Raw genomic sequence first — 60,948 nt, forward strand, 5'->3', positions numbered from 1 at the left:
CTCAGGAGGAGATGAGCAGAGCATCCTTCCTCCGGCAGGATGCTGAGCTGCTCCCCCTACCCTGCCCTTTCTCTGCTGAAATCCGTGTGCTGATCCCCCCAAACCCACCAGCATCACCCAGCCACGATTCTTCAGAGGGAACTGTGCAAAGCGACCCTGCACAGCCATCAGACAGCACCTCCAGCCAGAGAAACCACCAGGTGAGACAATCTCCCTCTCTGACCTTGTCCAATCCACGCTTCCAGCCAAGGGCAAAACTCCACAGCTTCAGACACGAGAATCCACCACGTGTTCAGATTTGTTAAATGACATAAAAAGTGGTGAGGCAGGAACAGTTATTTCCTACATAAATCAGCCGAAAAATAATCATCATGCACAGGGAACACTCTGTGGATTACGCAACAGCGATCCCATCTAGCGCAAACACAGGGGCAAACACGTGGCTGAACAGCACTTTAAAAATACTTAATGGATCATTCCTAGGAGTAATAGCCAGCAAATTTTATTCGTGAGAAAGGCAGTAGAGCTGAGCTGTATTTAATAGAGGAAAGAAGATAAAAGTAATCTCCAAAGGTCTGATAATGCAGACTCTGTGCTTAGATATACTTCAGCACATCTTCACACAGTAAATGCCGGCGTAGCTACACGAATGTTTTTCTCGGTTTGGATAGCAATTCAGGGACTCATTGGTTTTAAAATCAGAAGCAGCCATTAAAACATCTCGTATGAGCTTCTCTCCACCACAAGCCGAAATGTTTCATCCAATAACTGACCAGGGTTGGAGGTTTGAGAATTTAGGGCTATTTGCAATGGGCGACACACCAGCCTTTGCCCACGGGCCAAGCCCAGCCGAGCTCCGGCCGTGCTCACTGCCAGGGCCCTCCTCCCACAAAGGCTGCTCTCTAATTCACTCCCTGCCCTCACAAACAAATTTTACTCCCGTTTGCCTTCCCAGAGCTTCCTCAGACAACATGCAGAAAACGAGCTGAGGAAGAGAATAGCGTGAAGAACAGTCAGTGAGCAAATTTTGGTGATCATCAGTGCCAGCAAATGCCACCGGTCGGGGACCACGTGCTCACCTCAGAAGGCCCCAGCAGTCACGATGAGCATCCTCCCAGGCTCCCAACCCTCTGGAATGCACCTTGCCAGGAAGGCTTCCAGACTCAGCAGTCCTTGGAGAATCTCCTCCTTCTTTCTATTCCGTTTTCTTCTGGGATTTTCCTAAAGCAGGGCTCTTTCTCCACGTAATTTCCTACAAGCATCTGAAAAGAAACATGACCAGCACCTGGCTGTAACAGCAGCATCCATTTAAAAAGCATTAGGCATACCCAAAGTCACATAATATACTTACTGTGTCACAATGTTAACATTGAAACAGTATTAAAAGTCAATTTTTATGTAAATCTATGCTCACTGTTTACTTTTGGTAAGATTAAAATGCTTGGCATTGGTTCCAGATTTTCAGGACCGTGGATTCAATTTGCAGAGGGTGCCTGGGAAAGAGGGGGATGTTTTTTCCTAGAGAATAATACTGGTTGGTTAAAACATCTTAAAGGCTATGAAACCATCATTCTGGATCCTGGCTCGTGTGAAAGCCAAAGCTAAAAAAATTAAATTACATTTGGAGTCAAACTCACCTTATACCTTTCAAGAAGCTGCTGCTTTTCTTCTTACACCTTTGTTTAACTTTGATCCTTTCTGTGTTTGAGATCTTCCTGTCTCTGTGTACGCAGCATCTGGGCTAACGAGTTCCCCTTCTGTCACTTGGGATCTTTGACAGCTCAGCATTACAATTATATTAACTACATGCATGTTTAATTTCCCCATTAGAGGACATTTAAAAATAGCTTTATAGTATGAATATAATGACTTAGGATAAAATTTAGAGCATACAGGATATTTGACTTTAAAAGTGTTGTGTAAATATCTAACCAATTAATGCACCGAGTCCCATTGCAGGGAAGCTGTTTCGGCTCCCGTTTTTCAGCAAGTATAGCAGTGACAGAGCTTTCCCAAGCGTTGGATGCAAAATGCTGTCAGCAGCACCAGCTGCAAGGCTGCGCAGAGAAAGGTGCTGTGCTTTTGGGGACCTAGAAGGTCTGACCACAGAAGCCCAGGACTCAATGTGGCGGAGTCATCCCCCCCCTCCCAGGAGCCCTCAGCTTAACTAAACCTGACCGTTTCACCCGGTCTAGGAACCTCTGTGCTATTAATACAGTGTTAACATTGCCCAAGAGCACGGGGGGAGGCTGCGGTGGGGTGTTTTGCTCCGCCGAGGTCCGTGCACAGGAAGGAAAGGGGAGAGAGTGTGTGTTTGCCCAGCTGGATGCCTTCAGAAAACACGTCCACCTCGGTGCCTCTGGGTACGTGTCAGTAAAGCGCTGAACAACAGGAAATCATTTGACTTGTATCAGACCAAATCCAGCGAGTATCAACCCTGCAATTAGCTATAATTAGAAATCCACTCCGGCAGTGCTCCCCCAGGCAGAATCCATACGCGCCCACACGCGCTCGCACGCCTGAACGATGCTGGCGGAGGAAGGCGTGATGACCGCCTCTCGAGGGGTGGCCCACGGGCTCCCTGTCCCCCAGGAGCTGCAGGAGCCAACCTTAGACTGGGGCTCACCCGTGACCTCCCAGATGCTGAGCAAGGAAATGGTCCGTACCATGGCGCCAGACCTCAGGTCTTCAAAACGAACCCTCCGTGCCTCCCTTCCCTGCTGCCCCCGTAGCCCTGGCCAGCCATGACAAGTCACCGGTCTCAGGCCCTTGGATAAGCACATAGAGTTATTTTTTAATGTGCCTTTCTACACTGTAGCCTCTCTGTCTTTAATAAGACAAGGTAACCTGCTGACGTGAGATCCCCCGGTAAGCAAAAATTAATTAATTCCCCAACCTCCCACTCCAGCCATCTTCAGCCCTTCTCCACCATCATTCAAAGGCCAATGGGCTCCTAACCAACAACTCAGCCATGGCCAAACCGAACGCTATTTTCACATTGCTAATGCCCCTCAGAGCCTGTGCCAGCTCTCAGAATAACATCCAGAACATAACAGGAGAAGCTCAGTCCAGACAAAGAAAGATTCAGTTGTCACCTTATTTTCAATGAGATTTTGCACTTGTGATTCCCTGACATTTAAGATGCATTTTGAAAGCTCCCTACTTAGCTGTGTCTCCAGCTAAAGCTAAACATTGCCATATGAGCAAAAAACCCCAGTGCTTATGAGATCTTGGTACTTAGGGATCCAGTAAAATGACAGCAACCTCAGCTATAATTATTGCCCTGTAATCTGCCTGTCATGAATAACTACGTAATTCAGCAACAGCTGCAATCACTGCACACAGTTATTTGCTCTTTGCATTGAAATAAAACGGTGGGGAAGATGGACAGCAATTGAGTGCTGTGAAAATATTCAGTAATTTTCAACCTTTTTCTATCAACAGACCCGTAACGTTTTTCCTGCGTAGCCCGGTGCGACAAACAGTGCACAGGCTTGCTTCTCTGAGCTATCTGCTGCACACCCCCAAAACCACCCGTCAGCCTCAGAGCAAGCTGAGGGCTGGGAAGAAAGGTGGGTAATTTGGAAAAGGAAAAAAAGACTTTAACCACAACTAAAATTGAGGCTTTTCTCTTGCTGTTCTTTGAGCCATTTGGTTCACAGATGTTTTTAACAGCTTTCAGAGTGTGAGAGTCGGAGCCAACAGGGCACCCACATCACGGCCAAGGGGAACACTTGCTATTTTGATCTTGCTTTGGGCACTCAGACTAAATGTTCATGCTTTGTGCAGTGAAAGAGTACTGAAAATTTTGATTTGTAGACCGTGAGAGGCCCCATCCAACCAATGCAACGTGGTGCCAGTGTGGAGGAGAACAGATACCTCTTGTACCTCACAGATCTGCTAGATAAGGTTATTACTTCCAGCTATTCAGCACATCTCTGCACATCAGCTGATTTCCTCTAGAACTTTTTTTTTGATGAAACAAGCCGGGTTAGCTCTTTAAAATGCTTACAGCCAGCTGGTACCTCCACTGGACTGAGACGGGAGCGCTCGCAGGAGCGGGTCCGTGGGGAGAGCAGATGGACACCAACCCTGGGTGTGGGTGATGCCATCCCAGGAGCCACAGGTCGCTCATGTCAACAACAACGACTCACACCGGTATGGCAGGAGGCCCCGAGCTGCAATTCCCACGAGGCAGGTACAGACCAACCCCTGAACCGACCCAAAAAGAAACGTTTCCTTGTCATCCGAGATCAAGTTCAGCAAAGCCAAAGATGTTGCACAACTGCAATTCCCACAAAAAAAAAAAAAAAAAAAAAAAATCACACCAACAGGAACCTCCTGACTGTGCTAATACATCCCACACAGGATGGCACCCCCAGCGTAAGACTTAAACACACTGACTGAGCGCTCCACTGCAAAGCAGAAAGGACAAGGCCAAATTCAAGGTTTTCCAATGCTAAATCCACATGATTCTGTTGGTTATAATGGATGTTTATTAAATTACACACAGTTCAAATCTTTCTCTAAAACTCTTAGTGCTTACAAATGCCTCCGCGTGCACATTAGCAGCAGAGCTGGACAAAATGGTTATTAAGCGATCTCATAGTTCCTTCTTTCCCAGTATCTCATTTGTTCATAGATACTGGCATTAATAATTACTTATTTTAAATTAAATGTAAGACTGAGGAGAGGAGAAAAATCTTCCTGACTGTGGCAGGCTTCTTTATATTTTGCTAAATCTCCCTCCAGAGCTGTAGCTGTTGGTACTGAAAGACAGAAAATCAACTGAGCTGAGGGCTTCAGCCCTGAACCCTGGAGAAGTACAATAAGAAACGCAATAAGAAATACTTTCACACTCAGGCCAGGAGGATCATACATTGAGCTGCTGAGGTTTCACTGACTTCTGCACTGCCATGTGCTAAAGAAACTGTGCTAAAGTCCAGCCGGCTCCACCGAGCAAATATCAAAATTTGAAGGATATTTTCATGTGACCTAAAACACCTCTCAGGGGAGCAGAGGGATGGTGTAAGGGAAAGAGAAGCCAAAGGATCCCACTTTCTGGAGCAGATTTGGAGCACAGGAGAGAGCACAGGGAGGTAGCCTTATTGTGAGACCAGCACCCATATAGAGGGGAGGCCCCTCATCCAGCAGTGATGTTCTGCCCATCGCTCTCTGGCTGTCATAGATCGCTCTAGGGTGACAGACAGAGCCAGAGGAACATCTGGAGCAGCAGCAAGCAAAGAGACAATTTCAGCAGTTTGCAGGAACAGCTGGGGCTTTTCTCACTGACAATTAAACAGTTTCCCTGATCATTTTTTATATAAAGATTAAGCATCCCTACACTTCAACATAGCTCTGCAGTTGCACCAGGCAGGACACAGAACACAAGTAACAAGGGCTCCATAGCTTTTTTGCTTCCCACCATCACAGAAGACTAACTACCAAGGGCAGAAACAAATCCTCCCTTCTCTGTGGTTATTGCACACAGCAGATGAACAAGTTCATTTCATTGACATTTGCCTCTGGACGAGCAACAAAAGCAGAAATTAAAAACCCAAGAACAAGTAAAAAAACCCATGTAAGAGCTCTTGTGTTATACCCAGTAGCTCATTGGGGAAATGTGATGATACAGAAATGCTTTGGCTCCAGCTGAATCCATGTGTACATGAATTATTAAGTGAAATACTTCATTGTGCATTGACTTTCACCACGGGCCCTAAGATTCAAATCCATGTTCTTTCCAAATTACTGTAATTGTCAGCCTATCTCCTGTGATGATGTACATAGCTAGCCTAAAATTACCCTGTGGCACTTTAATAAATAGTTTAATCTGAGGTATAATTTACTAAGATTTAAGTGTGTGCTCAGGAAGATCTATTTCTGTTGCAGGAACTTGTACTAAAATTGGCATCACCTCTCTCCAAGGCTTTCTCCATTGAGCACGCTGTGCTTGGGTGGAGAAGTCTACCTATGCCCTTTCCCATGGACCACAGAGACTTGAAAATATAGAGAGAAGCAAGGCCAAAGATGTTTTCCACTCTTGAAGGTCCTAGTAGAGTAGAAGAGTGATCTTCTCAGGGCCTGTCCAGAGACCCTGGCTGCACCCCAGTTATCCAGGCTTTCATTGCAGCACCCAAAACTTCACACCGCTGGGGCACAGCGCAGAAACAGAAGCAGAAACAGGCAGAGCTGAAAGTGAGTAATATTGACCCTAAAATAGCAGCAAAATTTGCCATGTAAGAATCAAGGATTAGCCATCAGAACCTCCAGACCAGGTGCAGAGATGGCAGCTCACCCCTGCTCACCTGGCTGAGGTTACCAGCTTGTCCTCTTGTCCCCTCTTCACAAACTGCTCCCGACACCCGGCCTGGCCCAATTCTGCACACTTCAACCCACTTTAGTCAGCAGCTTTGTTCAAGTGTTTTTCTCAGGGGCTATCAGGAAAACCTGCTAATTTGACAATGTACCTGAAAAAAGACGGTGCAGTTGTAAGCAGCCCAGGTAGTTCTGCATTCACCCCATTCTTCAGATCAACCTTTCCCCTTCAGACAGCAACTCACTTTCTGCTCTATAGAGTATTCCCTGCCCGGGTGCTCAGCTGTTGGTGGTGACTAAGGGTTAATCAGGAAGTCAAGGAAGGACTGAGTTGAGTAACAGCTGAATTTTCTGCTGATAAGAGACTCCTCCTTCTGAGCCTCATTAAAACTACCCTGATTATTTTCTTGCTTCAAAAAAATATCACACTGCTGGTTGTCCAGCACGACAGTGAATTTTCCACATCTACGTTGGGATGAACCAACCTCTCCATGGTAACTGCTCCCTAAAGCTGAACTAGAGGGCAGATTAAGCCAAAGATCATTGCTCTGGCTCAAGAACACATGTCTAAAATGTTAGAGTCTTTTTATACGGAGACATTTGAACCTACACAAACTCCCAGTGCTATAATTGCATCTTAATTTGATCTGAAGACACAATTGTGCTGAAGACAGACACAGGCTCCTCCTGGGCAAATGCACACAGGCTCAGTGGCATTTCAGCAGGGCGCTAATTTTCTGTTAGTGCAAAAGGCTCACGGATTCTCCTTATTTTATATCCTACTGATGAAAAAAAAAAAAAAAAAAAAAAAGAGAGAGAGAGAGAAAAAATAACTAACAAGCAAAAAGCAACTCAACATTAGTGTTGATTTCCAACAAAGCGAGAAAACAGGAAGCAAAGCTGACAAGCAGTTAAAGCCCAAATAGTTCAAGCTGTTTTGATGGCAAGAGAGCTGGAGGAGCAGTCAGACAATCAATTTGGATGTCGATCGCCCAGATCCAGCAAGCACATCCATTCTGGCATCATTAGGAACGGAGCTGTTTTCCTCTTGAGATCCTTCCCAGCTCCTCCATTTGTTCTGATTTTTTTTTTTTTTTCATTTATACTGCATTTATTACAGAATAAGCTATTTAATAAATTCTTGTAGTATAGGTGCCTACACCACCCTGTTCCAAAATCATTACTTTTTTCTCTGAATACTATGGCCACAAAGAAAGCTCCCCCAGAAGAGTTATTGCCAAACAGCCCATTCCCATCAGGCAGCCACCGAGCCAGGGCTGAGATGACCCCAGTGAGCAGCAGAGAGTAATACAGTCAGGAGAAGGAAAAACAAATAGAAATAAAACCAAGGGGAAAAAAAGCTCAGGAAAAGTTGAACAGGGATGTGGTGCCACAAAGGCTGCCTGGGAAAAGGGAGGATCTTCCCCAGCAGCTGCCCTTGTGCTTACACACACCTACAGCATCCTTCCCTACGGGGAAGCAACAGATTGCTGCTCTGCAGTTTGCTTTTGACCGTCCCAATTTACTGGTGCTTTTTAATTAACAATTTTAAGTGTGGATTGAAGTCGAAAGGGCTTTCTCCCCTCAGTATAACAAAGAGTACTGAAAACCAGTTTGTGACTGAGAAGTTTGCTCCCTTTCCTTTCGCTTGCAAGTTTTGAAACATGAGGGCATTTCCAGAAAATCAAAGTATACAGAGAGGTGTTGGAATGAAACACCGATTTATTTTTAATATTGTTATTACTACTATTATTACTGTTATTAGACATAAGCTTTCCTTTTGAAACTTGTTACTAAGCCCCAACCCAAACGAGTGCATGACTTCAGACTGAAGTTGGGAGGACTCGGCTCTGCTCCCCAGCCAGCCTCTGTGTGCAACCACAGACAAGGTCTGAAGCATTTTGGGGGCTCAGGGGCCCGGGATCTCTTGCCCTTAGTCTCACCCTGCTGTGCCACAACCCTTGCCTTGGCAGAGATGCCCCCACCAATGAACCAGCCGCAAGCAAATTACCTGCGCAACCCTGACGTCATGGCTGATTTTCATCCTTTTTCTTAAGCTTTTTGGGAAGGGCTGGGGAGCTGCCATCTCCCCCATCATTTTCTTCTTTCTCCTGCAGTGCCCTTTTCACCTGAAAACACATAAAGCCAAGACCAAGCTTCATCCCATGACTGATCCCTTGGCACTTCCAATGCCATCCAAGGTTCTTCTCAAATCCATGATCTCACTTATAGCAATATGTCCCCAGGATGAACTAAAACCATCCGCCCTTACCTGGTTTAACAGTTTCACTTTATCTTCCTACTAAAAATCAGCCATAATTTTACAGCCTGTCTGCCTGCGGTTTTCACTGGGACAAGATGCGCAATTGTAATAGCAAACAGCAGCCAAGATTGTATAGTTTCCTCTAAATAATTTAAAGCACTGTTCCTGCAGACAAAGGGGAGTCAGCCAGCCTCCTCCATGGAGGGGAATAATGTACAAATGGTGTTTAACTCATGACATAACTTGTTATCTACAGGTTTTTTTTTTTTTTTTTGAGAATATATACTCTTGAGGATAAAGGTGTCCCGGTTGCTATCACAGCCTATCATGCCCAAAACCTGGAGACTGACTATTTTTTATTGTGGTCTGGATGAACTGGTACTGGACTGGGAGTTGGAGGTTTGGGATCCATCTGTGATCTTCCCATCAATGGAAGAAAGCACAAGCCCTTCATTTTCTCTGTTTTGTAAACAATCCTTGTCCCATCCACTGACACGCTTTTAAATTATTACATAGGGAGTCCCACACCAGCCCTCAGTGGTTTTACTAAGAAACTGGTAGGCAGATGAGCTATTGCAGGGTTTGGAAAATGTTACAGCAGCTTCGGAGGGAGGTTCAAACCCTCTGCCCAAGGTTTGGGTGCCTGGCCCAGCCAACAGCAAAGGGAACATCTGTGCCTCTTCCCAGCCTTTCTGCTTGGTTTCCACCGCACTGTCTGCTAACAATAGAAAAAAATAATAAAAGTTCCTCTCTTTGAAAGCCGTTAAAATAATAAAAAAAAAAACACCCTCTGAAACAATCTGCATTTTATCTTCTTAATGGCTCCAAAGCCTCCACTTGTATCCAAAAATAATTGCACTCAGCAAGGGTTGAAGAATATTCTTTTCAAATCATGGACCAGATGTTCCACGGAGACCATTACACAGTTAACTACCAATAAAAGTAATTCAACAAGCTAAATACTGATTAAAGAATGTGTGCACACAGCCCAGCATCACCTGAAGACAAAAAATGTGATTTGTTGTTAATTAACCTTTAACGACACAGACACACCATTCCCTTCCTCCTTGGCAAAGGTGACGCCAGCCAGCGAGTCCAGCTCTTGGAGAGGATCGTTTTGTTTTTACTGTCTTGGAAATCAGATCTCATAAACTCAACGCAAGCTGAGCCACCGGCCGGCCGGCCAAAAACCCCCAGTGTTGCTTAAGAGGTCAACTCTGTTTTCCAGTCAAGCCCAGCCCATCCAAGACAAACAGCCCCGTGTCACCCGCTCCGCAGGGGACGTGCAGGCAACGGCGAGAACAGGCAGCCCTGCCGGCGTGCTGAGCTGTGCGCAGGTCACCACCAGCTTTCTCCACGAGCTCCGCTTGTTACAGACCTTCTTCAGGCTCCAAGGGTTGGTGTCCATCAGCTGGAGTTTGGGCACGAGCAGGTACCTGTGCAGCGCAGGGAGCAAAGCTGGAGCCTTCTATGACTCCACGCACCGGGCAAAGGTTTCGTGACTTGGTCACCATCCATATTCTCCCTCCTGAGACAGGGTGGCCTGGTGTCAGCACTGAGAAATGGGACCCTGCCACAGCCACCCAAGCCTTTGGTCTAAACATTAAAACAACAGCTTCATAGGTGCTTAAAGGGAGAGAAATGCGGGAGGAAAAGCAAAGCTGCGCCGGAGGACACAACCCAGAAACAACCCCAGCCCACACGAGCCACTCTCTTGGACTCTGAAGGTGGTTTCATCTTGTTTGTGCTTAGCAGTGCAAAAGCTAATTGCCAAGTAGGATGGGAACCGCCCGGCCTCCCGAGAGCTTGCTGAGGCCGAGATGAGCCTTGAGGAACAGCCGACCAGGAGAGGTACACGGGAGGAGAAAACTGAAACCACGAGATGATGGGAGCTGCTGCCAGGGCCTGGCAGGTTGGATGGGGAAGTGTTAGGGGTGTTGTGCCCAGGGCACCTCTCACCTGCCTTTCCTCTCCTGCAGCAAAGGAGGCTTCAGACTTCATTCCAGCTTTGCATGTTTCCAAACACTTCCTTTTATACCCTATAATTGCACTTCTGTACCAAAAAATCCTCTGGAGTGGTTAGGCTTCCTCTCTCAAAAGATCCATCTCCACTGCAAGTGGAGAGGCACTAATTGCCCTACCAGGGTCTCCAGGGCTTTTCTCTGTATTGTTAGCTAACAAAAATGTGTTCTTAATTTAAGCACTTAGCCCAAATATTTCATTTTTAATTACAAGCTGAGGCAGAGCACGAGACAGCCCAGAGCAACAGCGAGCTCTCCCCCCCACCGAACCAGCACAGCAGAGACTGGGGAGGGATTTCACACAACCCTGGGTGGGGAAAAAAACCCCACCCAGCCCCGAGGTGGGGTTCAGGCAGAGGGGACCCCACCAAACACCCTGGGAGAGGTATCACCTTCCCCGGGAAATAAACACCAGCAAGGGTGTGAAGCTGAGGGATGCATATATATATACATATATATATGCATATATATATACACACATATATTTGTATATATATTTATATTTACAAATATAAATATATGCATATATATACATATATTTGTACATATATAAATATGTGTATATATATATGTATATATATATGCATATATATACACATATATATATGAGGGATGCATATATTTTTTTTTTTTTTTTTGGGGGGGGGTTTGGTTTTTTTTTTTTTGGAAGCCACCATGACCAACTGCCCAAGCCCACCCCAGCCACTCGCAGGCAGCACTTTTATAGGCAGCGTGGCCCCCTGATTGGCCCATGCTGGCCACGCCTTCTGGGCGGGGCTTCCAGCCCATGGCTCCTCCCCCATGTCGTGGCTCCCCCCGACCCTGGGGGCTGCCAGTGACCCCCCCACCCCCACCCCTGCGCTGCTGCCAAAGAGGGGGGGGACCCACTGCTCCAAAGGCTTTGGGTCTGGCAGCCGGGCTGGGAGCGGGTGCTCAGCCCCGGGAGCAAAGGGGGAAGGGGGGGGATGAAACCCCTCGAGGGTCTCGGGCACCTCCCGGAGCCCTGAGCGCAGCGGGCGGCACATCTGGGGCCCCCCCTTGCCAAAAATCCCAGTCGGATGCAACCGCGGGTGCATCCAGTCCCAGTCGGATGCAACTGAGGTGGGGCAGGAGCCCGAGCGAGCGGTTGCGTCTCCCAGATCACGTCGCGGGTGGAAAGGGCGTGCGAGGGGAGGGCTGGCTCCGGAGGGGCTCCCGCCGGGCTCTGGCCAGGACTAGCAGCCGAAGCCCCACGGGGGACAGGAGGGAGCAGCCGGACATGCGGGGACATCCCAGTGGGTCCCGGCTTCGGAGCCACGGGGCAGCCAAAACCATCTGTGCCACGGGGTCAAGGAAACAGCAAAGGCCTCAGACACGAGCTCGCGTTCCAGAAGAGCTGCGAATCAGCCCGGTTTTTCCCTGGGAGGGTCCAAGCTGCGGTTTTGCCTCTATTTCCAGCCCTGTGCTAACGCGTCCCCGGCCTCCCTTGCTTCCTTGTGGGTTTTTCTCCCTCCTCGCCAGGGATCCAAACTGGAATCGCCTTTTTCTGCAGCTCCACGCGCGGAACAAACCCCCTTTCCCCGCTGCACCGTGGTCTCCCCGTCCCCCATCACACCCCTGGCCCCCCAAACCACGGCTGCCCGGCACAGAGGAGCTCCGCTGCGTAAAGAGGGAGAAGCTGGAGCTGGTGCTCCGAGCCCCGACCAGATCAGCTGGACCGGGAACGGGACCGGAGCCGTGGGACGTGCTTCTGGCGTGCCCACGCTGCCGGGTGCTCGGACACATCGTGAGAGTGAAGCAGCAAATGCAGAACTCGCCTCCTCCGATTCATATTTGTATTTTCTTTATGATGTCGTGTAGCAGCCTTGGCAGTCAATCCTTGTAATTAATGAGAGAGCAAGAAAGGGATAGTTCTCATCTCTTTCTCCCTCTTACAAACATTATAATAAGCAGGGTGGGACTGGGTTAGTTCTGTAGCATTTCAAGTGGAGTAAAAAAGACAAAAAAAGACAGAGGCATTTACCTTTTGGCAAGTAAGAAGCATCTCTAAGGAGGATGATTTTGAAACCAATAATGTGTGAAAGAATTCAAATGACATACTTACATCTCCAAATGTTTTAAGTTGCGTGTCTGGAAAAGCAAGAGGAATATCTTTTGTTTATTAAAAAATGACTTTGAAAATGACCTGGCTGGTTCCTATCTGAAATACAAAGGAAGTCTTTCTTAACATGAGATGTCATCATACATTTATTTAAAGCTTTAATGATATGTTTTAGGACATCATCTACGCCTGAATATTTCTCCATTGCTGTTGTCTGGAAGAGGGAGCCTTTTTTTTTTTTTTTTTTTCAGTCTTAAAATAGTAAATGAGGCCAATTATCTCATGGTAATTCCAAACGATCATTTGATTCCGCTTTAGCTGTCAGTGTCCTATCAAAGCAATTTTTGCAGGTTAATTTTAGGAACGTGTCCACCCGTTTCGGTCTGCTCGGAGGAGCCCTGCTGAGGCTCGGGGTGGGAAGCGATGCTTTCCTTCCAGCCCCGGGACCGCAGCGGCTGCTCGCAGCCCGGGCACAGCCCGGCAGCAAAAGCACCGAACGCAGAAACCAGAATACGGCGAGATGCCGAGGGATGTGCCGGGGATGGAGACGAGCTCCGGTGGGATTCCCCCCCCTCTCCCACGGGACTCCAAACCGCGGCTGAGTTGGGGAAGCGGCGCTGGGTTGACGCTGTGCCGGCAAAGCCCAAGCAGTGCTGGAATTACGGGAGCATCGCTGAGATGTTCTAATGAATAATGACAAGAGTGATTTTACATTCCAGCGTGTTAGGAGCTGGCAGTCACTAAGACTTTGGAAAGGACCATAGTGCTTCAATTTCTTACAGAGTAATGGGACTGATTTATTATTTTTTTGTTTCTTTTTATTTAGTCTCATTAAAAACTAAATGATCTTCCTGTGGAGCATGCGAATAACACAAAGACACGGGCCCAGCTGATGTTTTGTTCCTGATGCATTTGTTCAGAATTAGTGTTGCAAACCAGGAAAGATTTAATAATGGTTTCAGGGAGAGATTAGCAACGGGGAAACAGCTCAGGGAGGATTAAGAGTGAGGCAAGTATTAGCCAGTTTTTTGAAGGAGTGTTTGTCAAAAGTTGCTCTGTAAGTTTAAAGCGAGTCAGTGAGGGCCCTTCAGAGGGTTGACAGCCACGGAGCAGTATTTGTTCCTGGTGATTCATTCAGGTTTGTTGAATTCCAGAGTTTGTTAACTTCAGCTGGTTAATATCATCTTTCTTTTAGTTAAAAAAAAAAAATATATATATATATATATAATCCTATTGTTAGTCCCAGGCCATTACTTATTATTGGGTTTATGACAACGCTGGCTCGGGGAAGCTGCCGAGCTGCCTGGCCCGTGGAAGGGCTGAAGACCACGGTGTCCGCACGCAGAGCGTGCTGCTGCAGCACAACACCCCTTTGCTGTCTCCTAAGCAACATGGCCGGAGAGCTGGTTTCCCCTCTTTACATCCCATTTTATGTCCAGAAAGCGTCTTCTCTCCTTCGGTATCAAGAGGATTAGCTCTAAGGGTGGTGGGAGCCCTTCCTGGCACTTCTGAACAGAGCCCCTGCCCACCCAGCACCGCTCAAGCCTTTCCAATACAGGCAGGACTCTAAATTTTTCCTTCTCGATACCTCACATCTGGTTTAGAGCATAAAGGAGCCCAAGTGTAATCATTATACCAATTTTGTCCCCCCAAGGCACGCAAGCGCGGGCACCGCCGGTGTCCCTGAGCAGAAGCAGAGCTGTGTGGGGAGCACATCGTTTGCTCCCGCTGTCCTCACCAGCCCATAGAAGCACCAGCTGCAGTTCGTGCTTATGATTTTTCTGACATACTGTGGAAAATACATAAAACTTGATATTACAGTAAAAAAAAAAAAAAAAAAAAAGCTTTAGAGCAAGCCCCCTGAACATGACACCTAAACTCTTCAAATACCAAAAGATGGAGCAATTTGGAAATCGCGTTTCTAGATGAGAGCATGACTTAGCCCCTGTCTTCCAAAGATCAAGAGACTGAGGGGACAGATGAGGTCCCTCCAGCCACAACCCTGCCCAGCCCAGGGGACCATCTCCTTGCCTGCCCTCGGCCAAAGGAGCATCCCGGGCTCCGGGACAGATGCTCAGCCCACAGCTCCACTGATGCCTGTTTGCACAGCCCCAACCCCCCGACCCCAGCACGCTTCCCCCAGCCTCCCTTCACAGTGCTGCCTGCAAAACTGAGCTCTCCTCCAGCCAGCTGAAAACAGAATCGACTTTTCCCTCTTTCTGCAGTTTATTTTTTGTTCTCCCTTCAGCAGAGTGCCGGAGCCAGGCCGGTCTAGTCACGCTCCTTTTTGTTTACAGCCAGTTTCTCCTCCATTTCCCTCCCTTGGCCTGGTGCTCCTCAACCTGCTCCTTGCTGGGCTCTCCACGCCGCTCTCCGTCCGCGATGAGCTCGATGGGTCCCAGCCCAAGCACATCCTCACCGCCGAGCCTCTCGGAGCAAGCTGCAGGGAGGAGTTTTCTCGACTTTTTTTTTTTTTTTTTTTTTGTAATAATTAAGAAAATAAAAGCCGAATCTGAACCATGTGCCAAAGAGCACTGCAGAAGGGCTCCAAGCCCAGCTCCGGGGCTGGACCCACCGCCTCATCCCCGCCCCGAGCCCCTGCAGCATCCCACTCGCCAGCCCCCAGCTCCTGCCAAAGCTTTCTCCCCGGCTGGATTCTTCCCCCCACCCCGAGGGAGAGAGGGCAAAGCCCCCCCGAGACAGCCGCGGGTTGAGGGCGGGCGGGGGGAGCCCGCAGCCCACCCGGGGCGACCTCCAGGTTTCAGCCCGTGGGCGGCGGAGCCCGGGCCCGGCACCGTCTCCGGGGCAGCCCCCCCCCCCCCCACTCCCCCGCCCCGCCTCGATCCTCCCCCCCCTCCATCCCCATCCCCAGCGCTCCCTTCACCCTCGGCCCCGCCCGAGCCCCGATCCCCCCGCCCCGGGCCCCCCCAGCGCCCTGCCCGCTCCCCGCCCCGAGGTGCCCGCATCCCCCCCCCCCCCCCCCCCCCCCCGGCTCCGCCACTCGAGCTCCCCCGTGCGCCCTGTCCCGGGAGGCGGCGGCGGCAGCGGCGGCTCCCCCGCTCCCGGAGCTGTCCCTGCCCTCCCGGTTCACGCCGCTCCCGGTTCACGCCGCTCCCGGCCATGCCGGGGCCGCGCCGGGACCGCCCGGCCGTCCTGCTGCTGCTCGGAGCTTTGCTGGCGGCCGATCTTTACTTCCACCTCTGGCCGCGGGCGCGGCGGGAGCTGGCGGCGGGACTCCCCGGCTGTCCCTGCCGCCGCCGCCCCGCTCCCGCCGCCCCGCCGCTCCGCTCCCGCGCCGCCTCCGCGCTCCGCCGCCTCTTCGCCCACCCGCTGTACCGCGCCGCCGGCCCGCGGGGCCCCGCCGAGCCGCTGCTGGGCGCCCGCGAAGCCCTGCGGTACTACCGGCGGAAGGCGGCTCGCTGGAACAGGTGCGTCCCGCCGCCGCGGAACACCCCCCCCCCCCCCGCCTTGCGCGGACACCCCACCCCGCTCCTGGGCACCCCCTGCATGGGCATCGCCTGGGCACCCCCTGCATGGGCACCCCAAGAGCAGGTACCCACCGGGCACCCCCTGCATGGGCATCGCCTGGGCACCCCCTGCATGGGCACCCCAAGAGCAGGTACCCACTGGGCACCCCCTGCATGGGCATCGCCTGGGCACCCCCTGCATGAGCACCCCAAGAGCAGGTACCCACCGGGCACCCCCTGCATGGCCATCGCCTGGGCACCCCCTGCATGGGCACCCCAAGAGCAGGTACCCACTGGGCACCCCCTGCATGGCCATCGCCTGGGCACCCCCTGCATGGGCACCCCAAGAGCTGGTACCCACCGGGCACCCCCCTCTCCGGGCACCCCCCTCTCCAAGCACCCCAGGTATGAGCATCTCCTGGGCACCCCCTGCATGAGCACCCCAAGTGCAGGTACCCACCGGGCACCCCCCTCTCCAGGCACCCCCGGTATGAGCATCTCCTGGGCACCCCCTGCATGAGCACCCCAAGTGCAAGCACCCGCCGGGCTCCCCTTCTCCAGACTGGGAACCCCCCTCCTGGGCACCCCCTGCATGGGCACCCCAAGAGCAGATACCCACCGGGCACCCCCTGCATGGGCATCGCCTGGGCACCCCCTGCATGGGCACCCCAAGAGCAGGTACCCACTGGGCACCCCCTGCATGGCCATCGCCTGGGCACCCCCTGCATGGGCACCCCAAGAGCAGGTACCCACCGGGCACCCCCCTCTCCGGGCACCCCCCTCTCCAAGCACCCCCGGTATGAGCATCTCCTGGGCACCCCCTGCATGAGCACCCCAAGAGCAGGTACCCACCGGGCACCCCCTGCATGGGCATCGCCTGGGCACCCCCTGCATGAGCACCCCAAGAGCAGGTACCCACTGGGCACCCCCTCTTCGGGAACCCCCTGCACAGGCATCTCCTGGGCACCCCCTGCACAAGCACCCCAAGCACAGGGACCCACTGGGGACCCGTTCCCAGGCACCCCCCTCCTGGGCACCCCCTGCATGAGCACCCCAAGAGCAGGTACCCACTGGGCACCCCCTGCATGGGCATCGCCTGGGCACCCCCTGCATGGGCACCCCAAGAGCAGGTACCCACCGGGCACCCCCTGCATGGGCATCGCCTGGGCACCCCCTGCATGGGCACCCCAAGAGCAGGTACCCACCGGGCACCCCCTGCATGGGCATCGCCTGGGCACCCCCTGCATGGGCACCCCAAGAGCAGGTACCCACCGGGCACCCCCCTCTCCAGGCACCCCCGGTATGAGCATCTCCTGGGCACCCCCTGCATGAGCACCCCAAGAGCAGGTACCCACCGGGCACCCCCTGCATGGGCATCACCTGGGCACCCCCTGCATGAGCACCCCAAGCGCAAGTACCCACTGGGCACCCCCTCTTCGGGAACCCCCTGCACAGGCATCTCCTGGGCACCCCCTGCACAAGCACCCCAAGCACAGGGACCCACTGGGGACCCGTTCCCAGGCACCCCCCTCCTGGGCACCCCCTGCATGAGCACCCTAAGTGCAGGTACCCACAAGGCACTCCCTCTCCAGACTGGGAACCCCCCTCCTGGGCACCCCCTGCATGAGCACCCCAAGCGCAGGTACCCACCGGGCACCCCCTCTCCAGGCACCCCCTTCATGAGCATCTTCTGGGCACCCCTCTCCCGGGCACAGCTTGCATGTGCACCCCAAGTGCAAGCACCCACTGGGCACCCCCTCTTCGGGCACCCTCTTCATGAGCATCTTCTGGGCACCCCTCTCCTGGGCACCCCCTGCACAAGCACCCCAAGCGCAGGGACCCACTGGGGACCCGTTCCCAGGCACCCCCCTCCTGGGCACCCCCTGCATGTGCACCCCAAGTGCAAGCACCCACTGAGCACCCCCATCTGCAGGCACCCCCTGCATGAGCATCTCCTGGGCACCCCCTGCACAAGCGCCCCAAGTACAAGCACCCACTCAGCACCCCCTCTCCAGGCACCCCCTGCATGAGCATCTCCTGGGCACCCCTTTCCTTGGCACCCCTTGCATGGGCACCCCCCAGGCACCCCTTCCATGTCCCTATTGCACAGGTCCCCCCAGACCCGCCCCCCCCCCCCCTTTCAGGGCAGCTCTCCCAGGCTCCCCCTGCCTGGGCACACACCCCCTGGGTACCCCCCGGTAACTCCAGCCCGGCTCGTGCCCCTCTTCCTGGCCCTCTACCCCACCGGCCTCCCCAACAACCAGCACCCCACGGACCAGCAGGGCTGAGCAGAGGGGGCTCTGCTTCCTGGGGTGCCTCCCACTCCACGGTTAGAGCCCTGAGGTGGGGGAAGGTTGGATGTTGGGGCACAGGGTCAGACAGCACCCCCCCCACACCCCCCGAAGCCACATTCTCACAGGGGTAAGCACCTCCTTCGTTCTGTGTCACCTTTTCGGCTCGGGGCAGAAGGGGAGCCAGCCCCCAGGTGCTGAACCCCAAAGCTTGTTCCCTGTGGCCACCAGCCCTTAGGCTGGGTGCCCACCAGAGCCCCCAGGCTCCAGCACCCACACTCCCCCAGGCCAGAGCCCTGCACGTCTCGGTGTCCCACCTCCATGGGGCTCCTCTGATCCACCATAGCAGTGTCGGGGTGCTGGCTCCCCATTTATCCCCTCTCCTGTTCCCACTGCTGACTTCTTTGCAAGAAAAGGTGTGGAGGGTTTTACTTTTGGAGAGAAAAAGACTCCCAGCTCAGACCCCTCTTCTTGCTGCCTCTCCCAGTTGCAGCAACAATTGCAGGAAAATTCCCCCATCTCCTGCTCCTGGGGTGGGAGTGTCACTAACCCCTGTGGCCCCTGCCCTGGAGGGGACAGTGAGACCTTCAGCTCTGAGCATCAGCAGCCTGTGCATCATCCAGCCACTGAGGCTTCACACCCTGGGGCCCTGAACCCCCTCATCTAACCCCCACACACACTTTTCAGGAGGGCTGTGGCCAAGCTGGAGACAGCCAGCATCCTCCCCGCGTCACCATGGTGCCTATGTGGGGAGGCTGCGAGCTCACAGCATCACCTGGCTGCCCCCTTCACGGGACGGGGACGGTGCCCACCTGCAAGGGGACAGCAGCATCTCCTGGGGACCGACCTCAGGGCTCCCTGCCCTGGCACTTCCCCGCTGCCCAGGTTTGGTTTCCAGCGTCAGAACCAGCCCCTGCTCCTCCCGCCACCCACACGCTGTTTGCTGAGCAGGATTTTCAAGCTCCCACTTTCTCCACTTCGATGATATTCCTCATATTTCTGTGGGACTCGCCCAATCCCAGCTTCAGGCACGATTCACAGGAGGAGACAACGGGAAGCGATAGTGGAAGGAACCAAAGAAGGACCTCCATGGCCCGGGCAGCATCTGGGGCCTGGAGCCGCCCCGTGCGCCCGGCCGGGGGTCACCCCTGCGAGGCTCACCCCTTGCCCGAGTCAGTCCGGAGCAGGTCAAATCCTTCTTCGCATCGCTTGAAGTCCGTGGGCGGTGGGTGTGGGTATCCTCAGGACACAGGCCATGGTCAGGCTGGGACACGGACCCTCCTCGGGTGCATCTTCTCAGAGCTGAGCAACACCTCCTGAAGTCATCGGGATCCGGGCAGCAAGATGGATGTTTCCCAAGCAAAAGCCCGGCGGGGATGGGGGATCTGAACCGAAGCAGCTCACAGCACGTACTTGCTGGCTTCTCGAGCACCACCAGAAGCCCTGAGCACCCAGGGCCGAGCATTTGCAGCAGTGCTGGCGTTACGGCCGCACCAGCCTCGCCTACGGAACAGCCCTGGCTATTTGGTAAGGAGTCTGCATTCCCTGACTTCATTTACCGCTTTGGTTAAACGTGCTATTTGTGACAAAGCCGCGGCTGCACGCCGCCTTTGTTCTGAGGTTTGGTTATGATGTGGCCAGGAGGGAAGATGTGCTGCTGTTTGCCCTTGATTGACTTCACTTTGCACCTCCGGGAAGGAGAAGGGCGGCAGTGTATTGATTATTCCTCAGTCACTTTGAAATAAAATATATGATGCTCATAAGCTGGTAAAGCCTTCAGAGAGTGTGCACAGGACGAGGTGACACACAACCTCCCCTGCTGTTGGCGCTGCAAATTGAATATATAATAAGACAGCACTTGCCAGGGCTGATGCGTTTTGCAAGACTGTTAATTTGCCGTGGGCACGGAGGGATTTCTGCCTCACCAGAAGCACTGCAGGGCCCGTGTCCTCTCCGACGTGGTCAGTGGAAGAGCTGTCCCTGCAACTGCTGAGAGCGAAGGGCAGTGTCCTCCGGGGGACCCAGGAACCCATGGCTTTCTCTCCTAATCCATAGGTTGAGCGAAGCTGCTGCTGTTGTTGAGGCCTGAAGGCAGTTCTGCGGGAGCAAGGTCCACACCAGCTCTCACCGAGGTGTGACCACACCAGTACCAGGCAGAACTGAGCTGAGTGTCCATGGACCATCCTCGCCTCGGCTTGAGTGGGTGACGGCACGTTTCTGCACCACGCGTGGGGCTGGCTGTCAGCAAAGCAGCTTTCGGAGCGGCGGGATGCTCCTCTTGAGTGGAGCAAGCTGTAATTTAACCCTGTGCCTACAGCACAGCGTGCCCGGCTTCATTTCTGCAGCTGGCTGGACTGGGACTCTCTGCCAGCTCATGGAGTGGCCCCAGGACAGGGCCCGTTTCGGACACCCGCGGCCCGGGGAGCACGGCAGCGTGTGTCCCTCCCCGGTGCTCGCGGCGTGCCGGCTGCTGCCCATCGCCGTGCTTTTCCCTGGCACTTCAATTAGGACCAGGGATTTGATTGCAGGATGCAGAACCAGCTGGAGAGACTGATGGGGATGCAGGAAGGAAGCAGCAAAAAAATCATCCCCACCTCTTCAAAACCAAAAAAAAAAAAGAAAAAAAAATCCCTTAAAAACTCCAGAGCTTATTTTTATCCTTGAAGAAGCAGCTTCAAAACCCCAAAGTCGGTAACTGGCTCGGTGCTGGGGGAACCACGGGGCGAGTGAGTGGACACCAGTGGCCCGTGCCCAGCATCACCCCACGCCGTGCCCCTCGCAGCCCAGCAGCGAGCTGGCGGAGCAGTAGAGCTAGGGCAACCCCGGGGCTATTTATAGCAAGGTTAAAATGAGCCCGGTTTTTCTATCATTACGTGTTTTGCAGAGATCTGCTCTGACAGGGAAATATTTCAGGAATCCTGGAGGAAAGAGCGAGGCAGAGGGAGCTGTATTTTGGGTTTAAAGGCTGGAAAGGGGCTCGCTGGCCCTGCAGCAGCTCAGCCGGGGCAGGGACCATGTGGGCGCTGGGCTGGGAAGCGGCCGCCACGGCTGGGAGCTGCCTCCCCTTGCATAACCACTGCATTTTTTTCCCCATCAGTAATCTGTTGCTCACTGCCACCCTGGGGCAGGGGGGGGGGTGGAACAGCCTGTGTGTATGGGAGGCAGGAGAGCAAATATGGTCAAATATTTGGGTAGCTTCCCTCGGGAAAAATCCTGAGTCATTCTTCTCCGCTACACTGTGGTCTTTCCAGTCCTTGGCCACAGCTGGGGGTTAAGGTTGTGCCTCAAAGACTTGCCCACAGGAGAAGTGGTGCACATCCACCAGAGCCACCAGCATCCCCAGGCCACGTCCCTGTGCTTGGCCTCCCAGCCAAACCCACCGGCAAGTCTTAGCACGCTCCCGCGTCCGCCTCCTCCCGTCTCCGGGGAGCTTCTGCCTCCTTTGCAGATAGCCTGAGCAAAGAGCCAGACCGAGAGAGAAATGCTCCGGCACCTTCCTTCCTGACCATGCACACGTGGACTTTGCACTGTAGCTGACCCAATCCACCTGAAAGGCAAATAAACTGGGAGAGGGAACGGGCTGCTCTGACCTGCGGGTACACCACGTCCCTCCAGTTCCTAGATTTCCCCCAGGACATTACTGGAACATCTCCCTCGCCACCTTGCTCATGGTTAGACTGGACTAACCACACTGTTTAGCCTGCTTGGATGGAGAACGATGATGGAAAAAAAAACAAAACAAAACAAAACAAAACAGAAAACCCAACAACCCAACCCCAGTGCCTTCCTGCTGGTTTGAAGCAAAACCAGCAGCAACCTCCATGAGGCAGAGCCCTTTCCAGCCGCCGGTGCCAGCTCCTTGGTCGATCAGTTCTGGGGTGCATGGTCAGCACCCGTGTGCCGCGAGCCACGCAGCACGCTCCCCTCTCCCACCGAGCCTGAGAAGCGTGGGCACTCAGCCTCCCCCTCCTCATCACTTTTAGTTTTGTTTGCATTGGGTAAAAACTAATACATTAGGAAAAACTAAAGGCAGGCCAGGAAAAGTCTCTTTCAGCTTTTGGGGTTTCCCAGAGCGTGTGTTGCTAAGGGTCTGGATTGGGTCTAGCAAGGCATGTGGCACCTCCCTCTCCCCGGCTGCTCCATCCCAGCCTTGGTTAATGCCCCTCTCATTAGCAGCCCCCAGCTCCTGTTTTCTTTCACGGATGTATCTTGGCACTTTCAGTACAAACTGAACTTCATTTTCCCTTTATCAGGACCAGCTACTCTGTACATGGCTCAGCTGCTGTTAATGAGAAACCAACGCTCTGTCCTCTGCCGGGTGGAACAAGTGACCTTTTGATTGCAGTTTAGCAAAGCGTGGGTCCCAGCCCTGGAGGTCTTAAGGCTGAGGAAAATGCTGATCAAGTGAGGAGACATTTTGGGTTTATTATTGAACTTGAGAGGCTGCTTCAGCTCCACCTGCCAAGGAAGGGCTGGGTTCAACCTTGATTTTAAGAGCTAATGGGCAGGACTCTTCTGGATGGCCTCGTCGCGTCCCTGCTCTGAGGACTGAGGGCTGTGAATCTGATCACGGAGGCAATTTGTGGGTCTAACAGCGATTTATTTTCTTTCCCTGCCTGGGACCTCCAGCTTCAGAAAAAAAAAACTCTGTCAGAGATGTAATGACCGTAAGGACAGTCCCCTGTGGAGGCTCGCCCAGACAAGTCCCTGTGGTTCTCCTGGGCTCTCCAGACACCTCACTGAGCAGTCCAGACCCAAGTTATCTGCTGTCACATCACATCCCCTCCCCAAGTCTGGCCTGGAGCCTGCAGTCCCTCTGGGAAGTGCTTCATCCATCACACATGCCATTTCTTGTGTTGCTGGAGATGCAGTTTAGCTCCAGCCGTGCCCCGACACCGCTCCTGGTCCTGATGGGGCAAGGAGAAGAGAACAGAGTTCATTGTGTTCCTGCTTGAAGCTGCTTTCCCAGGGCTTTGCAGTGGCAAGAAGGCAGCACAATTTGTGAGACCTTTGACAATCTCAGTCATCGCTCCCTGCCTCAGTTTCCCCTCGGGTAGCATCCAGAGTCCTTATCTACCCCATGCTCCCCAGCTCTGCTCCCCAGCACCTTCCCCGCTCCCCAGCAGCCTCTGGGCTCGGTTTTGCATCCTGTGGCTCATCCTTATCACCCCATAACTGCTTTCTTCCAGGAGACACAAACTTTACAGGGAGGAACTCAACTTAACCTCCCCAGCAGCACCGCTGCCGCTCCGACCGGAGGCCAGTTGGCTCCAGTTCCACCTGGGTATCAGCCGGGATGGGCTCTACCCACGCTCCAGCCCCACTGTCAACAGGCTCCTCCGGGACATGCAAGACTTCACCACTATCAGTGCTGGTAAGCACCCTCCTGCCGCAGGGATGGGGCCACTGGGAGATGTGTGGGGCTGAGGGGGGGCTCAGTCCCCCCTTGCCCAGGTCGCTTTTCAAACGAGACAGGGGCTGTCACTCGCTGGAGGAAGCCCCAAGCTCTGTGCTGGCTTTTGGTCAGGTTTTGGGCTGCGCAGTTGCCATGCCCTTACCTAGAGATGGGAGGAAGGCCGGGGCTGTAGCCCTTGATGGAGTGTTTTTTGATGCCAGCCACGCCGGGGACCCGCTGCACAGCCGTTCAATCCCCCCAGGCTGCCTCAGCTCCCCCAAAGTGGACTGTCCCCCTCGCTGTGGGGCTGGCAGTGCTCCCCTGCCTGCCCAGCGCTGGCAGGGGGGGATCAGCAGCAAGAGCCTGAGCCCGGTGGGATCTCACTGTTCCTCCTGCCCTTGCAGACTACAGCCAGGACGAGAAAGCGCTGCTGGGAGCCTGCGACTGCAGCCAGAGTGAGTGTGATGCTGCGGGTCCCTGCTCCCCCCTTTCACACGCCGTCACTTCAGCTGACCCCACGCCCCAACTCCTCCATCCTCGCCTCAGCAAGGGAAACTTAAAGCCGGGCAATGCCAGACCCTTCTCCCGCCCATTAAACCCCACCGCTCCAGCAGAGGCGGGGATGTGGGTGCCAGGACACCAGTACGCCACTGGTTTCTGCTGGGGGGGGGAGGAAAAAAGTCCCCAAGAGGACATAAAACGGGTGTGAGGAAGCGTGCCGGAGGGAAATCTCCATGGCACAGGGGAAAGGGAGGAAAAACAACTGCAGCAGCAGAGGGGAGGAGGAGAGCAGCTGGAAGGAGCGACGGGCTGTGCTCACCGGGGTGGGGGGAAGCTGAATCGCACCCAAGTGCTTCACCCCGTGCCGGGGAGGATTTCCAGGCAGCTAACGGCCCGTTTCCTCCCCAAGTCGTGAAGCCCAGCGGTGTGCACCTGAAGCTGGTCCTCAGGTTCCAGGATTTTGGGAAAGCCATGTTCAAGCCCATGAGGTAAGGCACGGTGGCAGGGCTGCCCCCGCCCCAGGCCCTGCGGCGAGGGGTGCGAGCATCCTTGGCGAGGAGAGCCACACCGCAGCCGCCGCCTTCCTCTCCCAATTTCAGCCACCCTGACAGCTGAGAAGGTTTAATTATTATTGGCTGCTCGCGCCATCCCCGGGACACACGCAGATAAACACCAGTGTTCCCACACTGCTTATTGACGTTGGAAATTTCTCGGTTCGTAGATGGTGAACGACCTTGGGACACTTGTTCTCCCAAGAGCTTGGCTATGGGGGACTGCCCATTTCATCCTCTTCCCCAGCTGACTTTATGTTTTACCTTGTTTCTCCTTGGATTCTCCAGATTATTTCCAAGAAATAGCCACAAGTCCCCGTCACCTCAAAAAGGAGTTTTAAATTGCTTCTGCACTTACTTGTAGCCCCTTGGGACCCTTCACGTTTATACCCAGGCACTTTACTTTCCGTGCAGAGCCAGGGCAGCTGGCAGCACGCCGACTGCGATGGTTTGCTCATCCAGCAAGCAGCCAGCTCCTCTCCCACTGGTTTCCATCCACCTCTCCCCAGTGTCCAGCAGGTCCAGAAAGGGAAGGAGAGTGTCTGTGCACCCAGCTGAGCCAGGAGGGCTCAGCGCTGCCTGTGGGCTTTCCTGCAAGATACAGCTGCCTGGGAGGCTGAGCGTGCGAATTCACATGCTACACATATCGGGGCACTGAGTGACAGCCAGAAAATGAAGTGAAATGAGCTGCTGTTCCCATCTGAGGGATATGAGAGCATCAAACCTGAGCTCTTCTCTGCCTCCCACAGGGACAGGAGAAGTGCAGCATGGCCTCGAGTGTCCCCCCGATGTTATACCCACTCGAAATGCTGTCCTAAGTGGGTCTAAACTCTGGTGTAAAAGGTTTTAAATCCCAGAGTCAGCCCTTCCGCCTCCCTCGCCCACCTGGAACTGAGACAGGGTACAAGTGCTGCTCCCTGGCTCGGCACCAGCTCTGCCCGGTGGCACCAGGGTGGCTGCACACCGGCTGTCCCCGAGCACGCTGTCCTCATGTCACTGCTTCGCACCCAGGCCGCCTGCCCGCACGGCTGTGCTTGGTTAGGTTAACCCCTCTGCTCTCTCTCCCAGGCAGAAACGCGAGGAAGAGACGCCCGAGGACTTTTTCTACTTCGTTGACTTCCAGCGGCACAACGCGGAGATCGCCGCCTTCCACCTGGACAGGTAGGGGCCTGCCAGCACCCGGCCCGTTGCCCACAGAGAGCTTTGCCACGAGAAAAGCCGTGCTGAGCCCTGCAGAGCTGCTCAGCCTGAGATAAGCAATTCCTTTGCAGCACCCTCGTGGGAGCTGATGCGTTCGTTGGGGATGGGGTGGCTCTGGCTCGCCTCTGAAGCCCTGTGGAGGCAGCTTTGCCTCGGCCGCTGCACGAGAAGAGGCTGGCAGGTGAAGGCCAGGTTGCAAAGGGGTCAGGTGTTTGCCCGGCCGTCACACAGCCGCACGCACATCGTCCCTGCCATGCCTCAAAGTGCAAAGATGAGCTCTAGGCACAGCCTGGATCCCCTCCCGGTGAGGGAGTCACACGCTCAATCAGGAGTCAAGGCATATTTTGGATCGGGATAAACTGCAGCCACGCAGTTTCAAGCCCTCAGCTAATAAGCACTTAACCTGGCACCTCTTCCCAGCAGGGTTTCTATTTAATAAAATCAAAAATACCCTTATTAGAAGAGGAGGGCAGCAGCCTTCTTTTCCTCGGTGGGATAAGTAATGAACATCAAGGGAAAGCGATCCCTGATGATGGTGAACGGGGCAGGGGTGTCCAGTTCCCACGCCCAGCTTATGCGACAAGCAGGAGTAGACTAAGTTCTGTAGCTCAAACTCCGACCAAGAGAACGAAGAGAGCTGAATTCCCTTCCCAGCTCTGCCCCTACATCACCGCAGTGGCTACGATCAGCTCGTCTCTCTGCAGCCCAGTTCCACCACCAGAAAAAAAAGTGCTTTTCTGAAGTGCTTTGTGGTTTATAGAGCTGAAAGATGCTAGATGAAAGCAAATTTTTTTTTTTTCTTTAAACATTGCTCAATAAGTAGCAGGCTAAATCCTGTTTTATACCCAATTCTCAGAAGCAGAAGGCATTACCCAAGGAGCAAAGCACAGTATTAGTTATTTCAACCCATCTTACTGACTCAGCAAGCAACAGCAGCTTTCCAGTCACTGCCATGAATGCCTTTCTGCCCCAGGCCCTGATTTTTTTAAAATTATTTGAGATGAATCAGCTGGGCATGAGTGCCTCCGAGCAGGGTGACGCCTCCTCGCCTCTCACCGTCTCAGTCACGTTGTACCAGCTTCAACACATCTTTGCTCCATGTCAAACCCATCGTAGAAGGGCCCAAAGCGCTGTGGTGGCTCCTGAAGGACCCAGCTTGGATGAGAGGGGGTTGGAGTAAACCGGTTAGGGAAAAAGATGTGAATCCTGGAGAACAGCCAGATTGTTCCAGGCAGCAGCTATTAAAATACCAAAATCTGGACTCAGCCACATTTTAGTCCATATTTTGATCCTGGCGAGTTGCTTGCAAGAAGCTGGGAGAAAAAAAAAAAAAAAATCCACGTGGGTGCAATCATCAAAAGACCTCTGGTTTAGCAATGGAAGGGACGAGGGCAGCATCTGCCGTCCCACGTTGCCATCCTGGGCAGTAACATCTCCTTGCACCACAGGCTGTGAGCTACTGTCCCTCTTGTGCAGGATCCTGGATTTCCGGAGGGTGCCGCCCACGGTTGGGAGGTTGATCAATGTAACCAAGGAGATCCTGGAGGTCACCAAGAACGAGATCCTGCAGAGCGTCTTTTTTGTCTCGCCAGGTAGGCGAGCAGTCGGCTGCCACAAGCTGGGATTAGACGCGTTGGTCCGTGGGGGTGGAAGAGCAGGGTCTGCACGTAAAACGGGCTGGCAGGATTTGTGCTGTTGAGCAGAAATGAAAATCTTTGGTGAAACATGCGGAAAGACACGGTTACAGTAGCAATGTCCCTCAGCCTCCAGCTGGAAACATCTGCTAGATCCACTCACCCGCCTGCTTTTCCCCCAAGCTTTCCCCTAGCATGGGACCAGGTCTGTCCATCAACCAAAATCCGGGTATTGGCTGTGATTTGGCAGTTTCACATCCATGATGTGGGTACATATGCCACGATATATGCAGTCACCACCACACGATGGGGAAGAGGTCAGTCCAGGCTACCCTGAAGTCTCCAGCAGATAGTAGCTCCTTTCCCCGTTCTCTCTCTTCTCCCCCCAGCCAGCAACGTGTGCTTCTTTGCCAAGTGCCCGTACATGTGCAAGACTGAGTACGCGGTGTGTGGGAACCCTCACCTCCTGGAAGGGTCCCTCTCTGCCTTCCTGCCATCCCTCAACCTGGCACCACGGCTCTCCGTCCCAAACCCATGGATCCGGTCCTACTCGTTTGATGGAAAAGAGGAGTAAGTGGGTAAATGATGCCGCTTTCCATATCTGCACTGCAGGGAGCATGTGGGACGGAGAACGAGCGGGGTACAGACACACAGAGACATGTACAGAAATTGTATGTCCAGGCAGAGGAAGGCCAAGGTTCAGAGAATACCCGTAATTAGGCTAGTAACTCCTAATGCCTGGGCATCAACTGGGTTTGACTTCCAGTCTCCTGCATGCACAAGGAGGGAGATTTAAGTCCTCCTCCTCTCCATCTCTGCATGGGAGACCGGCTTTGGGGTGCTGTTAGGACACAGCAGCAGCAAACACTGAGCACACCTCCCCCTCCTCCTCCATCTCCTGCAGGTGGGAAGTGAATCCGCTCTACTGCAACACGGTGAGGGAGATCTACCCCTACAGCAATGGCAACCGGCTGCTCAACATCATCGACATGGCCATATTTGACTTCCTAATAGGTACGATGAAGGGGGAAGTAACATTCCTTCCTTCCACGCGGGCTTTCAGCATCAGTACGTCTACCCTCCCACACCATGGTGTTTCTCAAAGCCATCCCTCCTGCTCCAGAGACAGTTTTGGGAGGCTGCTGTCTCCCTGCAGCCAGCCAGCACAACCCCTCCTGCTGTGCAGGCAAGGGGAAGCCCCCGGGCCACCCCAGCCCACTCCCTGGGGGGTCCAGCAAGATGAAAGCAGCAGCTCTCAGCATCTTACAGACTTCCAGAAAGGCAACAAGCATTTCACGCAGATCTGAAAGAACACATAGGATAGTTTAGAAAATTACTCGGGCACGTGCGAGGGAAACTGTTCCTCTGTCTGCCCTTTACCAGGGAACATGGATCGTCATCACTATGAAATGTTCACCAAGTTTGGGGACGACGGCTTCCTCTTACATCTGGACAACGCCAGAGGGTGAGGCTGTGGGAGGACACTGGGGAGCCCAGGGAAGGTGGTGGGCAGGCACTAAAGCTCTGCGCTCTCTGCTTTACCCCACCAGGTTTGGGCGGCATTCCCATGACGAAACCTCCATCCTGGCCCCTCTCTCCCAGTGCTGCATGTAAGTACCAGTTTCATCTCCCTTCCCAGACACCTTGGTGTTCCCACCATAACGGCCTGGCAGCGCTTGCTGCTGGAAGTCACCCGGGCCTGGTTCCACCCAGCAGCGCAGGATTAGCCCCCGCTAATCCCAGCCAAGGGGACAGGCCAGACACTGGAGCATGGGGATCACAAGGTGCCCCTGAAACAGGGATTAAGCTTTGATATCAGAGTATTAAGTTCTGTTGTGCTGCAGCCTGCTGTGCTGTCATACAACTATCCTTCCTGGATACTTCCCCGTTGAAGCTAAAAGGCCTTAGAAGTGTAAAAGCTTTCACTGATAGACCAGGAGACATTGTCCATTGGGTCAAACCCTTCCAGAAATATCTACAAGCACCTCATGTCGATGGGCTGGGAAATGCCATCGGCCCCATTCATCTGACATGGAGCTCAGAAATCCCCATCCAAAAGCCTGGTAGAACTTCGATACAGTTCATCAGGTTCCTTCTTCCCATGGTATTAAAGAGAAGCTCATAAATTTTACTGTTTGAATCCTATCTTCCCCCTTTATTAATTCACATAAATCATCAGCTGAAAGTTCAATTTAAGAGACAGAAAAAGCTGCTCTTCCCTGTGGTTTCTCTTTAGGGGATGCCTAACCTACATCCTCGCTGTACCTGCTCCAGCTCGGCCTCAGGGCGTTAACTGCACTTTCTCCCCATGCATTTGTATTACTGGATCTAATTTTAAGAACTGTTATTTGGACCCAGTGAGTCTTTTATAATTGCCGGCTCGCAGTGAATCCTTCTCTTCAACTCTCATTTTGTGCAGCTTAATTTAAACTCTGCCTCTTAATTTGACCTGTATACAGTAATATCCACAGGTCACATCCTTCCTATTCTTCCAGATCACCACCCAGAAGCTCTTCTTAATTTACTTCCCCTTGTAAAAGACAGTGGTAAGACCACCTGCAACTCACACCTTGTAATAAGCCAACTAGGGCCAAGAACAGTGTAAAAGTAACTCACGCTGCCTGAGGGAGACATGCAAAAATCTCATTTCCCACAACAGCCGATCCATTTGGAGTGGGGGAGCACCCAAAAATGCTTGGAAAGGAAGCAAAAAGGTTTATTGGAGGAAGTGTCGAGGCCACAGGTTTCAGCCTGCCCTGACCAACTAGCTGGACTCAGCCCCCCCAGTCACCTCCTCATTCCTACATGAAGCCAGGCCGTGTACACCCAAGCAGCAAAGTCCTCCAGCCACTCCAGCCACTCGAACCACAAGGATGCTGACAGGCGCTCGCTTCCCCGATAAACACATTCAGCTCCTTCCCAGCTGTGTTCTCCTCCAAGTTTGGCTTCCAGCAGATTTCAGTCTGGTATTTTTAGCTGCCTTTCGCAGCTCCCACACCAGTCCTTGTCCCACACGATGGAGTCTGCTCTGTCCTCTCCCAGAGTTGCTCCCAGTACAGTAAATGGCACAAAAACAGCCGTGCAGTGAGAGACAGTCCTTTTCCCGAAAGGGCCAAAACCCTCAGCAAGGCACAGACAAGACTGAAAACAGCTCCCAGTTAACCTGGCACGTGTATTTTTTTTGACTGATGAAGTCTCTGGAAGGCTTTGGGTCAAATCTTCAACAATTCAGTTCCTCAGCGAGGTTACAGCTGCCCTGGGGGAGAGGAGCAGGGCCGGTGGCAGGATTTCCATCTCAAGCTCCTTTCCACGTTCTGCCTGTTACAGCATTAAATAAGCCATTCCCCACGGGGTCAGACTACCCCGTTCTCCACCTCCAAGCCCCATCGCCGCTCGGACCAGAGCAAACACAGCTGGTGTTTACCCACAGCAGCTCCTCGGCCACCCCTTGCCTAGACAGAGCGCGCACACATGCCCGTTTGCTGCATTTCCTCTGCGGCGAGTAGTAAATCACAGCTCTGGCAGTGATTTAAAGTCTCGTTGCAAGGCTTAGCACTCCATCAATTAATTATTGGTTTTGGTAGGAATATTAACGCAAGCCTGGCAGCGGGCAGCCAGGACATCAGCCACAGTTTAAGTCGCCTGCCCCCGTGCCAGCCCCGCACAGGAGGCAGCCGGTCACAGCACCTTCCTCCCTCCCTTGTGCAACGCAACAGGCATCACTCACCAGGGATGTGCACCTCGGTGGGCTGCTCCGGGGTGCTCCCAGCACCCGGTGCAGGTCAGCCGCTGCTCGGCCGGGCACAGCAGCACCAACAAGCCTCTTGCTGGAGATCTGAACAGCACGGGCCCTGTGAGAGGTGCAGGGCGCCAGATCGCTGTTCCCAGTCAATGCCCCGGGTGAAGAACAGGCATACAAAGGCAAATTCTGGAGCTGGTTAAAACGTTTCTGACTACACCTTTTTATTTCCACCTGAAAATTCTGGCTCAGCTAAACAGGAATGGCTCCACAAACATGGACTACTTCGTTTCCAAAATGTAAAGGACAATAATTAAAACCACTGATTAATTTCAGTATTAGAGATGCTGAAGTCAAAACACTTTCGCTGAGGATTAAACAGATGATTCCAGAATACTTAGTTTTGTTCCCAGAAGTGTTCTAAGATTATAGCTTTTCATTCCACTTTCTGTCAAAGGGATAGAATATTTAAATCTCAGTACCTCTTAAGGTGAAAAGTCACAGTTAAATCAGTTCCAGGAAATATTCACTCTTTTTGCCCAGAGTTTTGATAGAAGATTTTTATTTTCCCTCATCCATGCCTCTTCGTTTTACCTCCCCCTCTGCCCCCACCCCATAAACGTCATCCCTGGGAACACGGTACCACCCTGCAGTAATCTGGGGAACTGGGTCATCTCTGACTCAGTGGAAAAACACTCATTGCTGAGAGCTTCTATCATACTTTTCTCTCTGATGACAGAAATCTGCAGTACAAATACTCTGCAGTCTGGAAAAACAAAGGAAGAAGCAAGAAGTTTGTGCAAAAAACTTTCACTTCCTTCAGAAAGGGAAAACTTTTGTTCCGAAGTTCTTTGTCAAGCATCTTCACCCATCTTTGCCCTCCCTCCTCTCCCTCTACTACCAAGGGACTCAGCTGGTTCTTGCTAGGGTGCCACAAGAAGTTTGCATTAAGGTGTCTACTCTCTCATTTTTATTTTTTTTTTATTATTTTTTTTTCCCCAGAATAAAGAGGACAACATTATTACGACTCCAGCTCTTGGCCGAGCCCGAATATCGGCTCAGTGACGTGATGAGGGAATCCCTCTTGCAGGACCGCCTGGCACCCGTCCTCACCGAACCCCATCTCTTGGCTTTAGACAGACGGTTACAGCTGATCCTGAAAGCTGTGAGGAAATGCATAGACACCTACGGAGAAGCCAAGGTGGTGGCCAACGACACCGCGCAGCCCGAGGCTCCTGCATCTGACAGAGCGAAGGTGACCACTTAACCAGCCCTTAACCCATGCTCAGAGGTAGGGAAAACCCCTGCAAGGCGAGTGGCAAGTTTTAAGAGCTGGTAATTTCCATCTACAAAACACTTGCTGAGACTGAGAAGGGGAACTCTTCAGAAGATCTTCAAGAGTCACACTGGGCTTCTATGCTGGCTTTTCAACCAAAGGTTCTGTGCTTGGCCAGTGCATTAAGCTGTGGTCTGACTGCAGCAGACCTTTACACCCTGAACACCAGCTCTGGTGGAAAAGCAGTGACTCCTGTTCTGTAGCTGCTCGTGCCCTTGGGAGGGTGGGGGAACACACGGCCATTGGTTTGCTCAACCTGCACGGGATCGCGGTTTTGCTGGCGAAGGACACGAACTAGATCCAAGGATGAGGCTTGAATAAAGAGATGCCAAGAACGTTTTCCTCCTATTAAGTCTCTGTTTGGTAATCAAGACTGTGTATGAGAAAAGAGTAATCTGACTTCACAAGGGCAGTACCTGCCACTGAGACAAGATAGCACATTGATTCAGCAGTCAGACTGGAGAGCATCTGCGCAGCATTCACCATCAGGCCTGTCTGCTGCCTCTTGGCCTTGACCAAGAGTGATCCACCTACACCATTTCGATTTGCCCATCACTCAAAAGCCCACTGCTTCACAGGGCAGTGAAACCACTTCTACTTTTACATGCCTCATGGGTGGAAGAGCCAGTCTGGGTTACAGGAGAAGGGCAGGTACATGTTGCCTTTGACCCCAAGGAAAAGAGACAAAACAAAACAACAAACAAACAAAAAAAAACACACACACAAAAAAAAAAAAAAAAAAAAACAAAAAAAAAAACAAACACAACCCTGCTCAGAGGCATAAACCATATTTACAATTCAAGCAGCCATCCGCTTCTGGTGAAAACATGTTGCCAAAGCATGGGGATCTATCTCGGGTCATCTTCTCATAGCTTTAAAATGGCTTAGGTTGTCAGAATTTCCTGAAAAATAGAAACCGTACCCTGTCCCCCCACCTCTGTGCATTTTGAGGAGGTGCAGGAGGAACTGGAGACCAAAGAAGCATGGGGAGTTATCGTAGATCTTTCAATTTGCAGTTTTCCCCTTGCCTCCCAATGTCAAGGCTAAAGAATAACTTGATTACTGAAGCTCTCGAATAGCTTTTTCCTTTAACTGTTCAAGAACAATTGCACTGAGCCTTTTGGCAGCCTAAGGAAAGTAGCTGAGAACTTTGTTGATACTTTATCATCCTTAAGGGGAGGGGAAAAAAAAAAAAAAAAAAAAAGCCCCAAACACACTCAACAACCAATCTACTAGAAGCTCATTCTAAACTAACCTTTAAGTTAAACAAAATCCATCTATAGCACTGCAGACCTTTCGGAGGAGAATGCTAAAAACCGCAGCACAAATGCCGTCAGGCAGCAGTTGTTAACAGGTTCTCAGCAAGCTGCTGCACCTACCACTGGCTTTTTGTCATGGGCTGGAATTTTGCCCAACCTAAAGGGAACTCAGTGATGCTGGCAGTAAGTGCCTGGATCATGCAAGGATGGAACAAAGCTTGTTTGGCCAGAGTTGTCATTTTTCACAGGGGACTATGCTGACATTTAATTCAACTCCACAATAATTCTACAATTGACTACCAGTCTCCACACTGTAAAACTACAGGAGAGACTAGTTGTAATTTGAGTATGTCCCTACAGGGGTCTATTCTATTCATTTGTATGTTTGAGGAAATTTGGAGTGTTTCTACTTAGCAAGGAGATTGCTCCAATATTCTGAAGCCACAAAGGTTAGCAAAAAAACCCCACACAAACCCAACTAACAAAAAAAAAAAAAAAACCCAAAATAACCCGCACACGATGCTCCTTTAGTCTCTCCCAACTTGTGATTCAGCCATGTCCAGCTTTCACAAAAGCAAAGTTTTAGACAGCCTCAATCAAGCAAACAGCATTCTCAACGTTGATGGGCTTACAGAAGTTTTTGCTCTTGTGGGCAGAGAATAGATGAAAATAAAAGGATTTAACTCACTCTCCGCGCACATGGCACAGAGGTTGTTTCAGTCCAGGATGCTGTATTCTCGAAGCTGGATCTCCCTCTACCGGTGATTTTTTGTGTGCTTACCACACGTGACCAGCCCAAAATTAATTTGGTCGCTGTCATGGAATGATTGCTGTTGGCTGCTTGAACCGGAAGAACATGGCAACAGAAGATAAGTTTACTCTTAAAGTTATAAGGTTGGAAGTTTTAAAGTTCCATTTTTAGGTAATAAAGTTTTCAGCCTTTTTTTTTGGTCAAGGGGATGGGGGAAACAGAGGGACACATGAAGGAAACAAACCCACAGATATTTAAATGGCTGGTACACTAACAGGGGCTGCAAAGTTGCATTCTTATTTTTATTCTTTACACAACAGCTTTTTAATGTATCTTCAAAGCTGGGTGACAGCTTTCTCAGAGCTGGGTGTGAAACATGTCCAGCCTGAGCTGCTTCAGGTCACCATTTCTCAAACTTTTCCTACTTCATCATAGTGTGAAAATCCCCCTCTTCTATTTCTGTCTGTCCACCAGAGCTCCTTAATGATGAATCATCACGTGTTCAAAACTTTCATTAAGGGTATGCAGAGCTGGGAGCAGATAACTTGGAGAAGATTATTAGCTCCAATAATAGTGGCTGGGCCGGGAATTAACAACCTTAAGAGATCAGAGCAGCACGAGTTGCTAAGAGACATTCAAGCACGATGCCAGTACCTTCTCACTCCAAAAGCAGTCACGGGCACCCAATGACAAAACTCCAGAGAAGCTCCTGGGTCGCAGGCCCGGGCCGGCTCCGGAGGGGCAGGTTCACTTCAGCTGTAAACTAGGACTTGAACTCAAGCCTCCAGAGTTCACACAAAGCTAATCCATTAAGCTCCTTAGTTTCTACCAGCTCCTTAATAACCTATCCTCTAAGGCCAGAGGAAAATACAATACAGGGATGGGGGGAAAAAAAAAGAGACTGATTGCATTTAAGAATTTAAATCATTTTATTGCTTTACCTGCCATTAGGACAATCTATAACAAAAGGAATATAATATAATATATTAGCACATACAGTAAATCAGACTTATATAGTCAGGTAACAATACAAAAATGGTCCTCTGGTTGACTATAGCTTTCTAGGGCAATAGATTTCATAAATTCGCTAAAGGTGGACTAGCAAAAAATTAATTCTAAAGCCCTGAATGTTAGCTAAGGCAAAACTATGCCAATTGTGGTTTCAAACATATTTAAATTGCACACAAAGGTAAAGCTATAACTGTGATTAATATTTAACTCAGACTTAGCTGATTTATCTTAAAATCCTGTAGGTAAAACTACAAAAGGGAGTAAACAGCAAGCTAAAAAGATGCAGTAGTGAAACTTGATTAGAAAGCCTTATATAAAAAAAAATGTGCATTTTTTTGTGGAGCTTTAACTAGTTTACATAGCTTTTGGTGCTTTAAAGTAACACAAAAAACACATATGAAGAAAAAACCTAGATAGAGTCAAAACTTAAGAAAACAGTTTTACCAAAAAAAAAAAAAAAAAAAAAAGAACCACCAAAAAGGTAGCATTTGCTTACTCCTTAAGGACTCTGGCAGAAATCCTCTATTCAACATCTTCTGAATAGAGAACTCAAACCACAAGCGTTTAAATCCCATTATTGGGATTTCAGGTTCAGAAATTCCCTGGAACCTTTTGTAAAGGCTTGACACCCTCAGTATTATTTCGCATCAATTATCAGACTCTGATTATCTACACGCCTGGGAGAAAGTCTGTTGAACTCGAATCCGTATCACCTCAGAAAGGAAATAAAACGAGGGCTCCATCGTTAGAAGTAGTTGCACAACAAATGCAAAACTGCTTGCTGTCACTCCCAAATACAAACCTACACTACTTTATATAAATTACAGTTTAAAGGAAACCTTAAAAATTGCCTACCATTATTGAACCGTGGAATTCAGTAAAAACTTTTGGGAAATATTGGTGCGCACAGAATAATGGAACACAAAGCTGGTAAATACTGAAATACATTTAAGACTCCGCAACATATTGAACTTGGAAAAAAGAGTGAGTATGAAATATGTGTCCTGTAAATTCCATAAGCAAGGAAAGAGAATGCACCTTTTGTATTTAAACTAGAAGTAACCATTTTAAAAATTATTAACTGATTTAAAATAACTGAGTGTTGCAGGAAAGTTAAAACATTCACTTTTTCTGCCTCACATTCTCTACCAAGAATAATGGCATCTGTATAGACCAGCAGTCTTGCCACCTGCAAGTGATGCTGGCCATAAATACTTGACATTTATTTTCCCTGGTAACAAAGGGTCACCTGAACTGATGATTGTTTTTTAAAAAGTCAACTGAGGAATACAAAGCAAGCAAGAGTCACAGGGAAAATAAAATGTTTGCTTCTGATTTCTACACCAATCTAAGTACTTGAACATTACTAACAGCTGGACAGCTGCACCATTCTTACACCAATCTATGTACTAGAGACCAAAGTTAGGCATTTCATGTAACATTTGGTTCTTGCCACTTTGAACAGGAAGAGTTTTAAATGGCATATCTATCGCTGAAGAAAGAACAAGAAAAAAAAAAAATCAGTTGCGGCAAGTCAGCAAATTAAGTAACAACTGCAGTAGTTCACCAGAACTATTAACCTTGAAAGCTTTGATTCACACTTGACAAAAACATAACTAAGCAATCTTAAACCAGCAGACACAGGAACAATTATACTGTTAAATTCCAACTGTGGCTTTCTTAGCAGCTGATGCCTCACGACTGAACCCAGGATTACAGTACCCAAGAAATTAAAAAAAAGAAAACCCCAAGCCCCAAGAAGCTCAATTACAAGGGCAGTTCTCATTTGAAAAGAAATACAGCAGATTATGACCACAGCCTTAAAAATCTGTCCACCAATTTGAGAAACACCTTTAAAAGAATTCCCCCCCACCCCATCACCTCCTTAACTCTATGGCAATCGGCATGGTGCCACATCTCTCCCTCGCTGAAGCAAGGCTGCATTTGCCTGAGTTGGACACTTGCACAGAGAGAAGCCATAACAGCAAACGTCTCCATAGAAATTTTTCTATTAATTTAATGGGACAGAGAGCACAGAACTAATATGCTCTAAATTAAAAAGAGTGCCATGATAAGCATTTTTTTTTTCCTTTTTTTTTAAACAGACAGGAAGCTGCAAATGCCAGTGGCAATGTGGCTCTGCACAAGGGTAATAAAGCAGTCTGCATTCATGAAGCACGTTTGGGATAGGGAGGAAGGTTTCAGACAGACAGCGATACAAAACTGTTGTACTGCTGGATGTTTCGCTTGAGAATATCCGAGCACGGACCCAGGACACGTTCAAATCGGGGTCGATCAAGCTTTACACATTTCAACAGGCCACGAGCAACAACTGTGGCGGCACGGGGACGGTTCATCAACAGAGCTATTTCACCTAGGGCAACAGGAAAGTGCAAAGTATTAAAATCTCAACATGCAAAGAGTCAAATTACCCTGTTGTATTTCAAACTGCTGCAGGAATTGAACAGAATGTAATTCAGGTTTTAACATGGATCAGAGCAAGTACTTATATAGTTACATTAGAAGCAATTGTGAAGGCAGTGTAAAAAGACTATCTGATGAACTGAATAAGGAATTTATTTTCTTATTAAAAAGCCTGTCTGCATTCAAGCCTCTCTGAAGAAGATTCTAAATTCTAAAGAATTTTCAGCATTGGTTCTATTTAAGAAAAGGTCATGTCTCAACCACATAGTTTTCCTAGTCAACAAGTAGTTATTTTTCTAATATGTAAGATATGTTACTGTTCAGTTCTGGTATTTCTAGGAAACTCAGGACAATGAGACCAGCACAAGACAGAAGCCTTTGCCCCACAGCTAGCCAGAATCAAGAATATGACTTGGCCATGGGGCTGGGGAAGATGAGTATCTTGAAGTCTGGGATTCCCATTTCCTACATTATATGCAAACATGTCAAAAGCTTTGTTTCAAGTAACTGTTACAACTGATAACAACATATTTGGAAATGAAGTTTTCAACAAGCCCCTGTTTCCACTGGTGACAACAGCTACCCCTAACATTCCTAGCAACAAGAGTGAAGGAAATCACAGCATCAGCTTCTGGGTTGGTTTGTTTTTAAGCAGTTGGGCTGCTTATCACCATGTCCAGGACTGAGGAAAGAACCAGGTGTTCCTCGGAGAATAAATTTGCCTGCATTATCAGAAGGCATGTTCAAAAGAAACGAGCAAAACTTTTCCTCTGTGCCCAATTAAAACTCTTGAACTCACTAGCCTCCAAAACACAGGCTTGCAAAAGAGTAAGTAAGTGCTATGGGAGAGCTAAACCCCTGGGGACAGGTCTGCAGCACCTAAACACAATGGTAGAGATAACATTTAGTTTAAGAGTGGGAAACTCAAGAGTACACATTAAGGGAAATATTAGAAGAGACTGGAATGACATACATAGAACAAAAATCTAATACTAGATGCTGAGCTAAGCAGACCTTTGGTCAGATCCAGTACTACTAGTGTGCTCTGGAGTACATCCCACTTCAGGCCTTGCAACAGAGTATTCGTTCATTACATCATCTACAAAGCTGAAAAACCAAAAGGCTTTAGCAAGAGAACTGATTAGAGTAATAAGGAGAGAGGACCTACCTTAAACATGAGAAAAAAAAGAGTTAGGCTTTTTTTATTTTTTGAGAGGCAGACAGAGGGAAGTTTTTAACCATTAAGCAGTAGGTTCTGAACAGGTTACTTGCTTTGTTTCAGAACTGCAAGCCACTTTTCTTCGGAACCCAAAATAAGGTGGCCAGGAACATCTTGTTATATAATCTTACATTATATTCCAAGAACGCTCTGTGAGCGTACATTTCCAGTCCTTATCTGTGATCCAAAATAAATCAACATGCGCTAGAAAAGCGATTAGTTCCATGTGAAGATTATTTCAAAGTCCTCACAAGGAAGTATTTATCATAGGATCTTAGCCTTTTTCTTTGCCAGCATACGTAAGTGTTTTTTCAAGCCAAAGCAACTTACGTATCATGTTAATTTTTAGGTAAGAACACCTTCAACAGAAGGAGAAAAGACCCTGATCTGCACTTGGGAGACCACATCCAGAGTACCACAGAGTTTTACAGACCTCAGTATCAGACACTGACAAAGGGGAGCAAGTCTGGCAGTGCCACCCAGACGGTTAGGGGACTGCAGCACAGGATGTACAAACTGATGCTGAAAGGGCTGGGTTAGTCTGACCTGAAGGAAAGAAGGCTAAGGAGGGAATCTTATTGCTGTCTTCAGCTATGTAACAAGTGATTATAAAGACAAAACTAAGCTCCTCTCTGCACAGTGAAAGGCAGAGAGAAAGCAACAAGTTGCAGAACAGGAAATTCTTGTCAAGCATACAGAAAATTATTCACAGCAAGGCTAGTTAAACAGTGAAAGAAATTGCCCAGAGAGGTTGTGGGATCTCCATCCCTGGAGACACAAGAGACAACTGGACACAGCCCTGAGCAGTATGATGCAATTCCAAAGTTGCTCTGCTCAAGGGAGGTCAGACCAAATGACCACCAGGCCCCTTCTAAATTACTCTACAACAATCACATTTCTGTGATATGCACGCACACCTGAATGCCAAGTGACTCTGATACTCACCTGACATCAAGTGAAACCACAGGAGTTAGCCGAAACAGTAATTAAGCAAATCCATCCCATCACTATCATCCACAGCAGTCATCAACACAGCACAGGTAATATGGTGACAGTGGTGTATTTCACCACAGTTGTCACTACATAACTCACCAAAATAATCAGAAGGTGCCAGCCTGCCCACTTCAACAAATTCTTCATTTTCTGATCGACGCTGTAACACTGCAGCTGTGCCCTTCAAGAAATCACAGCAATTAAACAATTGGAATTTCCAGCATTACTTGAAACATTGAATTCCACAAGGAATCAGCTGCTTTGCAGAAATAACTGTTATGATGTCTGTCTTAAAAAAAAAACACAATCCTTGCATAGTTCACCAGACTGCTCTATAAGAACAGCTGGTCCCCCTTCCTCTCCAAGCATAAAATGTCTTGGGTATTTGAGTATCCACATCACTGATTTTTTCCTGGCTTTCCTCAGAACACTATGAATATGCGTATGACTAGCAACATAAAAAGCCAAACCCCAGACAGAAGACAATGATACCACTAGCAAGACATTACTAGCTATCTAGAATGGGTCTCTACTTCTCTGAAAAAGAGCTTGTTTCAGCCAGAAACGTATTACTTTTTTTGCCTGGAAGTACCATTTGTAAAAATAGTAAAACTAAATATAAGCTTCTGCATGTCCAGTAAGATTGTATTTCTTTAGGGATTCTCTACAAGTACATTCTTACATTGCATTTTTCTCCAAGTGTCTATTTAGGGGCAGAATAAGCCATCTTAAAAAAACAGAAGTAAAATTCTGAGCTTTTAGTTTTGACCTTACTTACCTCCAAGATAATGAAGAACTCATCTCCTGGCTCTCCCTGGACCACAATCTTTTGCCCATCCTCAAACTGTACCGGTTCCAATGCATCAGCTACAGTGAGACGCTCCCACTTGTCCAGAGATTCTGTAGAGTTAATAGTTCATTAACAGAGTATCTTTTCAAGGCACAAATTACATTTTTTGCTCTGTCTTTATACAGAGGTCAACCTATTTCATACTGCATTTGTACATCAGATATCAAGTTCTGAATTAGAACCATTTTGGAATGAAGCAGAAAAGCAGTACAGGCTTTGGAGTCAGTTTTAACAGATTATCGCAATAGCTTGTAATCATCATACTGTGGAGTAACAGCCTTATTAGATTATGGCAATTTATTCCATTTCAGAACAAAAGTCTTCTCACTTACCCAATATAGATACTTTACTAAGGAATTCCTCATACATCTTTCTCTTTCTCAAAGTACTCCCCTACAAACAAAACAAAACAAAAAAAACAAGCACACAAAGTAAGTTTGATTTCTACTTCATGTTTTATATAGGGCTTCAAATAAAACTCAAGACAAAAAAAAATTAACTAGACACACTGCATCCTGTCTCACAGATCCGAAGCCCACACGATTTTTTTCAAGTGTTTCCAAATTTAATTATTTCATTAATATTTCAGAGTTCAGCAGCCTTCATTTAGCACTTATTGAAGCCTTAATGTTTCTTAAAATGCATTCTAACTGTATAACCTTATCAAAATTCACAACACCTGCCCAAGTTAGTTACAACTGTTGTTCACACATACTACTTACAAATAGCAAGCTAAATGCAGAGCAGAATCAAAGTATCTGACAAGTTAACTGTAGGTATTACAGTTTTAGTCCAGTTTAATACTGCATTGGTATTGTTTTGTTCACTAATGCAAGATTCCTCCAGGCCCCGTGCCTGATAAACATATGCCAAGCGATCAGCATTCTGATCACAAGAGACAGCAAGAGTTTGAATAAATAACTCCAGCAAATGACAGGCACAGGTAGAAGGTCAAACGATCAGTATAAATTTGAGTGAACAGTAAAGGCAAAAGCGTAATTCCAGGTTATGCACACAGCTACTTGAGTCAGTGGCATAAACCACACATCAGCTAGCGAAATACTTGCCATCAGGATCCTTCTATAGCTATCTCTATCAATGCCCCACAACTTCACGTTTGTCTTCGCTTTGACGGTTGCAGCGCGGGGAGTTCCATATATAAGGGCAAGTTCTCCAAAGCTTCCACCCTCACCAACGCTGGTTGCCCACTCGCTGTTCACATAAACCTGAAAGGCAGTGCATGGTGGTAAGCCACGGGCCACGGCGTCTTGTGAGCTGGTCAGAGACAACCTGAAGCTCGGGCTACCCCGTATATCCTTTGTAGTAAAGGGAAATTCTCACATACGTACAGTCAGAGTTAACCATTTCAAGGTTTCATCAACACTTCACAGCCAACCCCAGCCCCAATTTTTACTTTCATCTACAAAAGGACTCTCTTCTACATCACGTGCACAGAGACTACACAGACTGCTGAGACCCTCTGACAGGAAATGAAATCTCAACAGTGTCTGTCAGAGAAGGCTATGGATTAGCTGGACTGGAAAATAAAAGGCCTGGTCATTCTTAAAGCTTGTGCCACGCTTCAACTAGACTCCACCCACCACTTGCGAAGCATTACTGTTGTGCTGGTGTCTGAATAATTCCTTTTGAAATCCATCACAACTCAGTCTGTGCAGCCAGACTGAGCCATTAAGGAGCAAAGAGGCTCCAAAGCAAAATAAGCTCCTACAAGTAAGAACTTATTATGAGGAAAGCTGATAAAGGAATGACCCATAGAAGAGGCCTACAAATACCAGATTGTTCTGCTAGGGATGAACATGTCATTAATAAACTACCAATAATGCTTACATCCATTTCTCCTTGATCAACAACATAGAAGTTATCACCTTCATCACCTAAGGAAGAAAAAAATTGAATACACATTAAAAAGAGTAAAGCCGTGCAAGCATTCATGTTTCACAGAACTTGAACCTCTGCCACCTTGGATGTTTAGAATCCAGTAAGGTTGGCAGAGACAAATTTTGCACAGCTCACAGGCTGACATTTCGCATTTTGCTGATTTTGCGCTCCTTTCAGTCCTGTGAGAGAGGACATCTACTGGTATGCAGGAGATCAGCAGCATTTCTGGGATTACTGGAAAGGCATACCAGATCCATAAACTGACATAGCATGTTCTATAGGCCATCAAATGACAATTTTTCCAATAGATAACGTATGCAACAAACCCCCATCTTCCTACAATTGCTCCAGTCCTCACCTTAGCATGAGTGGTGTGTCAGATAACGCAGCAAGAAAGGGTCACTGCAGCCAATCTTTTTATATTTAAAAAAACAAAACAAAACCTGACGAGCACTAGGCCAGAGCCTGCTCACCATCTCCAACTTATTCATCAGTGTGAACATTGCCACTTGCCTTGCTGTATGACAGTCTCTCCCGCGATGTAAGTGACAGGGAACATTGCATCAAAGATGTCACTGAAGAAAAGAATATAAAAATTAGCCAACTGCTTTGACGATTGCCATGCATGCACACATACGACTGCACCTCCAAGCCATCAATATTTTTCTTGTCTGTATGACTACAATGACTGCTGTAAAGCAGCTGTGAAGCTTTATACATTATGACACATTTAGCTCTTCTGAAGTCTGTACTTTAAGAAATTTTTTTTAAGACTACAAAGATTTATTCCTACCTTCTTTCATTATCATCAAGATGGGCAAACAGCACATTCTTCTCAATAGCTTTTGCCAAAGCAGCCATAGTCTTATAATCTTTTGGAATAACCTAGGATATAATCAGAAAAAGTAACTGATTAGTTTTTTTTCAAGAAAAATTTCTGCATTTCCCATGGTAAGTTATTTAAATTGCTACAAAACACTGGCTGAGATTTTCCAGTTTCTTCCAAGCACTATACATCTATATAGTCAATATATACAGCCAGTTTGTGCAGAAAGTAAATAAAATCTTGTGTTATTTTATGCAACTGTAAAAAACATCATTCCATGCTAATGCTTATAAAATTTTTTGCAAGAATACAAGTATCTGTCCAACTTGGTTTTTTCCTACGAATAGCAGCAAGTCTGCTCTACCATTAGGCTAAACATAATGTTGTTGCAGCTGTTGAATAACTGGAAGCACTTTGTTTATATATAATATATAAATATATGTACATCTAAATATAGACCTGTTCCCTTTGGAGCAATATAAGTTAAGCACAAACGGTTTAATTGCATGACAGTTTATTCTAACCTCCAGCTAAACAGCTATACAACCAGGTCTACTTTTTAGTTATCACAAGACTTAACAGGCCACAAGAGCTTCAATGTTATTTAAAACACTAGCTAAAAGGTGGTCTTTGATAAACTCTTGGATTCTAGATGCAATTTTTAGCAATGTTTAAAAGTTAGAGCACCTTTCTAACATAAGATGCAGCATCCTCTTCTGTATAGACTTCTGCACTGATGGCCCCACGCCTTCTTCGACCCTTAACCACAGGGTTCATAGGAGGAGGAGGAGAGATTTCATCCTCCCGTGAGTCTGAGCGTGAACCAGACTTCTGCTGATTCAACAACTGTTTTGTTTCCTCCTAAACAGGAAGGAAGACATGTTTGTGTCACATAATCCAGTAAAGAAAAAAGGTCGTTATATATCATATTCTAATTTAGTCTGCCAATGCAAGGGAGCTTCCTGTGTACTATTACTCCCACATTAAGGCAAACAGGAGACTACAGCAACCAACATCAAAAGCCTTTCAAAGCAGATTGTAGATATGCCTTTCATTCATGACATTCATATCACAATGGTGTTTATTTTAATAAGTTACACTAATAGTTTAATAAAATAAGCAGCTTAAACAAGTCGATTCTACTTTCCACTAGTGTATTCAACAGACAAAGAAGACATTCTGCAAACACTAAAGACATTTTCCCAACTATAAACCCAGCAGTTCTGTCCCTCAGCTGCAAGGTGTTAAGCCTGTTTTGATTTGAAAGACAGAAGAGCAATTCTTCAGAAATCCATGTTACATGAGAAGCTTTTGAAACAGGGTCAAGTCATGGACCAACTTGTTACTTAATAACCAACAGTTATTTCAGGAGAAAGAAATATGAGCACCACTTACAAAAGAGCTGGAGGAAGGATGCTAGAGGCCAAACAGCAGGGGGTTTCTGCAAACTACAGATTTGTAGACTTTGCACAACATTACACATATTCCTTATTTCCCTCAGTTACCTGTTGTGCTGTGTTGTAGTGATATTGTAGAGCATACTTAAAATGAATTCTAACTTGACACACAGAAATGTGATTCTTCTAGGTATCAGAAAATTCACCTAAATCATCTAAAATCAGATTAAGAACAAAACAAAAAAGCCAACCTTGGAGCCAGAGCATTTGCATCATAACAGCTCAGATGACTTTCCCAGTGTTAAGGAAATGGGGCTTTGGGACGTGCCTTAAAAGAACAAGGAGTCATCTGTTCTCAGAGAGCTCCTGGCACTTTTAAAAGCTGGGTTTGTCCCAGTGTCCTTGGTGAAACCGTCCCCTGCCCAGCTGGGCAGCTCGCTGCTTGGCTGCCACGCTGCCCGCCGGAGGTGCACAGAGGCTATGTATAACAGCAACGCTGAGGGAAGGGACATCAGATAACCATTACAGAGAGTTTACATTTTACACCTCTCAGATAGCTAAAGAGCAAGCACTGATCCATCGAATTGCATTTCGCTTCCTGCTTTTTGCCCATTGATAAAATAGTGTGACATTTCAAAATGATGGGAGAAAAACATATTTAAAACTTTGCTTCCATCTTCTGATTTTAGAGAAACAAGTCTCAACTGAGATGAAGTTAAAAATAGCTTAAGCAGTAGTAAGTGTTCAGTTTAAACTGCCTCTCTACAAAGTGGGCAACACCACCAACCACAGAAACATGTTGTTCATTCATGCACAGACTACTTGAGCCATAAAAAAAAAACCTTGACACTTTTTAATGAAATGAACACCAGCTGCTGTATTTTTTCCAGTATCACATAAAATATTGAGATTCTGTAACTGTCAGAGATAGAAGCACTTCAGCAGCATTTAGCAAGGGAGCTGTGTATCAAAACACTGTTCAGCAAGAGACAGAGTAATGGCCCACTCAAGGAACAAGGAAATTTCATGAACAGAAAAAATACAACCGGTAACTTCTGCCTGATCTGAGATTGAACATTGCTCTATTAAAAAGAAGTATATTAAGGTAGGGCATGGGCACAGAGACAAGTTACAGGTAGGTAAAACAACATATTAACTTAAAATGTACCAGCTATTCTAAATAGTCTATATACACACTCATCAAGAGGAAAATTATCCCTGAATGAGAGTAATTTCCATATACTCACATTACACATCGCAAGACAACACGTCATGCTAGTGACATGTTAAAATCGCACTGTTCTCATAGCAGTAGCTTTTCATGTATTTACCTTTTTAAAATACCTTTTATAATTTCCAATATTAAACCACATATGTTACCCCACCAGATCAGAAAAAAATCACACTAGGACCTGCAGAAAGAATGGGCAGTTGTTCTTCTCAGTTACCATAGAATCTAGGCAATGTTTATGAGAGAGAAAAGGTATTTGGTTCAGGTTTAGTGGCTCCTCAAATTGAGCACATAATGGACAAAGGCATTCATTTTGCTCTGTACTGATCAGTATAACCATTACCATGATTTTAAAAAGGTTTAGTAATAAAGCTAGCTTATTTGTTACACCCAAACGTTGATCCTGGTCTTTCAGCTGATGAAGCAGTTCAAAGTTTTCAGTGTCAGTGACCACTAACTGTAAATTTTCTTTTTCCTCAACAAGCAAGAAACAGTTATTAAGCCCATTTAAATTATTATAAGTAAGAAATATTAAAGTGATGAGACTTCACATACTCATATTTAAGTCTATCAGCTACCGAAGACCATCTTCACAATTTCAGAACTATGTTTTATACTGTATAGTCTGGCACCTGGTAATTATCATTACACCAGAAACAATCTCAACTTTTTGGGGCCGATTAGTATTTAATTTATATCAGCTCTCTACGTATTTTAAAAAAACCTCAAACTCAGAAGCTAAAACAGCAGTGTTGAGAGCTCTGCCATAAACTCACAACTGCATAGTACATCCTTCTTAACTACCATGTTTTGAAAAAGAAGCACTTAGGAAAATAGGAAAATATTCAGGTACATATCTGAGGAGGCAGGGCAGGTAACAGGGAACTGGTACTGTGATTAGATTTCAGCAGCACTTCGTAATTCCAGCTTTCTATAAAGCCTAATATGCACATAACTGCGTTACACACAATATTTCAAACATGTACTTACTCCAGTGGACAACCATGTCCAATATCCAAGATTCATCTGGCAGGCTGTAATAATGTTCTCTACATTTAATTTCCATAGCTCAAACTCCATTACACTGCCAAGCACAGCACTGGATAGCTATTAGCTCTTAGTATGCATTGGTGTTACCAGATACGTTTGCACAGCAAAAAGAACAGAGGCCTTAGTACATCACAAACAGATAAAAGAAAAGCATTTATACAATCAATGGGTAGTAGTTAGATTCATGTAACAGCTTTCATAACTCAGAAAAGGACACCTGAATTCCTATAGTAGCTACCACAATCTCAGAGGCAGTAATTTTAATGTTTCTGAACATAAATTCAAAAGCATGTTTAAATGTCTTCAACATATTTTAATAACATGACAGTGAATCAGCTCTGTGTTTGCGCGCTGTGGAAGAGATGACTTGTCAGGATAACTAGAGAGAAAATCGCAACCTCGCTTCGGTTTTAAATGGTGTGCCTTCAAAATTCAATCTTAAAAAAAAAAACAAAACACTGTATCTCAACCTCAATTTCATCCAGTCTAACAGATTAACAGATTTCAAAAATATATTGAAAAGCTGCTCTGCTTTATTAAAGATGTAATAAACGTTACTTCTGGAAGGTGAAGCAGATTCCGTTTCAAACATTTTTGCTCTACCAGAGCTAAGTACCGGGTTAGAGCTGGTTAATAATAGTACTTAACATTTATGCTTTCCAGACACGGATGTCAGAGGAGTTTGCTAGCACAGCACAGGATGTTCACTGTTCTGTTACTTGATAGCTATTTAGGTACTGTGTTACCTGGTTAAACTAAGACCAATCCATTAGACTGAATGGTGAAATTACTTGGAGGAAGCTGTAGCAATTTTTAAATTCCAGAGGGCAAGAAAAAAAACGCTACAGTTTCACTTGTAGCTATAGCTGCACTAGTAGGCATGTACAACCCGTGCCAACACAACTCATAAAAGATCCTGACCAAAATTTTAAGATTGATTTAAGAGGAAAACACCATTGCCTAAGCAGTTTTATTCTCAGCTTCCTTATAGGCCGACAGAGTACACAGTCAGCCTGTTTGCACCAGAATAAGAGTTATTCAGCTCCAGAATACACGCAGTTAAGTGCAAAGCTAGACTTGTCTTGCTAAAAACAAATTCAGTTTCTTTTAATCTTAAATACTGCATGTTGACCCTAAGTCCACTACACAAAAGCATCCAAATATTCCTATTTTATATGCCTACATACAGATCAGTTTACAGTTTATTCTAAATACAGCAATGCAGTTTACTTTGTAATGTTTTGTATATTAACACTTGTGGTGATGTTTTTAAAATTATCAATCTATCAGTACTTAGAAACTCGAGAATCCAAGATGGGGAAGTAAGCACAGTAACGAGGAAGGACAATGAATTTTTAAGAACCTGATTACTACCTGGTTTGCTGCTGGTATTCTCTCTGAAAAAGAATGCACTCAAGATATAACTACACAAAAATAAAAGACATATTATAGAGTTCTTATTCATTTAATAAGCAAAGTGTTCCTCAAATACATTGTGAGTTATAAGAGCTTAGTTTGCACTATTTAGTAATTTTCTAGTAACTACTTTGAACACTTCCATTAAAAGACAATTTCCACCATACATATTTATGATCTCTAGTGTTAATTTCTTTCTTCTTTACATCAGCAATTAGTAACCAGCTAGAATAAAAAAAAAAGAAAAAACTGTAACACCCATAAACAACAAGTACTGAAAGCAGCACCTGCAAATGACTGCTGTACAAGGTCACAGCTATATGATTTACTAATTGAGAACTCTAAATGGAGTCACTGTATCTAACCTTTCCTTTGCATCAGCCTTTAAAATCTCCCATTTTCATAGCAGCTTTTCCTAATTGCTTAGGTATCAATATATAAAACGAACAGCTCAAAAGAATGCGAAATTGCCATTTCAAATAGGAGCGTGGAGATGACAAAATGCTTTCCATTCCCAAGATCCCAGAATGCTTCCAACAACAACAACAAAAACACCAGAGAGACCTTGAGGACAAACGCAAGAGGAAAAACAAAGCAAAACACCAACACCAAACTCCCAAGAGAAGGCAGAAACGGGCTCACTTCTAGAGATCTGGAATGCAAATACTTCCGTCTGACTTCAGCTAGGCCTGGATAACTACCACTGGCCGGCTGCTTCTGTGCTGTACCTGAACTATTGGAAACCATGTCTCAATGTAAGAGACCAAATGCCCATCGCCAGTGTCTAACCAAGGTCAAACACCACGGGTACCATCTAACTAAAGACATGATTGTGTAGACGATCTATTAGCTTCTGTGAGTAAGCATGAGGCGGGGATTACATCTGCATCACAGCTGGGTAAGTTTCCTTGTCAGCTTATGTTCTGCCCTACCTGCTTTGTTATGACAGAGACGCTTTTACATCATGATCAACTGGTATGAACTACTGGAAAATAGGATGCATTTTCCAAAAGCATCAGTTCCAGTTTCAAATGGCCAATACGAACACTAGTCAAATCTGAAACTCAGCCTCTAAATCACAAAGAGATGATGTATATTCAGGTTGTTCCACTCCCCTCCTGCTATGTAATTTTACCTTCTCCAATCTTTCAAAGTATTCTCTAAGGAATCCCATGGGTCGTTCAGGTCTCACTGTGCATAATTGTACAATGCAATCCTTCAGAAGTTGCTGGATGTTGTGTTTTTGGACGTAAAGTTCACATTCCCGAAGACTACGCTCCTCCTCACTGCTGCTGCTGCTAGAAGCTGCCATTGCTGAAGATAAGAGAAAGATAAGGTTAAATAACTAGTGGAAATTAAGATGCTGCTGCCCAATACAGTCAGACGCATTATGCTGCCTAAAAGAAAGTTATGCTGCATTATCATCTTACTGATATCACAGCATAAAACTACCTGGAAATAAATAAAAAAAATCTGGGCGCTCTGTAGCCGAAGGCACAAAAGGAAAAGCACTTGATTGAGTTGAGAAAGCTTCAAGAACTGACACCCTGTGAGCACTCAAAGCCAGGGAAGCTTCCACCTAAACTTTCTGCTGATTAAACCCGATATCTCCTAGGATTGGAGGCTCACTTCAGAGAGCTGTATGGGGATGATGGCAGAAGATAGGTGGGTGGAAGCTGGGAATCTGAGAGGCCAGTATGAAGACTATTAGGAAGTGAAACATGTTAAGGTTGAAGCCAAAGCCACTTTGCCAAATGCCAAGGCAGAATCCACTAATGGAAGTTATGGAATTAGGAGTGTTACTCCTAAAAAGCTACTCTCTAGTTTAAATTGGTCCGTACTTCATAGCTATCTCTCTGGATATACAGAAATCCCAACAAATATTTCTTTAAATAATCAAGAATACATCTTTAAACACATCTGTTACGATGCCAAGTTTTCAAGAGACTTTAAAATTATAGTGTCAGCTGTAACACTTTCAAAAATGTTCTTAAGCAGGGTTTTTCCCCCCCCTTTCAGGCGACAGAGCCATTTTTAAATATAATTTACATATATATATATAAACATTACATGGTGTTTTGTTTTGTTTTGTTTTTTTTTTTTTTCCATAAAGCAATTATGAGTGAGACAGCTGAAGAAATAGGAAAGAATTTCTCAGGGCATTTTTAATTAAATATAAAGAAAGTTACCTCGTACAGGGACAGTGACAACAGCTTATGAGTATGCAGTAAGATATGTTGATCCCAGGATCAGCTTTTGAAAGGGAAAAAATGGATTCAGACAAAATAATTCTGAGAAATGACAAGTCACTGAAAAACCAAGCGGTGCAGGCATAGTATGTGTTTTATCCTACTGAGGCAGCAAATTGAGAAACATAGGCAATATAACGCTGTGTCCCTTTGAATTATTCTACTAGAGATTACAGGAGGACTACAGTTAATATGAAATTGCTAACACTTCAACCAGGCTTCATTCTTGTCACAGTTAATCCCTGCACAAGTACGCACAGACAGATGTATTATGTGCTGCATAAACACCAAGTATGGACTTCACATGGACTGTAAAAGTGCCTTAAAGTTCTCCAGTTACTTCTTTTGTTTTGACAACTCGCCCAGTGAAGGTCAGTCCTAATTAACAGCCCCAGAGAAACTCGGTGGCTTCATGACAGCCTCCAAATTACAGGCTATGGAAAATGTATCGCGCTGGTGATAGACAGCGGCCACGGCTGCTCGTGAGAACTGCCAGACCAGCACAGAAAACATCAAAGAAATAGTGAAAACTCCAGTGTTTTTTATAAGTGGGCTTTTTTTTATTATTATTTTTTTCCCTGCACGTTACAAACCCCAGGTTTCCCCCAGCCCCGTCTGGCAGGGCTGCGCTCCGGGCGCCGCGGCCCGGCCTGCCCGCCCCGGGGCTGCCCAGCCCAGCCCAGCCCGCCCCTCACCGCGGGGCCGGGGCTGCTCGCCGCTGCCCGGAGGGCCCGGCGGTGCGAGCCCGCAGCCCCACGGCGTTCCCGGAGCTGGGAGAGTAGAGGCGGGGTGGGCACCCCCATACCGGGCCAGAGAATCGTTTCAGCCTCTCAGCGCCCGGAGGAGGCGCCCGGCACGGCCTCACAAACCCGCGGGGACCCCACGCAGCGCGGCCGGTCTCCCCCCTCAGACACGGGGCCTCCGGCCACGGCAGGAAACGGGGCGAGGCGCTGCCCACTCCACCCCCCCCCCCCCGCCAGGCAGCGGGCCGCTCCCCGCAGCGGGGCCGCCCCCCCCCCCCAAGGCCGCAGGCCTCCGCTCCGCGCCCCTCCCAGCCCCGCCGCCCCCCCCTCAGGGGCCGGGCCCCGGCGCTCACCTGGAGCGGGCGGCTCTGCCGGGCCCTCGCCGCCCCCCGCCCGTCCCGGCCGCGGCCTCGGCGACAGCAGCGGCGGTGGCTCCCACCGGAAACCAACCGCCCCGGCCAATCACCGCCCGCCGTGACGTCAATGCGCCTCGCTCCCCCTCCCCAGAGCCCCGTCGCCGCGGTAACCTTAAAGGGGCGGCGCGGGGGATGAAGCGCTGCCCCAGCGGGGAGCGGCGCCTGCGCCTTTAAGGCGCGCGGGGAGCGAACGGCCGGGGCGCTGAGGGGAGCGAACGGAACCTGCCCGGCATTGTGTCCTGTGTCTTTCCAGCTGAGGTGAGCCCCCTGAGCCGAAATCCTGTAAAAAGTCACCGAAGATCCCGGCGGGGAGAGGCAGGCAGACACACACACGCACCCCCGCCAAACCTGGGGAAAAGTGGGAAATGAGCCCCAAATCCTGCGTCTGCCGATCTCCTCGTGACTGAGGCCATAACTCGGTTGTCCAGCTCAGCGTTACAGCTGCCGTGAAAGCGTTTCGGCCAAAGTTCACCCCTGCTTTATGCGTTTGGGAGAATCGGATAATAGACAACGAAAATGATTCCGATAACTAGAGTTTAAGGTGTATTTTGAGATTAGAAGATACCGGTGCTTTTGCAATGACACGATGAACTATTTGCCTTGGCGTTTCTTGTTTACTAGTTTTCAGATGAATAAAGAGTAACAGCTGAGGTGTAAATCTTGGATCTGCATTTATGACAGACTAAAGCTACCCCCTGAGAGTTCACATTCCTTAAACGTTTGATAGCTTCTGTCTGTTACAGGTTAATCAGAAGCCAGAGTCTAGGAGTTTCTGACGCTAACACAAAATTTGGAACTTGTACAAAAAATATGAATTGTAAGGAATCAATATTTGTGAAATACTGTCAGAGTACACTATTAGTAAATGTCAAATCTACTTGGTCACCTGGTAACAGAACATTTATTTCTGTAACTGAAAACTACTAGGAGCTTCTGAACACTAGAAAAGAGTTGTGTGCGTTCCCCCCTACCCACTTCTTTTTTTGCTTTTCATCTTCCCTTTTTGCAAGCTGTCTCTTCTCACATCTCACTTCTTGTTGGGGCAAGTCCCAGTGCTGTTTTCTCTTTTGGGATAGATCCCATCTGGAACAAAGATCAGACCCGTACGTAAAACCTGTTCAGCAACATTCTCTGTGTGAAGAAAACAAGTATACTGTTGTATAGCATGCTCTTGATGCAATCCCCTCCTGAGCTCCCCAGCCGGATGGTGAGGCAGGAGTGTAATAAAGGCAACAGCACAGGGTTCAAAAGGAGATTTGTGATGCTAGCCTAAGGTCCCTCCTGTTAACTGCATACAACTCCTTCACCCTGAGTCAGCACTGATGTATCTTTGAAAGTTAAATCACGCTTCCCATAAGCATATGTTTGTACATATTCATGTGTTAATTCTTACGCTGTTAAAGACGCAAGAGAAATTAAAAACAAGCAAAGCCCTGTTCTATTTGGTCTGGTCTGAATTACAGTCAGACCCTGGTCTTAACTGTCTAATTAAATAATAAACATTCCTGAGTAAATAACTTGCGTTACCATCAGCACTATTCCCACAACTTTCATTTCAAACAGTTCTCTGCCTTAGAGTTTCTCATGAAGCAATCTGTTGCCTGGGGCTGTGGCTGCTGAAGAGCAGAGGAGAGCTGCCCAGTCTGCCAGCAGAATATACCAACGCAAGCAGGAGAGACAGCGTGACACACAGCGAGTGTGGGGTGGAGAACTCTGCTGGCTGTTTCTGGTGACATTTAATAAGAACTCCATAAAACCATTTTTCTAATTCTGTTTCACCTCCTATCCTGTAGTCCTAAAGCACCATTATATTAGTTTTTTAGACAAATCTAGTAGTCAGCCCCAGTTCAAACCGCGATGGTGAGCACTATGGGTTATCTTGGTAGTGATTTCCATGATGGTAACCATCACATATCCTTAGTGGTGGGACATTCAGGTTCTGAAACCAGTAAATTCTGGCAGAGTCTGAGCATGGACGAGATGAGGTGACTCCCCAGGCAGGGGCTGCGAATCATCATGTGTCACAGCATGGACTTGCAGAAAGCTGCAGATAGGATTTCCTGGATTTTAGCAGCCTGATTGCTCTCATTTTTAAACCAAGAAACACTGCCTGGAGCATGATATTTCTAGGCAGATTTTGGATTAAAATGTCCAGAGGTGGAAGTTAGAAGGAGCTGGCTGCCTAACTACCTTGGAGAACCTGGACCAGTATGTATTCTCATTTTTGTAAAATACTCTACTGTTAGGTTTATGTATTTAGACACTTCTGCTTCAGCCTCATAAAAAGGAGTCAAAAGCACTACTTTCATGATTAAAAACAGCAGCCCTCCTCAAAATCATTGCAATTTCTTCATCAACTGAGTGATAATGCCACCTCATCATTCTTAGGCATTTGGCTCATCTCCCTTCTGCATTAAGCCATGTAGGATACATATTCCTGGTCTTGTAAAAGACCAATAAATTTGTCTGTAAAAAGCATCTGAAATATCCCAAGTGGGAAGATAATTTGTTTGCTTTTTTAAAAAGCTTCCCAGAAGTTCTTACAAAGACTAAATTTATTACTCTTAATTTTTATGGTGCTATTTATCAACATGGTGATCAACAGTAATAGAAGCTAAGAACGGTCTCTGGGAAGGCAAGAAGTCAAGGCTTTCTATTCTGCTTACCACCACACAATCAAACAAACCCCACAGAGATACTGACTTAGTATTATCATGCAAGCATGAAGCATTGCAGCATTCACCGAGGAAGTAAATGAGTGTGCACTGGCACAGCGGGTTAGCTGAGGGGAAGGGGATCCAGGGCACGGAGCAGTGAGGATGAAATGGGGAGAGGGAACAAGGAGCAGTGTGAAAGGGCTGTGAAGAGAAGCTTGAAGCTGAAATGGCTGAGGAGCCGCTGGATCCATCTGAAAGGGAAAAAACAACCCCAAAAAAATAGTAGATCACTAGGCCAGCAAAAATACCTCCATGAGCAATCGTGTTCTGCCAGGAATAACAGTGGGGCAGTGATTGGGGAGCTCAGGGAAGAGAAAGTTATGTGAGCCAAGATAAGAAATAAGAGCATACAAGAAGTGTAACCCCTGCTGTGTGCATAGAACAAAAAAACCCCTTCTCAACAGGTACTTTAGTGGCAGCGTAATTAACAGCGCCTGTGGGTAGCTGGAACACTACACAGGAGTTATAATAGCAGAGGTTTGTACCTGAGATACATCCCAGCTTAGTATCGTGTTCTGCCCACAAGGTACCAGCACCTCAGACACGCCACTGGGATTGAAAGTAAATGAATCGAACGAGTGTTAGACTAGAGCAGCCAATGTTTATGTGTCCCCCCCACCCCAGTTTTACGTTAAATCATGCAAATCTGTCACCTTTGATGTACATGTACAAACAGGGTCCAAAGAGGTACAGCCCAACATGCAACACTGTCTTGATGGAGGTGACAGACGTGTGTTCTATTGTGAGGTGGGGAATGACGAAGCTTTTGTGGTTACAGAAAGGTTTCTTCTACCAGCAGAAACTACCGTTAATGCCAACGGCCCTAAAATCCACATCAACCAGCAATCAGAAAGTCAGTGGAACTGAAATCCCAGAGCTCACTGCGGACTGTGACGATGTCAGAGGTAGAGTTCCAGCTGTGTCCTTTGGGCATATCTTCCTGTATTGTAAGCTTTGACTAGCAGAGAAAACCGCCTATCGCTGCTGCACACCATGTCTCACTGAGACTATAGTGTGATTCATAGGAAGACTCATAGATTAGGGGCCAAAAGACAGAAAAAAATATATTCCTGTTTAACAATAGACTAGTTGAGGACTTCTGGGTTCCAGGCCAAACTGGAGTTGACAGTACAAACCTGACACTTCAGTATACCTGCATGCAAGGAGAGAAGAAGGGCACTTGCCACACAGTGCCCAGCAATGCACGATGTTTGCCAAGTAGTCTGAGCCTCTAGATGACGTGCAGCATAAATAAATCTGGTATCAACGTCTGTAATTTTGCCACATGAAAGGCAATAAAAGAACAAAGCAAGGAATTGATGGGATCAGAAAACATACAGTCTGAAAAATAGCACTTGAGCTCCTGCCCTAACCCCATCATGACTTGTGCCTTGGGCTAAAAACCACCCTGGGACCTGAAAGATGGTGCATGGAAGCTGCCTTTGGTCTTGCTGCATGTCAGCTGGGCAGACAGTTGTGTGAAATGGTCCCCAGTGCAGAACAAGTTTGCCTTGAGCAGCAGATCTCAAATCATTTCCATATGTTACTTTGAGGAAAAAACAAAAATGACTGGTGAGACTCAAACCAGAGTAACCAAAAGCCAAGAAAAAAAAATGCCCCGAAGTGCCCAGATCTTAAAGATAGGCCAGTCAGGAAATCCATTTACATCTGCAAGACGTGCCTGCTGCAACACAGCCTGTCACACTCAGCGTGGTTCCCAGCTGGAAGGCTTCCAACACCCAAGGGGCAACGTTGGGAACACTTTACCTCCTGAGTAAATACTAAACAGCTCAGCAGCGTAGTGCCCGTCATTATCTGAGGTATGTCACATAGCTGTCCTTGTTTGCTTATGGACAGGCTCAGTGACACTTTGAAAAAGCCATGATACCCCGATTAAATTCTAACACAGATAATTGTGTTCTGCTTGCCATCCAACCCTGCTTAAATTGAACTCGGTGTTCTCTCTTCTTTCTGACCTAAGGAGTTGTGTCTAGACCAGCAATTAACCTGCACGTCAACAGCGGGGCAAGAAGTTTCTAAGCACCCTCCTGACAATATTTATTGGAAACACTTTGCTTAGGTGCCTATGCACAAGTCTGAAGGACTTCAGGGACTCCCCCTCGCCTCAATTGTGAGCAAGGACAGGGATTAGCACAGTGGGAAACAGATGCAGGTTGGAATGCCAGGCTGCCTCAAGAACTGGGAGATGGAAAACAGCATCCAAGGCACAGCAAAAAAAAAACCCGGTGAGGCTCAGGCCTCCTGAGAGAGGGAAACAGATGGGAGAGCAGCAGATCTTTGCCTCCTGCAATTTGGATGTGAACCGTCTTTGTTTTGCATGGTTAACTTTGTACAACCTCTGGGCAGCTTCAGCAGTTCGTGAACTGCCCAAGCATCTGCTAATGCGATTCTTGACTTTAAAATCTCTCTGACGCAAACCGCATTAAAGAGCAATGAGATAGTGTGCAGCTACTGTTGACTTCTTTTCCGGGAACACATGTGAAATACCACCAGTGTTTGTTTTGTAATAGAATGTAAATACCCCCATTGAAAAGCATCCTCGGTCCCTGTGCTTTTAACATAGAAGCAGTCTGGGGAGAGCTCCCTCTCCGAGCATCGGCTGTGATAGTTCTCTTGCAAGATAAATGCACACATAAAAGCATTCAAAACAGCCATTTGCTTATGTGCTTGTCTCTGAAAGCAGGTGGCAAAGTAAACACATCATGCAGTCGGTCAGATCCGCTATTCTTGGTCTGGACTGACATCCAAACAATGTCTGGACCCACATCTAACAAACTGGCTACAAAATCAAGCGATTTCTGATGCAAGTTTCTGCCTCCCTCCCCCCAAGATAATAGAGCATTTTCCCAGATGGAAGGAACCCACTTTAAAAACAATAGGTCTTTGAAATGTCAGCTAAGGCTTGCTTGGCATGTGCAGTGTGCCGCAGGAATACGATATAGCCTTTTCCATTCTCCAACTGTAACCCTTAAATCTGAAGCAGCAAGATGATTAAGAGATGTAGATCCAGTTTTCTGCTCTGCTACTGATTTCCAGACTCTCCTGTGGAAGTCACTTGGCCTTGATCCATCTCCACTTCCCCCTGTGGGATGAGGATAAAAGCGCTTTCTGCGCTGAGGATGGACCCAAGCTCATGAGATGTTTGCATGCTCCAGTGACGGCGATTAGTGGCTGAATTACTTTAGATTTAAACCAGTCGCATGAGAACTGATGCAGTACAGTTTGCAAAAGAAGTCACGAAGCTGCATCTTGGAGGCTATGGCTAGCAACAGCTACGGTTACCTTGGCTCTGGGTACACCACAGTCCTGTGTACAGTCTAGATGCCTCCCTGCATTCTCTGAACAAGAACCAACTTGTTGCTGCTATGAATGTATTTATTATACCAACTTTTTGTGCCGTTTCTCCCCAAAGCCTCTCCTTGTCTCCTCTAGCATGATAGGGGGAGAAAGTCACCCAGGTCATGAGACTGATATATGTGCTAGGAGGTTGGGCAGGGAGCCTGTCTCTCCCAGTGTTATCCCTCCACAGCCTCAGAAAGCAGAACTGCTCCTCTGCTCTGCTCACACCAGGCTGTGCAGGAACCCAACGTGCTCTTGTCTGCCAGAGCCTCTGCGTGCTCCCAGTCTCCCTCTCGCAATATTACTAATTCTGCTCTCTCATGTTGGAGCATTCTTTCTTCTTTAGATAATTACAGAGGAATTGTAGTTAGTGCTGTATCCAAGAGTTAAGGGGAAAGCAAAAGTTTCTCTCTCCTCCCTTCTAGTTTTAACCCCTTTGCTCTCTGTGGTACAGGTCTTACACGGTTCTCAGCTGAAGAGGCCCAAGGCTTTGAGTCCATTGTGCACCCCAAAGATCTTCACATGATCAGCCACGTCAGCCCGTACCACTCCTGTGAGCAGTGTTAAACCAATTTGTGAAAGCCTCCAGTGAGATAATCCATTACCAGGGTAAGTGTGATGTCCTAATCCTAGTTAGGGAAATGGGATAATTGCCAGAGCAAGGGCAAGATACGGAACATTAATCCAATTTACAGTGAAATGCAGCATTAGGTTGCAAGCTCTCCCCTGACCTTGACAAGCGCTTCTGAAAGGGCTGCTCGCAAATGACAGCTTGTTAAATGGCAGGATCCGGCTCGGGGTCAGCATCAAAAACTGAAAAACTACTAGAAGTAAAGCTCTCAAAACTTGACTGCCTGTGGAAGCAGGCACAACTGCTCTTGTCTTTCCATCACCGTGATGGATTTAAGTGCCAGCAGATGGCTCTCAAGGTCTCGATGCATCTTTCTTGATTTCTGTACCTAAACACAGTGCAATGAAACTTCTTATGTGCACATGGTGTGCACTTTCCCACTGTGTAACCCCTTCCCCTCCCCACACTAGGTTAGTATCAGCCCAGACAATTTAGCAAGACAAGCCAGTCTGCTGGGGACCATCACAAATATGTTCTATCCATGGTTTGTTTCTCTCCCACAATTTTATATTTGATACAGGAATCATGATATCCAAAAAAGGCTTTGAACTGATGAATTCTCTGGTGTCTAGAACTTGTGATCAGAATTCTTCCAAACTCAGATTGTCCTGGCATATACAGTCCAGCTCTCCACTTTCTTCTCCCTTTTCCACTGTATAAGAGGAAAAAATAATATCTGTCCTGACATAACAAATTACTAACTCAAAGCAATAGGAGAATGCAAGGTGTAAATTTCACATTCCTTACTATAGCATTTTATTAGCAGAACTACTCAACTCTCTCCAAACTCAGTGTTTTTTCCTACATCAGCACTGAGAGCTAGTGGAGGTACAGGTTAAGTAACGCCCAGAGTAAGCAAGGACTGCTCTCTCTGTTTAACAAGCACGGTGTAGAAGCATCACTGTGCACTGATGCCGGACAAATGGTGTGTGCAGCTGGACTCAGGGCACCAGATGGCAGCATTTATTGTCTGGAGATCCTTGAGCAGCCAGACTGGAAGATTAGTGCTTGACAGTTCATATTATTACAGCCCCTAAAGATTGGGCTGCAGCCCCTTCCTCCCCCTCCTCGATGATCATGATACCACTTGGTAAGGGTAATAGATAAGAGCAAAGCGAATGGGTATGTGCCACCTGTCCCCATTCCTTTCATGTGCAAAAAGATGATTTCCTTGCTTTAAGAAATATTTGCTCTCCTTATTAAACATTCACCTTTTGCCTGTTCTGTCCTGCCTGTTTTTCCCCAGAAGGCTCTAGTCCCTCAACAGGCTCCTGGTTATTGTGAAAGATATTTAGCAGATTTAGCCCCTGCTAAGACCATTTTTTTTTTTCCCTGTAGATTTCATTCAAATACGAGACATATCACTAGGAGCTTTTATCTGAGAGGGAAGAGCTTGGCTGGCATTTAAACACTGAGCTAGGGAAAAGCCTAAAAGCTATCAAAAAGGTACCTAACCCTTCTCATGTCGAATGGCAAACACACAGGATGCCATGGCTGGGAGAGGCCCTTCTAGGCACAGTGGCTGGTTTCCCAGGTTCTTCATTTCCATTTCCTCTTTAAGGCTTGAATATATACACCTGAGGTGCAGGACACAAACTGACATCTGTCACGCAAAGCTTTTTTTTGCATTGAAAAATATTCACAATGAGGTGGCCACACTCTGGACTGGTGTTAGAGTTAATGACTGAGTTGAGGTTGTTGCTGTCAATG

The 60,948-nt window shown here is 47.9% G+C and overlaps 2 protein-coding genes across 3 annotated transcripts; one reads left to right on the top strand and one right to left on the bottom strand.

Moving 5' to 3' along the window:
- The first annotated feature begins 15,678 nt into the window (after window positions 1–15,678).
- Window positions 15,679–33,144, top strand: FAM20A (FAM20A golgi associated secretory pathway pseudokinase). The gene is made up of 11 exons (XM_042802746.1): window positions 15,679–16,110; window positions 23,630–23,814; window positions 24,240–24,290; window positions 24,746–24,824; window positions 25,956–26,048; window positions 27,564–27,679; window positions 28,111–28,291; window positions 28,626–28,735; window positions 29,105–29,186; window positions 29,272–29,331; window positions 32,463–33,144. The coding sequence occupies exons 1-11, from the start codon at window positions 15,803–15,805 to the stop codon at window positions 32,725–32,727; spliced, it is 1,530 nt and encodes a 509-aa protein (XP_042658680.1). The 5' UTR covers window positions 15,679–15,802; the 3' UTR covers window positions 32,728–33,144.
- Window positions 33,145–35,716: 2,572 nt separating this feature from the next.
- Window positions 35,717–52,582, bottom strand: PRKAR1A (protein kinase cAMP-dependent type I regulatory subunit alpha). 2 transcript variants are annotated; one of them, XM_033002449.2, is made up of 12 exons: window positions 52,468–52,582; window positions 51,312–51,375; window positions 50,258–50,436; window positions 44,716–44,889; window positions 43,996–44,087; window positions 43,716–43,777; window positions 43,152–43,198; window positions 42,371–42,529; window positions 41,636–41,696; window positions 41,232–41,353; window positions 40,553–40,634; window positions 35,717–38,191 (listed from the first exon to the last, which is right to left on the bottom strand). In XM_033002449.2, exons 3-12 carry the CDS (start codon window positions 50,432–50,434, stop codon window positions 38,019–38,021), a joined length of 1,149 nt encoding a protein of 382 aa, XP_032858340.1. In that variant the 5' UTR covers window positions 50,435–50,436; window positions 51,312–51,375; window positions 52,468–52,582; the 3' UTR covers window positions 35,717–38,018. The 2 variants fall into 2 exon arrangements, with proteins under 2 accessions (XP_032858340.1, XP_032858341.1); XM_033002450.2 differs by lacking the exon at window positions 51,312–51,375.
- Window positions 52,583–60,948: the final 8,366 nt, after the last annotated feature.

This window comes from Tyto alba, unplaced genomic scaffold (assembly GCF_018691265.1).
Source record: "Tyto alba isolate M040663 unplaced genomic scaffold, T.alba_DEE_v4.0 Super-Scaffold_39, whole genome shotgun sequence".
In the NCBI taxonomy this organism is placed as follows: domain Eukaryota; kingdom Metazoa; phylum Chordata; class Aves; order Strigiformes; family Tytonidae; genus Tyto; species Tyto alba.

Coding starts and splice junctions, on each gene's coding strand:
- FAM20A (XM_042802746.1), top strand. CDS start 15,803: ATGCCGGGGCCGCGCCGGGACCGCCCGGCCGTCCTGCTGCTGCTCGGA. Junction 16,111..23,629: donor AAGGCGGCTCGCTGGAACAG/GTGCGTCCCGCC, acceptor GCTTTCTTCCAG/GAGACACAAACTTTACAGGG. Junction 29,332..32,462: donor CCTCTCTCCCAGTGCTGCAT/GTAAGTACCAGT, acceptor TTTTTTCCCCAG/AATAAAGAGGACAACATTAT.
- PRKAR1A (XM_033002450.2), bottom strand. CDS start 50,434: ATGGCAGCTTCTAGCAGCAGCAGCAGTGAGGAGGAGCGTAGTCTTCGG. Junction 44,088..44,715: donor CTGCATCTTATGTTAGAAAG/GTGCTCTAACTT, acceptor ATTATATCCTAG/GTTATTCCAAAAGATTATAA. Junction 41,354..41,635: donor TAGTAAAGTATCTATATTGG/GTAAGTGAGAAG, acceptor TTAACTCTACAG/AATCTCTGGACAAGTGGGAG.